The sequence below is a fragment of the Mercenaria mercenaria genome, chromosome 2, assembly GCF_021730395.1.
Source record: "Mercenaria mercenaria strain notata chromosome 2, MADL_Memer_1, whole genome shotgun sequence".
Classification (NCBI taxonomy): Eukaryota; Metazoa; Mollusca; class Bivalvia; order Venerida; family Veneridae; genus Mercenaria; species Mercenaria mercenaria.
The window spans coordinates 4,798,294-4,870,382 of NC_069362.1; the positions used below are offsets into that span (position 1 = coordinate 4,798,294).

Below are 72,089 nucleotides of genomic sequence, written 5' to 3' on the forward strand. Positions count from 1 at the left end.
TTTATTGTCAGTGATTTTGTGTATGTTTTGATGTGTTCTTGTTCTGTTGATCGGGTAAATTTTTGCTACTTCAAGTAGTATAACTCTTGACGTTTTGCAACAATTCTAAGAGAGAGCTTAATGAAACATTAAATCCGGCATACAGAAATAATAATAATTTTCATTTATAAACAGCAGCCATTTTGGATGTCATTCTTTAATTCGGATGAAAAACTCCAGTGTAAAATAGCTATCATGCTGATATAAATTACTCCCACCTATTAAGTAATTGACCAATCACAGTCTGTGCACTAGCAATAAGAAAAAAATGGCGCATTCTGTACAACCATTATAAGCTGGGAACAAGTCGACCCTACCTCAGAAAAAAGTTTGTAGAGTTCTGCTCTTGTGTGAGAAAGGCAGGATTTTTATGCCCCCGAAGGTGGGCAAATTAAAATCGCGCTGTCCATCGTGTGTGTGCATGCGTCCATATAAATTCTTGTACGGGCTGTAACTTAACATTCATAAGGGGATTTGAAAATAATTTGACACAAATGTTAACCATATTGAGGTGTATCATGCTTTTGACTCCGTGTCTCTCAGGTCAAGGTCAAGGTCACAAAATGTGTGATTTTTTTTCTTGTCGGCTTCGGAGGCATTTGTCACTAATAGTGATAGCTCGTTAGTCAAGTAGTACTAGCGTTAAATTAGTCTACGAGTGATGTTGATGATTGTCCTTTCTTTATTTTGTAGGTCATGAAATAATACAAATCTTTGTATATGGAAGTTTATACCTTTATAAAGTTCAACACTTGACTGGTTTTAGTAAAATTTTTGCTAATTTTCTAAGGTTTCTTTAAGGTAGTTCTGCACTTTTGGATCGAAACATTTTCTGCAATGTAGAATTTGATTAAACTCTGATTTTTCAAAACTTAAGAATATACCTTGAAAATTCAGCAAATAAAAAAGATATGGTCGTGTGCTTGATTTTTTGCTAGACTGATTTGAAAAGTCCGGACATCACGCAATGTTTCATAATGGGAGTCTATGGGAAAATCATAATTTTCCTAACATTTTCGGTAATAGAATGTTTTCTACAATGTAGATTTTGATAAAACTTCTCACAGTTGTAAATAAACACATGGCCTATCATTTGGTTAAATAAAATTTATAGGTCCGTGTGCTTATTTCTGAGCTATTTGACCATGATTAAAGTGAACCGGACATTTCAAGCTAATTCTAAGACATTATTTTGAATGTTTTATCGTGTACTATGTTTTAATGTCATATTTTGACTTTAGAAATATAGCAACAGTACCACTGTAATACATTTACTCACATGTTTCCATTAATTCATAAACTGATTTTCATTTCCGTACGCCGAATCCAGGCTTTAGTCTGCGTTTTCAGGATAAATGACGTTATGCCATCACTTCCGGTTTTTCAAACGTGCAGAACTACCTTAAGCTTTAGCCTGCTGGCAGCAAGTGATTCTGCCTTTGCGACCAGTCCAGACCAAGATCAGCCTGCACATCCGTGCAGTCTGATCATGGTCTGCACTGTTCGCTATTCAGTCAGTAAATTTTCAGTGAAAATCCCTTCGAATAATAAATGGTATTGCCCATATTGAATGATGGACCAGTCCATTTTAGAAATTTAGCAGGCTAAGGGTTAAGCTTTATCTAAAAAGAAATTTGGTCAGATATTGCATATTCCCCTTTCTTCGTTTGCCATTGTCGTATTCAGTAACACAGAGACACTCGGAAGTATAGGCTAGTACTGATGACCACTGTAACGATTATTGACTTGTTTTCCAAGTAGTATTGTTATTACTTAACTTTTTGTTAATGACTAAGACCTCTTTACATGATGTTCATGCTACATGTTGTACCATCTCAGCAAGTTGAACTGTGGACTACAGAGGTAACAAGCTTAGTCCCTAGACATAACATCCTTTATAAGTTATATTGCTCATTTCATTCAACCTGTCCATTTGTTTCATGTTTGAAAGTTGTCAAACCAGTTTGTTCTGATAAATAATACTGCAAGTTTAAGGTAGCAGCTATCAGTGATTTCAATGTGATTACACTTCTTGTATGGCATTTTAGCCTTCTTTGTACAATAAGTCACACGACCTGGCTCACATGAGTTAACCGATGGCTGAAATGGCATCTAGAGAATACATACGATAATCAAATGCAGGGCTAGCGCTGGGTTGAAAAAAGTTTGAGCCAAATTTTTACGCAGCAGACCGAAGAGGCTCGCATGCCCATTCGCGTGCCCACGACAGGGCTTTGGTGGGGTTCACAGGGGGGCTTTGCCCCCTGAAACTTTTGGGCTTTAAGGTATTTCAAATGCTTAGATTGCAGCAGAAAACCCCTTTATCCATAAACTTTAAATCATACTAAATGCTTCATAACTGAATAGTCTGTCCTTGTGTAATAATAAGCAAAACAGTGCATCAAGGATAAATTTATTATTAATCATAGTTTATATCATTTCTCAATAAACTAACAATATAGGCTCGCACGCCAATTTGCGTGGCCATGACAGGGCTTTGGTGGGGTTCACAGGGGGCTTTGCCCCCTTATACTTTTGGGCTATTTCAAATGCTTAGATTGCAGCAGAAAACAGCATTATCCACAAATGTTAAATCATATTAAATGCTTCATAACTGAATGGTCTGTCCTTGTGTAATAATAAGCAAAATAGTGCATCAAGGTTAAATTTATTTTTAACCATAATTTATATCATTTCTCAATGAATTAATAATACTGGTATATTATATACATGTAACGAGTGTATATCAAAATCCCCTTGATCAAAATCCCCTCCACTGAAAAATGACTGTGTGTTACAAAATCCCCTTCACACATTTGCAGGGGGTACCATAATCCCCTCTGTGATTAACATTATAGATATATAGATATTAGTGCTCCAAATTATATTATGTTTGCTAAAGGCATTGTATTTACGTGCTTTATGCAATAGACTTTTAAGTTGTATATAGTTGTATTTGAACTTGATGAAATAAGTAAAAATCACAGAGGGGATTATGATACCCCCTGCAAAAGTATGAAGGGGATTTTGTAACACCCTATCATTTTTTAGTGAAGGGGATTTTGATTGTCTCCCACATGTAACTACTGGGACAACTCTTAAGCAATGTTTTTATTTATTAATTTTGAAATAAATCACACAATTTTACAAGTAATCCACAAGCAACCAAGGAAAGTCTATTTTCCATTTTTTAGCTGGATTGTTTCACTTTTCACAGATTTTGCTTTCTTTGCAGGAGGTAAACTACCTGATTCAGAACTAAGATTCTCAGCCGTAATGACAAGCAAGAAATTAATTTAAAAACATTTTATTATATACTTTTTGGCATCAATAATGAATTACTTATTTGAAATAATTTTATTTAATTAAACTTTTTTGAACAATAAACATGATAAAGATCAAACTTTAATCTTGTCTTTTGATGAGATAATAAGATGGCCCAATATTTTATTCAATCAAGGAACTTCAATCATGGCATGATTGTGCCACAAACAAACACCTTTGATCCATGTATATTCATTAATCAGTACCAATTTAGCTAAACAAACTGTGAGAGATGCTTTTAATTACCCCAAGGGCACAGGTTTATTGTCACTTGATGGTGACTGTGCCTCTTGTTTATTGTATGTTTGTCACAGTCTGTCTTGGCACTCTTTGGTCCAAAATAACATTATATAAAAATTGACTGGTTTTAGTTCTTAAAGTAGGGTTTTTTTAGAGTTTGAGCCATTTCTGAATTTTCTTGAGCCGAAATTAGCATTTTAAGCATTTTGCTCAAAATGCCCATTCCAGCGCTAGCCCTGAAATGCTTATCTCAGACTGGCAATTTTCGGTCCACAACCTTAAGCATTTTGACTCAGTTTGATGAAAATATGAGCCACGCCATGAGAAAACCAACATAGTGGCTTTGCGACCAGCATGGATCCAGACCAGCCTGCGCATCCGCGTTGTCTGGTCAGGATCCATGCTGTTAGCTTTCAAAGCCTATTGCAATTAGAGAAACTGTTAGCAAACAGCATGGATGCTGACCAGACTGCGCGGATGCGCAGGCTGGTCTGGATCCATGCTGTTCGCAAAGCCACTATATTGGTTTTCTCATGGTGCGGCTCAATTATTGTAGCCGATATATTGCCATGTTCCATATTGAAGATTTGAATGTTTGTTATCTTTGTACATTATTGTAGCATAGCAAAGCTTACAATGTGATAACTATTTTTATATACACATTTGTGCTTGTCAACATGTAATAAATTATCTGTTACAACAAAAGCTTGTCTTTTTTATATTTTATTTCTTCCTTGATTATCATACAAGGATAATAAGTAATACTGTAAAAATATACATGTACATGACTTTTAGTATACTAAATCATTATAGGATCACAGTTAACTGTAAAAATAAACAACAGAACAAAAAACAAGAGGACCATGATGGTCCTGAATCGCTCACCTCTTCCCACATGATCCAGTTTTGAGTATGACGTCGTTTTTTCTATTATTTGACATAGTGACCTAGTTTTTGAGCTCATGTGACCCAGTTTTGAACTTGACCTAGATATTATCAAGATAAGAATTCTGACCAATTTTCAAGAAGATCCATTGAAAAATATTGTCTCTAGAGAGGTCACAAGGTTTTTCTATTATTTGACCTATTGACCTAGTTTTTCCAAGGTATGTGACCCTGCTTTGAATTTTACCTAGATATCATCAAGGTGAACATTCTCACTAATTTTCATGAAGATCTCATGAAAAATATGGCCTCTACAGAGGTCACAAGGTTTTTCTATTTTTATACCTACTGGCCTAGTTTTTGACCGCACGTGACCCAGTTTCGAAACTGACCTAGATATCATCAAGGTGAACATTCAGATCAATTTTCATGAAGGTCCATTGAAAAATATGGCCTCTAGAGAGGTCAAAAGATTTAAATAATTTTAGACCTACTGACCTAGTTTTTGACCGCAGTTGACCCAGTTTCAATCTTGACCTAGATATCATCAAGATGAACATTCAGACCAACTTTCATACAGATCCCATGAAAAGTATGGCCTCTAGAGAGGTCACAAGGTTTTTTTTATTATTTGACCTACTGACCTAGTTTTTTAAGGCACGTGGCCCAGTTTCAAACTTGACCTAGATATCATCAAGGTGAACATTCTGACCAATTTTTATGGAGATCCATTCATAAGTATGGCCCCTAGAGAGGTCACAAGGTTTTTCTATTATTTGACCTACTGACCTAGTTTTTGACCGCAGTTGACCGTGTTTCAAACTTGATTTAGATATCATCAAGATGAACATTCAGACCAACTTTCATACAGATCCCATGAAAAATATGGCCTTTAGAGAGGTCACAAGGTTTTTCTATTATTTGACCTACTGACCTAGTTTTTGAAGGCACGTGAACCATTTTTGAACTTGACCTAGATATCATCAAGATGAACATTCAGACCAACTTTCATACAGATCCCATGAAAAATATGGCCCCTAGAGAGGTCACAAGGTTTTTCTATTATTTGACCTACTGACCTAGTTTTTGATGGCACGTGACCCACTTTCGAACCTGACCTAGATATCATCAAGGTGAACATTCTGACCAATTTTCATGAAGATCTCATGAAATATATGGCCTCTAGAGAGGTCACAAGGTTTTTCTATTTTTAGACCTACTGACCTAGTTTTTGACCGCATGTGACCCAGTTTCAAACTTGACCTAGATATCATCAAGATGAACATTCAGACCAACTTTCATACAGATCCCATGAAAAATGTGGCCTCTAGAGAGGTCACAAGGTTTTTCTATTATTTGACCTACTAACCTAGTTTTTGATGGCACATAACCCAGTTTCGAACTTGACCTAGATATCATCAAGATGAACGTTCTGACTAATTTTCATGAAGATCTTGTGAAATATATGGCCTCTAGAGAGGTCACAAGGTTTTTCTATTTTTAGACCTACTGACCTAGTTTTTGATGGCACGTGACCCAGTTTCGAACTTGACCTAGATATCATCAAGGTGAACATTCTGACCAATTTTCATGAAGACCTTGTGAAATATATGGCCTCTAGAGAGGTCACAAGGTTTTTCTATTTTTAGACCTACTGACCTAGTTTTTGATGGCACGTGACCCAGTTTCGAACCTGACCTAAATATCATCAAGATGAACATTCTGACCAATTTTCATAAAGATCCCATGAAAAATGTGACCTCTAGAGTGGTCACAAGCAAAAGTTTACGGACGGACGCACGCACGCACGGACGACGGACACCGCGTGATCACAAAAGCTCACCTTGTCACTTTGTGACAGGTGAGCTAAAAATATACCAGAGGGTGTTTATGATCTAATTTAGACTTCGTGCTAATACATAAAACAAGGGCTGTAAAAATTTACAGATTAAGTTTGGATGTAAAAATTTGCAGACTTGAGGTAAAAATTTGTATGATTTATATCTTTATAAAGTCACTGAGACAAGTAAACAGATAGCTGATAAATTGATTTTATACAATGCCAATTTTTTCGTATATAATTTGGCTGCTTAAATTGGCAGAGGGTAAAAAAGTATGTTATTCTTGTGAAAAAACTACATACTGTAAAATCACTTAATTTTGTGGGAAGAAATTTCATTGGTTTCAACAAAGTGGGCTCAGCCTCTTTCTTGCTGATATGCATCATAGGTTTTAAGTTTTGAAAATTAAATGTGTGTTATTTCAACTTATTTTGTTTGTGGCGGGTGGGGGGATTTAATTTTATGGATTGAAAAACCACGAATTCCATGAAAATGAATGCCCCACAAATATTTATGATTTAACAGTAAGTTAACTGACTACTTTAGGAAAAGCAAGAAAAAAGAGCAAAATGTCAAATGCATATGGACTCAATCTTGTACAAAAAAATATTCTGAATTTATGAATTTATAATTTTGGCCCTGCATAATTTTCTTCTGAAACCTGTTTAAACGTTTAAATTTCTGTTGATAACACGCATTTATAGCAAGATCAGAACTTGAGTCATCAGATCATGGTGAGACACAATGTCTAACCTTTCAGCTCAAACAAAATATACTAATCATTAAAATATTACTTGTGCATAAATTATAAAACTGCTACAGCATGAGAAAAGGCAGTAAGAGCTTTTTAAACACATGAGCCGAGCCATCAGAAAACCAACATAGTAAATTTGCATCCAGCATGGATCCAGACCAGCCTGCACGTCTGCGCAGTCTGGTCAGGATCCATGCTGTTCGCTTTCAAAGCTGCAATTAGAGAAACTGTTAGCAAACAGCATGGATCCTGACCAGACTGCACGGGTTTGCAGGCTGGTCTGGATCCATGCTGGTCACAAATGCACTATGTTGGTTTTCTCATGGCATGGCTCAATTATCACAGATTCTGATTATTTACAAAATTATTATTTGAAAATGCACACCAAGCAGAAATGCACATGTATGTTCACTTTTCAAACCAATGTAAAAATATTTTTGCAAGAGTAAAAATTTACACTGTCAAAAGGATTTGAAGATAATTTAGGTAAAATATAACTTTATAGATTCAATATAGAAACAGTCTCAGCGAAAGAGTTATTAACTTAAAAATGAAAACAAGACTTAGTAATAAATTAATGTTATAATACACTGAGACAAGATGCAAAATTTTCCCAAGAGGTTTGACTCAAAAATAGCAGTATTTTAATCTTGCAATAGAAAATACAGTTTTAAAGGATAAAGACAACTCTTAACAGACAAAATCAGTATTTGGACAAAATATCTGAATATTCGAGAATTATGGAATTAAAAATCAGAAAAGAACTTTCCTTGATCCATCTTTTCTATAATAAAAGTTTTTCCTTGGTTTCTCCTTAAATAAAAGACTATACCATTGATGTTAAACATTATTCTAATGAATTCACACAGCGGCAATAGAAACTTTTTAAAAGAGCAAAACATCTTGATTAGATCTGAATTAATCACCAAACACGGTTCTGATAATGGTATACTCCATTGTAAATTTCAGCCATTTTTGACACTTTTATAAAAAGTCTGACTTTATTTGTTAATGGACTAATTTAAAACTTCTGGGATATCTTTGCTTGCATAAAAGCAACATTTCCAGGATTGTAAATTGTAGAATGATGTTTGTTTTTGGATCTTGCAAAATAAAGGCAATTAATGAACAAGAGCTGTCAGTTGACAGCGCACTCGACTATTCTCAGTGCTTGATAGTATAATATAAGCTATGAGTAAATTTTAACATTACAATAAGCCTATTCTAAGTCGAAAAGGGGCCATATTTCAGTCAAAATGCTTGATAGAGTTGCCACCTCCTTTTTACAGACTGGGGTCATGATGGTAAACAAGTATGCAAAATATCAAAGCAATATCTCAATGGACTTTGAAAATATTTGGGGTGGTACGCAAACTTTTAACATTATAATAAGCATATTCTAAGTTGAAAAGGGGCCATATTTCAGTCAAAATGCTTGATAGAGTTGCCTCCTCCTTTTTAAAGACTGGGGTCATGATGGTAAACAAGTATGCAAAATATGAAAGCAATATCTCAATGGACTTTGAAAATATTTGGTGTGGTACGCAAACTTTAACATTTGTGTGATGCTCACGCCGGGGCGAGTAGGATAGCTCCCCTATTCTTCGAATAGTTGAGCTAAAAACCTGTTACAGATAAGGTAGATCAAACAGTTGCCATAACAACAATGATATTAATAAAATAAACATGTACCCTAGATAAATAAAAATATAACATTTTAATAATAAATTCAAGACAATATAAGAAATAACAATTTGATAAAATCAGATCAGTTTAATATATAGAACTTCAGATCTTGTATTCTGCTTAAAGTTGACAAAAACACACAAATGTCAATTTATAACATTGACAAAATACAACTTTCTGGTTACATAAATGCATACACAGATTTTTGTTGTAAATGGGACTGTATCAACTGGATAATTCTATATAGCACAAGGAACAATTGAAGGTGACATCACTAGTAATCCAAGTTGTGTAAGTTATACCGAGCATGGATTCAATCACATGGCCTCCATGATTGCCTGTCCCATTCTCAGCCCAGTTTTCACTGCTATCTTATCTTTTAACCTACTAACATCTAAAACAATAGGGGTTATCTACGAAGTACAGACAATCATACTAAGATTTTAGTTTGAGAACTTTAGGCTAAGACATTTTTTCGTTATTGAGTGGAAACCATTTTTAGTCTCAAGATCACCAAGACCTCAATGACCTACTGGCCTCCAAAAACAAAAAAAAATGTGAGCTATCTACTAACCATAGGCAATCGCTTATTAAGTTTGACCATTGTGAGATCAAGCACTGAACTAGAGACCATTATGGCAAAACAATATAGCATTACACCTTCATTCAGCATAATAAAACAGTAGCTATACTTGGAAGATATAAAAAAAACCTGAAATATTTGTTTTCCCAACACTGACGAACACGTCATGTTAATAGAAACTGGTCATGGTAATAGAATATCAGTCAAGTATAAATCAACCATCCTTTGTCTCTATGTGAGTTGAGTGCAGGTATAGGAAGTTGTGATGCCGTTATACACTTGGTCATATAATGTGACTGACTGTGTCTCAAGCCTGTGCCAGCAATGCCTGTTGGAGGGCCAAGTCAGCACCCGCTGATAATGAATCCGGATCCCTCTAAAATAAAGAAAACTACCTTTTAATAACATGAAAACAAATGCAATTTTTACAACAAATACTTGCCAACACTAAAAGCAAAAATGCGAATGTTTTTTACTTGCTGTTTCCAGTAATCCTTTCCTGTAAGATAATTTGGCCACAAGCTTTAACCTTACCATGCTTATGTCAGCTGAAGCAGGTTATAATTTTCTTCCATTATACGTGGAAAAAGGATAGAATATGAGAAAATTACTTAGAAATGTGTAAATAGATATTATCGCACAATTTTAATGAATGAACATGTTTCTATGTACATCCAGATGAAATAAACAGATACACCACAGCTGCCTTAATTTGGTATGACTATATGATTACTGGCTAAAGCTTTAACATACATTTTAAAATCATTCACATGCAATGAAAAAATATGAGCCGTGCCATGAGAAAACCAACACAGTGGCTTTGATACCAGCATGGGTCCAGACCAGCCTGCACATCTGCCCTGAGTCTGGTCAGGATCCATGCTGTTCGCTAACAGTTTCTCTAATTGCAATAGGCTTTGAAAGCAAACAGCATGGATCCTGACCAGCCTGCGCATCTCTGGATCCATGCTGGTCGCAAAGTCACTATGTTGGTTTTCCTATGGCCAGGCTCATATATATTTTACAGTTCACGCTGTTCATCAAAACAATTATAAACATAAAACAATAATAAAACATTAATATGGCCTAGAGACCTGTTCAAATTCCATTAAAAAAATAAAAAATATTAAAGACCTGTTCCAGTCCTACCTTTTCACCTTAAATTGTCACTGAAAAAGCATGAAAATCCTGACTTATGAACAGTGACGCCCATCAAAATAGTGTCTATTTTATATAAAATTCTATATAAAATACCTGAGGTTTTTCATGCTACAGTGTGGCACGTGGCCGTTAACTGTTACCTATTGTAATCATGGGTTGCATACACACAATACAATTTGAATAGCCGAGGACCAGGGCTTTGAAGAACTGTTAACTAGAACTGTTTGCCTATTGGCAGTCTAGATAATACCCCCATAAATAATTAATGTCTTCCTGTAAAAAATAAAGACCTGTTTTACTGCTATAAAATGCATGTAAAGATCCTAATATTTAGAATTGCATGACAGTGTATAATGAGGTAGGGTTGTATAATGAAATCAATCTATTCATCTATTCAACACTTGAAGAACAAATAACAAAGTTTTAAGTTGAAAAGGCGCCATAGCACTGCCAAACATTAGTGGATCTAACTTGTCAGGCATTTCATAATCATGTACTTAACTAGCTAAAAAAATATTCTATCCACTGGTCCTTTCTAGAGTTGTCAAATAAAATTTTGCCAAGATTTATATAATAAGTAGAAAACAGCTCTATCAAACATTAATGGATAATACCAAAATCGTCCTTGATCATAGCTATACTGTGTACCAATTAGGAACTTGATCTACCCTAATCATCCTTCCAAGAGTTATCATAGAACCATGAATACATGGACACATGCATGCCCCTGCAGCACGGTATATACAGAATATCTCTCTTAAACTTTGTTTATGAGAATATAAAATTGTATTTTGCTAAAAGGACTTTTTGAGTGTGTAAATTTTCAAAATAAGTATAGTTTCTATGAAAAAATTTAAATAAACATAAAATCTATATTCTACATATCATTGACTTGTGTTCTTTAAGTATCAAAATTTTAATGCCAGTTTCATTTTTCTATAAAATCATTCATATTCATGAAGAACACTTACTATTGAAAGGGGTGTTCACTGAAAATTAACTGACTGAATAGCAAACAGTGCAGTCCATTATCAGACTGCAGGGAAGTGCAGGCTGATCTTGGTCTGCACTGGTCACAAAGTCTACTTCCTTTGCCACCAGCAGGCTAAAGGTTAATACCAACAAATAAAATTTCCAATAAATGTATCTTTAAAATTTCAATTCCTAAATTTGATGTCCACAAGAAGTTGGAATTTTTGCCAAAACCAAAAAATGTTATGTGCACATAATGGAGTTCATTGTATACTGTTTTTCTCCAAGTTAGAATGAATGATAGGCATTTGTATCAAACACTGTGTACATGAATTTGACGGTAATCATTGCTCAACACGAACATGAAACATTTTTCAATTTCATGCTGACATACATGTAAGTATTTAAGTAAACAAAATCTTCAAATATTAGAACTGTCAGAGGACAGAAACGTTGACTATTCAACAGCCTTGTCTCTAAGTAAAATTAAATAAATGAATACAAAAGTCAAACAAGAAGCTGCGTTCAATAAACGCTTGATGCCCCCAGAGGCATCCTTGTCGTTAGATTTTGCACCCAAGTCCAAAACAAGGTCAAGGTCAAACTGAGGACAGGTGATGTCTGAAGATGAGGAATGGTCACGCGCTACATCTGCATTAGTATCACGTCATTCTAGTAAGGGGTATTGATGCTAGACGAAATGGTCCCATTTGGTTAACCTCGTATGGACGGACAAACGAACGGACAGGACAATCACTATATGCCTCCTGCATCAGTAGATGCTGGGGGCATAAAAAAGACATAGTTTTGTAAACTGTACACTAGAGTTATGGAACCTGTGCGAGCATGTGAAGTATTAAGGCAAAGTATGTGAAGTTCAAATCTATTTCCAATATGGTCACTGAGAATTACCGGCTTACATACAAAATCTTAACCAAAATTGGATGCTGTGCCAACAAATGGTCGAGTGCAGTAGCTCTACAGTCCCTGGCTCGCGGATTTTTCAAAGTCCGCGCTTCCCCGCGATTGGACCCTAGTGCGGACAATTTCCCGAGTTGCGGGGATGCGCGTTTTTTCATGCATCTCCGCAATACATTTTTACAGCGTCCCCCGCAACCTAATGCAATAAAATCGATTGCGGTGTTCCGCGAAGATGGTCGCCGCGCATCGCGATGAAGTGCCGGTGGTTCGCGATGAATTGCAATGAATCGCCGCGATTTACAGGTAAATGCAGTGGCTTGTTGTTATGTATAGAGTTAATTTAAAATTTCAACACTATGATGGGATAAGAAATGAAGAAATTAAACAATGTTTTATATTTTTGAATCATTTATTTCTTCTTACTTTTCTATTTCAGGTGTTATTTCCATTAACTCATATAATTTAATAAATGCAAGGATTATATTTTCAAAACATCAGGGTTATGAAATTTAATATCATTATGACTTTGAACTTGTATAATACATGTATATATACATGTACTACTGTATAATTTGTTAATTCATTTAGACAAGATGAAAATAGGTAGTATTTTGTATTTTGCAAGCATTTATATCTTCTAACTATTCTATTTCAAGTATAATTTCCATTAAATTCTATAATTTCATAAAAGACTGTCATTGCTTTTAAAATTCCGGCATTATGTAATTTCATTGAACTTGTATACTATAATTAGCTAATTCATTTTAACCAGATGATTTTGGTTTTGAATAATATTGCAACAATATTTAATAAAACACTATTTATGTTAAAGTAATTGATGTTGATGGCTGAGTTGCGAAAATACATCACACATCAAAAATTCGATTTCATTCATCAACGTATTGTGGTCGATAATTGCCCCAAGTTCAATGATGCCCATTTGTTTTAATTCCGAGATATGAATTCAATTATAGTTGATTTGAGTGTTTCATGTTCCACTGATCAGTTCGTTAACCAATAAAATTGTTACTAGTCAAGCATTAAAAGAACACGTGAAAATTAAAGACTTGAAAACAGTCATTTTTCAACATATTTGTGATATTGTGTTTAACTTAAAACTTATAGAATTACGCTGGAATTAAAAAGTAACCTATAATGGCCCTTCGTATTTTCTTGTAAAATACTTGTGTGACGACAGGAAACAGATCAGGAATTAAAGGCTTTATTAGAACTAACAATGAGGTAATTGAAGAATTCACTTCGTTATCTTATATCTTATTATTTTCCGGGAGTTTTGCATAATATGAGCCACGCCTTGAGAAAACCAACAAAACAGCTTTGCAACCAGCGTGGAACCTGACCAGCCTACGCATCCGTGCGGACTGATCAGGATCTGTGTTGTTCGCTAACTGTTTCTCTTACTGCATTAGGTTATGAAAGCGAACAGCTTGGATCCTGTCTAGACTGCGCGGTCACATAGCCACTATGTTGATTTTCTCATGGTGTGGCTCGATTATATAGTGAATTTATTTTTTTACCAGATATTATCAGATTACGAGTTTAAAAATCATGTATTTACAGCTTTCTGCAATATTTTAGTGATCAAGTCTGCTACATGTTAATAAGGCGTTGAAAGTGTTACAATAATTAGTGAAATTTAAAAAAATGTCGAAAATGATTTTATAATGTAGAGCTCTATATAAAGTACCTGTATTTAAAACGGAATTGACTTTCCACCCGATAAAATTCATGAAACATTTGCAATGATAATGATTGATTTAATAAAAACTAGAAATATATATAATGATAACACATAAATTTTCCATGGATGCAAAATAAATATCATAAATATATTTTTAAGTCAGTGCTTTAAACTCTAACAGAAATTCGTATGTTTTCATTATATAAACTAACATTTTATGAAATTAGAAAAAAGCGATCCATCTATCCATTTTATTGGCCCCGAATTGCCACTAAATAAGAGCGTTAAAACAACACAGAGATTACAACACAATGTATTTACGTCGGATACTTCAATTCACAGGTTTATTTTTAGATTACACGCCCCGTCTATATGTCATATCGATAAATATGTTACTCCATGTACTTTACTATTCGCATTATGGTTAACAATTTCGCTTTACTGTATGTTTTTAAATAGACGGCATTTTTTTATAATTAAAGATTTTTTAATTCTGTTTTTTGCCTTTTCTAGCCGAAAGTCCAAATTTAATATCCGCATTGATTTCAATTTATTTACTTTTTAGACATAATAGCTATTTACGACCGCACTGTATGAAATTTTACAGGTAATTTTACTGAAAATCGGCCGTTTTTATGTAATTTTGTTTAGTTTAATGTTTATATCTTAATGCAAATACTCTGACAATCTAGCTGTATCTATCTTTTAACGATGTGGAAAGTTTGAAGCAAATCTATCTGATAATAAAAGCTCTACACGCATTTCCCATATACGGGACACCTCAATTTCGCGGTATAATTCTTTAGTTAGCTAAAACTTACCTGTTGCCTGCTTTCGGTTGCCTGTCGTCATCTGCTTGTTTACTGTACTTTCGCACTACTGGATTTTCCTATGGTGACTTCTACCCTGCTCTGTTTGTTGTTTATACCACCATAGGTCTCTAACATCTATCTACAAATGCTTGTCTAACTTTGTTATTTCTTATCAAAGTTTTATTACCTTTGTTTCTATTCTATGTAAAACATGTAAAAATTGTATAAAATTTGGTTAAAATTGTTAAAACTAGCTAAGATTGGTTAAAATAAGAGCGATCCTTTGCCGAAAACGAAAACACAAAGACTCTTATTTCTGATTTTTATTGTGCCTAAAGATTTAATAAAATTTTATTATAAAATTATATTTAAAACTAATTTGGTAAAAACAGGTGACCATCCTTGCCGAAATGTAAAGTGGTTTACTTAGAAAGTACTTAAACAACGATTTCTTTATATATTTTATATGATATTCTATAAAAAAAATGCCTGATATAATGTCTGTTGATAATACATATCACATTGTGCAACTGTTTCTTTACAAAAATAGAAAAGTGTCAAGTGTCACGTACGTGTATCATACAGTATTTGACTATGCTTAAAATATTGATGACAATATACAGTATGAAAAGTGACACTTCCTGCAAGTGTGAAACGAGTCAATTTTTGTTTCTCCAACCTAGGTACTCCACAATGACATGAGACAGTTTTTGTGAAATGCTATATATTACTTATATTTCTGTTTTATTTTGTGAATGAATACAAGCATTTATCCTCTACAGGAAATCATTAAATTTCAACATAAAACTACAAAATTGCGACACCAAGCCCTACATGTAAATTTTGAAATTTATCCAAAAGGTAAGATAGGAATAAATTTTAATTGGTTAAATACTATAGATAAATAATTAAACTAATGGAATGATTATATATCAACATTAATTTTATTTATTTGTTCTTAAACCCTATTATTTGTCCATTTTAACAGAAAAAAAACTAATGCAATTATACATGTAACAACAGTAGAGAGTTTATATGTATTTAACCTACAAAATTTACCTGGATTTTGCGGTGATTGCCGGTGGTTCACCGCGATCCATCGCAATTCACTGCAACCTGCTGAGATTATTCCTCGTGACTCGACGCGGGTATTTAGTGATACTTTTATTGCGGTCTATTATATAAGGGAGACAATCAAAATCCCCTTGATCAAAATCCCCTACGCTGAAAAATGACAGGGTGTTACAAAATCCCCTTCATACTTTTGCAGGGGGTATCATAATCCCCTCTGTGATTTTTACTTATTTCATCAAGTTTAAATACAACTGTATACAATTTAAAAGTCTATTGCATAAAACACGTAAATACAATGCCTTTAGCAAACATAATATAATTTGGAGCACTGATATCTATATATCTATAATGAAAATCATGATTATGATACCCCCTGCAAAAGTATGAATGGGATTTTGTAACACCCTGTCACTTTTCAGTGTAGGGGATTTTGATATACTCATTATATAATCATCGTGATTTTTCGCTAGTGTCAACAGCCGTTCAGTGTGAAAAAATCATCGCAATTTTCCACTCAAGGCAAATATTTGTGCCTGTGGTAACGCAGAAAAAGCAAAATCCGTGAGCCAGGGACTGTACCTACTTTTGGAATATTACTGTCGAGCTAAAAATAATTTTGTGATAAAGCAACTTTCAACTACTTTAATATATTACAGAATACTCTACAGAGGTATGAAGTATAATACGGGTATGAGATCTTGTGTAGGACGTATAAATTCCTTTCTACTGGTATTTTTAAGTTTATTTATTTGGGTTTAAAATTACAAGACACAATTTAATATAGATCATACATATTTCCAGCTTATTAAGACTCAATGTATCATTACGCCACATTCAGGTCCCTGGGTAGAAACACCAACTTTCCATATGCCAGCTGGATGGCATACTACACTGCAAGCAAGGTTTTGAACTTGCAGTGGTGTGGGTTAAGAAAACACTTCCAGTAAAAGAAATTAACAGACAACACAAATTCAACAAAATTAAAGAACTGATACCAGTGCTGAACTGCCTCTCAATTCTTTCATAAATTCTTCACTATTTCCAATGATCTGTTAATAACCTCATTACTTTCCTTCTTTCTCTGGTAAGATTAAACTGGTAGTTCTTTAATTTCAATTAGAGGTTATTCTCATTTCTGTTTCATTTTCCATTTCTTGTCACAAACGAATCTAATGACAATCATATTTTTGAAACTGACCAATGACAGGGTTGCATTTTTAAGACTGATCTCAAAGTCAGACTTGTAATCTTGTTCTTTGACAGGTATGTACAACTTGATGAAGTCAGTAAAATCTAACAATTCTTCACACACAGATTTCAAAGAAACTAGCAAATATCTTCTTTAAATGACCTACAAATTTCAAGCATTTGGTGTAATTGCCAGACTAGATTTACATAAGCAAATCAACACATCTAACAGAAAATCAATGTGAAAATTTTTAAATAAAAATAAATGTATAGACAGTTTTGAGACATTCTCACTGCATATCACTTTAAATATGGACTCTAGAAGCAAAAAAAAAGGCTTTTGAAGACTGAAACTCTTAATAATACAGCTTAAGACTCCCACTAACCAATGTTTTAAGTTTGAAATTTTAGTTTTGCTCTGTATTTGTAAATCTTGTTCAGAGTCATATGAAACTTTGCAGGAATGCAGCAGTTACTTCAGCAAATTGTTCTGCAAAATTTCAGCACTGAACAAATATTCAGAACAACCAAAAGTCATTAAAAACTGAATTCTGGTATTAAACATTCATCAGAATAAACTCCTTAATTTCGAATTAAGACACAGAATGTTCATTTACAATATCGCCCCTGGGGTCACACATGAAAACAAGAGGACCATGATGGTCCTGAATCGCTCACCTCTTCCCACATGACCCAGTTTTGAGTATGACGTCGTTTTTTCTATTATTTGACATAGTGACCTAGTTTTTGAGCTCATGTGACCCAGTTTTGAACCTGACCTAGATACTATCAAGATAAAAATTCTGACCAATTTTCATGAAAATCCATTGAAAAATATGGTCTCTAGAGAGGTCACAAGGTTTTTCTATTATTTGTCCTATTGACCTAGTTTTCGAAGGTACGTGACCCTGTTTTGAACTTTACCTAGAGATCATCAAGGTGAACATTCTCACTAATTTTCATGAAGATCTCATGAAAAATATGGCCTCTAGAGAGGTCACAAGGTTTTTCTATTTTTATATCTACTGGCCTAGTTTTTGACCGCACGTGACCCAGTTTCGAAACTGACCTAGATATCATCAAGGTGAATATTCAGATCAATTTTCATGAAGATCCATTGAAAAATATGGCCTCTAGAGAGGTCAAAAGATTTTAATAATTTTAGACCTACTGACTTAGTTTTTGATCGCAGTTGACCTTGACCTAGATATCATCAAGACGAACATTCAGACCAACTTTCATACAGATCCCATGAAAAGTAAGGCCTCAAGAGAGGTCAAAAGTTTTTTTTATTATCTGACCTACTGACCTAGTTTTTTATGGCACGTGACCCAGTTTCGAACTTGACCTAGATATCATCAAGGTGAACATTCTGACCAATTTTTATGGAGATCCATTCACAAGTATGGCCTCTAGAGAGGTCACAAGGTTTTTCTATTTTTAGACCTACTGACCTAGTTTTTGACCGCACATGACCCTGTTTCGAACTTGAACTAGATATCATCAAGATGAACATTCTGACCAATATTCATACAGATCCCAAGAAAAATATGGCCTTTAGAGAGGTCACAAGGTTTTTCTATTATTTGACCTACTGACCTAGTTTTTGAAGGCACGTGACCCACTTTCGAACTTGACCTAGATATCATCAAGGTGAACATTCCGACCAATTTTTATAAAGATCTCATGAAATATATGGCCTCTAGAGAGGTCACAAGGTTTTTCTATTTTTAGACCTACTGACCTAGTTTTTGACTGCACGTGACCCAGTTTCGAACAAGACCTAGATATCATCAAGATGAAAGTTCAGACCAACTTTCATACAGATCCCATGAAAAATATGGCCTCTAGAGAGGTCACAAGGTTTTTCTATTATTTGACCTACTGACCTAGTTTTTGACGGCATGTGACCCACTTTCGAAACTGACCTAGATATCATCAAGGTGTACGTTCTGACCAATTTTCATCAAGATCTTATGAAATATATGGCCTCTAGAGAGGTCACAAGGTTTTTCTATTTTTAGACCTACTGACCTAGTTTTTGATGGCACATGACCCAGTTTCGAACTTGATCTAGATATCATCAAGATGAACATTCTGACCAATTTTCATGAAGATCTTGTGAAATATATGGCCTCTAGAGAGGTCACAAGGTTTTTCTATTTTTAGACCTACTGACCTAGTTTTTGATGGCACGTGACCCAGTTTCGAACTTGACCTAGATATCATCAAGATGAACATTCTGACCAACTTTCATAAAGATCCCATGAAAAATGTGACCTCTAGAGTGGTCACAAGCAAAAGTTTACGGACGGACGGACTGACTGACGGACGGACGACGGACACCGCGCGATCACAAAAGCTCACCTTGTCACTTTGTGACAGGTGAGCTAAAAATGTTGACAGCTTTACAGAAATAATTATGTAATGATTTACTAAGTATAATCATTTTCTGTTAAGCAGTCAAATGAATAAAGCTGAATAAAGCTGTAAAGAGAATGACAGTTTCTGGTGTTGAAGCAGGATGGATAAACATAGATTATGTTCTGACAGGATAGCGGTGTAACCTACGCGGGTATATCAAAACATTTTCTTGTGCACATCTAACAATATGGTGAAACAACTACATATATATATACAACAAGATGGATAGATTGTCAACAATTAGATAAATCTCTGGTATTCAAACTTACCGTCCACAATTATAGCATCCTTTAGGGATTATAAAGCATTGAAATACAAGCATGGATAAATGAATATCAAAGTTGCATACTTTCTAAGTAAAAGTTTACTGCCATTAAACACTAATTGCAAAAGCCTTCAGTTCCAATGGGTAATCAAGCATTATTTTGTAAGTTCAGTTCAAAACTTACTTAAGACTTTATAAATACAGAATAAATATAAAACAAGAGTTGTCACTATTAGTGACAATTTAATGCCGCCGAAGCATGCCCAAGAACGCTACAGTTGATAGCGCAAAATATGCCAGAATAGTATAGGTATGAATCATTTTGTGTTGTTGACCTTGACCCGAGAGACCCACGTCATGAGCGCAACACACCTCATTTCTGTCAAATTATTTTCAAATCCTTTGATAAATGGCAGAGTTATTGACCAGACAAGAAACAGACACTGTTTACCTTTGACTTCTAAGTGTGAACTTGACCTTAAAGCTAGGGGTCTGGGTCTTGCACATGACATGTTGTCTCATTATGGTAAACATTTATGCCAAGTTATTTCAAAATCTCTTTATGGATGGCAGAGTTATGGGGCAGACACGAAACAGACCCTGTGAACCTTTGACCTCTAAGTGTGACCTTGAACTTGGACCTAGGGGTCTGGGTCTTGCGCATGACATGTTGTCTCGTTATGGTAAACATTTATGTCAAAATCCCTTTATGGATGGCAGAGATACAGACAAAATTTACACAGGACTCACAGTCGGATGCACACATGAAGGACAATGCGATTTCAATAAAACCTGTAAATAAAACACTGGGTAAAATTTATGGGTCTTCCTAGATAAAAATTTAAACATTAGAAATACACAAAAAATGTTAACAAGACAGTTGATATAATAAAATCATGCACCTGACCTAAATAAACTGATCAAGTTACCTACTCAACATTCAACATAAAGATTGAAGGTATGTTATTCAACCTTGCAGTTTATCTGGTATCACTCGCTTTAGATAATGTGTAAGTTGCCCAAAGCGACACGAGTTTGGGTTAAATTTAGGTATAATTACTTACTATAATTACACTTACAAAATTCTTCTGAAATAATATAACCACCAAACACAGTTTTTACGCTTTCTACTTGACAATGTGTAAGTCTGCTGTGAGAAATAATTTACAAGTAATATTTATCAGATATCTAATAACTGATTACCAAACTCACCCTAAACTCCAGCATAAGCAGGTCACTGAGTCGCTTGACCTCGTTGGGTTGTCCAAGCAGGGAAGTCTGTTTCCGTAAATGATCCTGCAACATATGCCTCTGTTGTCTGCTAAATGCTAGGCTGTCCTTCTGGGCTTTATCATACATTCTGTAAATGAGTTTAAGAATAGCTTATAATTTCTTCTTTTGTTTTCATCCCATCTTTGGTCATCCTAATGCTGGCTTTGGTCATCCTAATAGCAGGAAACCTATTCCCGAAAGAACAGTGCAGACTTCTCAACTTCAGGACTGTATCCTCGTAATTATGCTACCTAGGTCTGGTCACATCCTGAGAGACACTAATTACCATTAGTCTAGAGTCATCCCCCCTATTTTCTTGATTTTTTTTCAATATGATACAAGATTCTTTATATCATAGCCAATATAAAGGTCTCCGGGAAAGTTTCATTTCCAAACCTTTTCTTCTTTCCTTAAATTTGACATTTTGGTTTTTTAAAGTGAACCTTTGTTTTCTGAGGTGGTATTGAGATATACTTTGACTACTGACAGGGAAAAAATAGGTTCACCTGCTACCTGAGCAAAAAGTTCCTAAAAACAAGTACTGTGAAACAATTAAATTTAACGCCATGAAATTTCATCTTTTTTACTAAAAAGGCTATTTCTTGGAGATATGGATTTCAACTTTAACTGAAGTTCAAACAAGCAAATTCGATGAATTGGAATCCCCCGCCGAAAGGGTCAGAGTTGAGGAACGGCAAAAAAATATATCCAGCAAAAAGTTAAGAATGTTACCAAGAAGCAAATAATTTCATTAGTCAAAATCAAATTAAAAGAAAATGAATGGTTTGTTTGGGTGGGGCTGAGGGGGGGGGGGGTGGAGGACACAACAGTTTACATGTTGATTATAAATATTGATAGAAAATGAAAAATGAAAAAAAAAAAAAAAAAAAAAAAAAAAAAAAAAAAAAAAAAAAAAATGGTGGGGGGTGGGTGGGTGGGGGTGGGGGGGGGGGGACCAAGGTAAGGTGGTGACCAGGTGTAGGTACACAACATCACATGTTTATAATAAATGTTCATGGAAAAGAATGAAAGAAGTTTAATGAAATTCTTCCAATTGGTTGGTTTGTTATGTACAGAGCTGTGGATTTTTAAACAATTAAAGGGCAATAACTATATGGAAAATTGACCAATCGAAAAAAACCTTGAAGGGCATCGTCGCAGTATCTTGGTTCATGTCTGTTTCAAGTTTGATGAAATTCTACCTGCTAGTTACTGAGAAATGGCTGCAGACGGACATTTTTCATTAAATCAAGGGCAATAACTCTGACGGAAACTGACCTATCAAAAAAAAAACTTGACGGGCATCAGCACAGTATCTTGGTTCATGTCTACTTCAAATTTGATGAAATTCTACCTGTTAGTTACTGAGAAATAGCTGCAGACGGACATTTTTTATTAAATCAAGGGCAATAACTCTGAGGGAAATTGACCAATCAAAAAAAAAACTTGACGGGCATCATCGCAGTATGTTGGTTCATGTTTATTTCAAGTTTCATGAAATTCTACCAAGTAGTTACTGAGAAATGGCTGCGGACGGACGGACGGACGGACTGACGGACGGACTGACGGACGGACAACGCCATTTCAATACCCCCCTCCCGATTTCATCGGCGGGGGATAATAAAAGGAAATTTTATTACTCTTTTGATTTTAGTGCACTGCTGCAATGACAAAGTCCATGAAATAAGTCCTCCCAAAATATTACTGACTACATTATTACAATTATGGTCTCAGTTTATGATGAAGAAAACCCTGCCTCTCTGACACTCAGACACAATGTTGTATTAATCTTTACCCTAGCTGCTATATTCCTGAAATGGACTGGTCAACAGTCACTTTGGGCAATACCATTTATCATTTGAAGGAGTGTTCACTGAAAATTTACTGACTGAATAGTGAACAGTGCGGATCATGTTCAAACTGCACAGATGTGCAGGCTGATCTAGGTCTGCACTGGTCTCAATGGCAGAATCACTTGCCCTAGCAGGCTAAAGGTCGAGCATAGGCAATCTCCTCTGTTGGAGTCAAACCTCAAGCAAGGTAGGTCAATGACATCTTCACATAAAGACTTTTACTCTAGATCTTTTGATCCACAAGTATCCCAAGGAATCTCTTCCAATGTCAAGACAGGAAGAAAAATTGTGATTAAATAGTTATAACAAACAAAATGTTTTACATATTAAGTTGTACAGTATGTACATAATACTATCAGGTTACCAATGTATAATGCATTAAAGTATCGGTTAAACAGACCTTTCCAATAATTGTATTGAAAAGATTTTTAAGTACATTGTACTGATATTACCATATCACCTAAGCATGTATAAAACCAAGTCCAAAGTTTGATGTTCGATTTAATTTTTGTTTTGACAGGTTTTAAGTCATACTGACACAATCTGGATGATATAACTATCCTGCTTATAATGATGGAGAAAGACCATGTGTGATCCTCTCATCATAATTCCAGAGTCCTACAAGCACTTTTGTAGAACCACCAACAATTTCACTTAAATCAGCCGAACAGCTTTCTCATATGACGACTAAAGCAGTTCAACTTAACACATAAAAAAGGGGGCCAAATAATTCAAAGAAAGCAACCTTAGCCAACGGACCAAAGAGGCAGGTACCATACGCACAGAGGTGAAAGCAAATATTTCTAAGTGAGCAACCTTAGTCACTAGACAAAAAGAGGCCCCATTTAGCTATCTAAATATCAAATTTAAATAAATCTAAACAGCACTTTCTTACAAATACAGATATTCAAATACAACAGGCTGTTTAACTTCATCATTTTTTATTTCTGTTTTATAATAAAAGCTGGTTATTTTCTGTATGCTTTTTTTTTTTTTGTGAACAAAGTCTGGAACAGGGAGTGATTTCTGGCATTTACTTATAAAATTTCGATTTATTCCGTACTGCTTTAAGCATTTTGAAAAAAAATTTAAATACAATCAACACCTTCAAGTGCTCATCTTGTATCATTTTCTCAGCCTTTGTAAGACAGAATGCTAGTCTGCAGAAACATTGCCCATAAATAACTGAAAAACTAAGGGACTTTTGTTTCCTTTTTTCACTTTCAAGAAACTCCATTTATTTAACCTTAAGGAAGAGTTAAGAAGGAGAAACACTGACATTAACATAATTAAATTATTTTCAATTTGGAGGGTACACTACTTTCCATTCAACATTCATTTGACAGTATTATAGCTCATCATGTGACAGTAAGATAATATATAAATTACTTGACACAGATTTTAAACTTTATCTTTACTGCACCATGTAATCTAGCAAAAACAGATAATATCTTGTAGTTATAACCTGGCTAACATTATATCTTTATGCTGTGTATCATATGAAAACTCTGTGTGTCTACTCTGATCGATATCTAAAAATAAAAACAGACAATTGATTTTGTCAAGGTCAATTCAGGTGATTTAAATGTGAGAAATTTTGTCAGGATTTAACAATTTACATTTATTAAGAGGAGATTTAAACCAAAACATGGCATATTCGAATTCTTCAGACTTCAGTGCTTCTATAAGTATGCCTCAGGATTCAGACTTTGTAACATCTATAAATATGTCTCAGGGCTCCGAGGAAGCTATAGAAATGTATTGTGAGACTTGTCATAGCAACGGCAAAGATGAATCTGCCATTGCATTTTGCGTCAACTGTGTGGAATATTTCTGTAAAGGATGCTTGTGGTTCCATACAAGATTTTTACCTGATCATAAACATTTGGAAAATAGTGACATGCCGCAAGACGTCTGTCTTGAAAAATGCTCAGTTCATACTGACCAAATAATAAAGTTCTACTGCGATACATGTGACAAGTTTGCATGCAAGGATTGCAAGAATAGTCACGAAACCTGTCGAAAAGTAAGCCACGTCCCACAACTTGTAAATGGTATAGAAAACGGGCAAGAACTGAAAGAGATAGAACAGAAACTTGAACAAGTTGGTAATAAACTCAGAGACATAGACAAAGCAGTTGATGACAATACACAAACAATTGAGAGGAATAAAGATGACGCAACATTTGCTATAGAAAGTCAGGCAGACAACGTTGTCAAAATGATTGATAAAAACAAAGACAAACTGAAAGTGAAAGTTGGAAAAATGAAACAGAGTGACAGCACTAAGCTGAAAAATATATCCTTAAATTACAAAAAATTGAAATCGTATGTGGAAACAATGAAGCACCAAATAAAGAATCAAAAAGACACAGCCCAAAGATGTAAATTGTTCATGACATTGAAGAAAGCAAAAAAAGATATAAGAGACCTTGACAGAAAGCTAAGTGACCTAAAGAAAGAGAATGTGGTGCTGGAATACAAATTTGAACCTGGTACAAAACTGAAAACTCTTGCTGAAAATGAAGCCGACTTTGGAAAAATTGTTACAGGAGGAAAAGGACAGAAAACTAAGGTGACTTTTGTGCAGGACATTAACGTGAAAGCTGAAAATGAGCAACTGGACTGTGCAATATGGAGTATGTGCCTATTCCCTGAAAACTTCCTGATAGCATGCGATGGAAGAAACTGCTCCATCAAATCCATAGATTTAAGGACTAATAAGATGAAATCAGTGTTGCCCATGAGTAACCCAATTTGTGTAAGTCGGATGAGCTACAACAAACTTGTTGTGTCTTGTATCAGTGTTAGTGAGTTAAGCCTCATTTCTGTATCCATGTCAGGTATTTTACATCTTCTTGACCAAAAGATTAAAACTGAAATGCCATGCTGGGATGCTGTTTGCAAAAATGATCAGATCATTGTAGCCTTGTTTCAAGTAAAATCACCGTCAGCTGGAAAAATTCAAATTCTGAACACAAATGGGGTAGTATTAAATTCATTTCAGACTAATTTCATGAGCAAAAGTTTCCGAATTTCAAAAATTGCTCTCAGTTCTGACCAAACCTCATTGTTCATGATAGACCTCATGAAAGACATAGTTATACAAATGACAGTTGATGGTGAAGTAAAAGCTCTGTATGAGAATGAAAATTGTAGACAGCTCAATGGTTTGGTAGCCAGCCAGTCTGGGTCAGTCTTTGTCTGTGACAGTGGGTCATACCAAATCCACAATTTATCGGCAGACTGCAGCAATTCAGAGGTCTTACTGGATCAGTCACATGGTCTCTGGCGACCAATCTCTATTGCCTATTCTGACAAAGAGGGCCAATTCTATGTAGGGCAAGCACATCAAAACTGTATCAAAGTATACAAACACTAGAAGCTAAGTCCTTTACCTGCAACCATAGCACCACTGATTTGGTTGACACTGTAAAATCCAACTTTTCTAACAAAAAATTAGTAATACCTAGGTAACCATTTATATAAATCAGAGCTCTCTAAGTAAAGACCTAACAGCATGGTAAAAGGTTTAATATGTGAAGATGGTAAAATAACACACAGGTACATAGAACATGTTTATCAAACAAACAATTCTGCTACATACATGGGCAACACTGAAAGAATCTAAACAAATATTGTGTGTGCACTTTCATGTCTCTGAAAATTATAGACCTGAAATTTTGCATATCATTTTATCAAATACATATCGCGGGCTTAGCGCAAAACGGTTGTAACTTATATGAAATAAAGAAGGAGTTACAACCGTTTTGCGCTAAGCCTGCGATATCACTGTTACTTTTCTTTTGTTCTGTGTTTTCTTTTGTTGTTGAAGTTGGTTTCTGTTTGTTTTGTTTTGGTAGAAGCTGACAGATTTTGAAATTTTCCGTTGTATTTTTGTAAATATGAAAAGCTTGTTAATTTGTTTTTGATCATTATATTGCAAGGAAGAGTACTGTGAAATTTGGGTTGGCATGAAGTTTTGCAGATTCCATCAAAACAGAAATATTGATTGTCAAGACATTAATTTGTGCATTTCAAATACTGAAGATGAAATGAAGATGTGAATTTTATTTGTCAGAATTTAATTCTATCCAACAAATCCATGAAAATTAATCTCGCTTAAAGGCCCATAATGCTTTAAAGGTGAAATAAAGACAAATGAATAGACATAAATCTTGAAAAAAGACTAAACATTTTGAAATATACTACTAAACATTACGATAGCTGTGCAATATTCCCTTGAAAGCAATACATGTACAGAGAAACGAACGATTGTTTTTGTTTTTTTCTCAGACTGACATGGGTGGTCATTTTGTCCTACTTTCGCTTTTCTGTAATAGGTTGGAAATTCTTTGAATATCCGTTTAAAGATGCACGACAAAATAACTGTATTTCCATGGTGGTGATTATACACGGTTTGCATGAAAAATATGAGATGTACAAAATATTAGTTTCAAACTGATAGTGACATATATTAGGCCAAGACAATGTGTTTAATGTCTAAAATTGTATTGAATTCATGTAGCCATATGTACATAAATCAGTGTATTTAGGTAAATTTCAATCACAATTTGTTTCTACAATGTAAGATAGTTGTTCATTTATATTCTTAAAACTATGCTGAAAAGAGATTAACTGAAAAAGTTTGCAGACGAAGTTGTGAAAACACTTTTATTCGGAAGGGCTTAAATTGTCCTTCCGAAAAGTTGTAGTATAGCTGTTTATTACCTGCATTACAAGAATGGTTTTCATGAAGTTTTTGTGAGTAACAAAAATGTTGAATTCCCTATGCTATTTTTAGTTTGTAAAAATCACGTTATCGTTTCGACTTATGATATATCTTGCATCTATTCATAAATTATAGTCTCATTTTGGAGGATTCTTCCGAAAAAATACGAAGATGCGCGACGGGTACTTTCGGTTTGAAATAGGCAAAAAGTTTTGTTTGGTTATTCTTGAACATATTTATGACTATTTGGTCAGATCCGATGCAGTGGGTCATATTTTCAGTAAATAGGAAGTCTCAGCTACAAACTCTGGTTTTCATATTATACTCGTTCGGGATTTAGTAGTGGACCTTTAAATTTTTATCATAAAAACATGGTTAGAAAAGCACTACTTTTAATATTGCGCATGAACGATTATAGTTAGAGCCATAAAGGGAGGTAATAAAAACAATAGATTCAATAAAACATTCTAGTATATTCAGCAATATTCAAACCTTTGACAAATGTTAAAGAAAAGAAAGTAATTATCAGAAATATTTATTTACTTGGGTTTTACAGCACACCAACACAGTATAGGTTATATGGTGCCAAATTTTGGTTTCACATCTCATTTACATCGAAATAAAAACATGAGGTATGGAATCAAAATTTGCATACCTGCTGGAATCACAGAGTTACAGCAAAACCAAGAGTTAAGACCCTATTAGTCGCTTCTTACAATCATGCAAGGTAGTGGTTCCAATTCTTTTCATACACAGATCATCCCAGAACCACATGAAATAGGATTTAACAAGTAATTAATGTACCGGTATTTTATGTTTATAATGGAAAATGTGGCAGCCACATTTTAAACAAAGGCATTATGAGCCTTTATTATTTATGATTTCACTTTTCTGTAAATAATGTATCATACTTAATTATCGACAAGTATCTTATTTACTAAATGTTATCCATCAGAAAAACATTGAAGACTGTAAGAATTAATTGCATTATTTTATTTTACAATGTACATTAAATCTGTATATATAGCATTCTGTACTAATTGTAAATAAACTGCAGAGAAACACATTCCTTTTTATTCTTTGTCTTTTTTACTTCTGAATTTACATCCACAACAAAAATTATGGCCACTGTTACTTCACTGTTTTAACGGTGCTCATCAGGCATTGTTTAGGCAATAGGAATCATGTATTTACATTTAGTAACAAACTTTTGCAAGCTATGGATAGCTCCTTCATTTTAACCTTTAGCCTGCTGGCAGCAAATGGTTTTGCCTTTGCGACCAGTGCAGACCAAGATCAGCCTTCACGTCTGTGCAGGCTGATCATGGTCTGCACTGTTTGCTGTTCAGTCAGTAAATTTTCAGTGAACATCCCTTGGAATAATAAATGGTACTGCCCAAATTGAATGATAGACCATTTCACTGTAGAAATTAAGCAGGGTAATGGTTAAAGAATAGAAGTCCCAGCATGGCTTGATACCACAGTAACCAAGGACAAGTAATTCAAAATAAATTATTTGAAGAATCTAGTCATCAGATTTATTTACTTATTATACCAGATTTATATAGAGCTATATAAATCTGGTATAATAAATAAATAAATAAATAAATAATATTCAAAATAAATGATTTGAAGAATCTAGTCATCAGATTTATTTATTTATTATACCAGATTTATATAGAGCTATATAAATCTGGTATAATAAATAAGTAAATAAATGATATTCAAAATAAATGATTTGAAGAATCTAGTCATCAGATCACCACTCTCAACATCTTTTGTAAAATATACTGCAGTGCTAGCAACTATTAGTCTTGCTACCAATTAAATAATCTTTTTTTTATTTTTCTTATTCATTTCTCTTCTATATTCTGCCCTATTTTTCTTGACTCTGATTTACCCAATGTTTTGAGAAGAAAAGGGACATAATAACCGTTGTGCTTATGCCGAGAGGCCCTACAACGTATTCATCCAGATCCAGAATAAAAAAATTTTGAATAGTCTCAGGAGTTATCTCCAGCATCTGAACAAAGACTAGCATGGTATATGCATTACAATTATCTGTAAAACGAATAAATTTAAGTCTCCTCAGAGGTGTTTACTCTATAGAAATATATCACTGTATTTGATAATTAGGTTGTTCCATAATATATTTGATGTAACTAAACTCAGAAACCTACCACAAGCACTCAAAGCCTTACAGACACCTGGATCTAGTGATGTAAGTCACAAGGAAATCCTAAAGATAAAACTCACCTTTGTGAAATTCAAAAACAAAGAAGTTTCTCTAGATTGGGTAATTTTCACTTTAAAGCCTTATCTAGTTATTTCATGGTGTTAGCAGGTCTATTTACAGTGTTAAGAATTCACAATGTGACTTGAATTTTAAGACATAATGCATATAAATAGTCTCAAATATTGTGAATTCATGAGTGGTATTATTCACAAATATAACAAATATAAAACCAAAGTATTAGTCAATCTACTGTAGCAAAGAAAACTTACTCCTGGTACTGTTTTTCCTGATTCCGAACCCTCTTGAAGCTTTCTCTGATCACATCTTTGTAAGTAGGAGCATCCAGAGTAATAACAGTCAAGAAATATATTAATTACTTTTTATTATATACATCATATGTAAGATAAGTACTATTTCAATGCATTGCAAATGCATAGTCAATTAGAAGTGCTGTCTATTTTGACAGTCTTCTAATATGATTATTAGTGACAAATGTGACCATAGTTATGAGGATATTGTTACATCAGAGAACGAAAAATAAACCTCACAGTCCATGACTTTCTTTTCACTACCTACAGTTAGTGTATTCCCTTAGAGCCATATTTTGGGCCCCGTGCGACTGGAAAAAAGATTAATGGCGACATATACCATTCTGTTCCATAATGTCTGAAGTTCATTCTAAGCCATGTTGCCAGTGTGAGAATTCTGCGACTGGACTGAGTTATGACATCATCAAAATGGCAGCCATTTATTAAAAATTAAATATATCATAATCTTCTAATGATTGATAGATTTCTTTGTTTTTGTTGCTGAAAGTGAAGTTTGTTGTAGTTTACATCATACACATACGTAATTATTTAGCATTATGTTATTTCAAATAAAAGAAACGTCATTTATACAATATTAAAGATATATATATATATTATGCCCAAATTTCGTATTTCAATATAAGAACAATTATTGCATATCATTCATGGAATTATAAAATAACAATGTGAGTATGAAAGGTAGTGAGGTAGTGTGTAAGGTTTATATACTACATTGTAGTTAATGTGTAAGTAAACACAGTATGGATATATTACGCTACTAAAACTCTGGAACTTAATTTGAAGCAAATGGTTGTTATTTTACGAACATTGGTGATTGCAGTATGCACCGTTAGTTTAAATATTTAGCCAAGGTAAAGATGTTTAATGGGAATTTCTAGGTTTAGATCAATATGTAATGATGAAATATTTATGTAAAAGGTGAGCGTAGTATATCTTTCAAGAGAAGTGAAATAAAGGAAAAGCTTTGATGAAGTAATTTCTATGCCACATTGTAATTAAATGCAAATCAAAATAGAGATCTGTCGATAATGTTTTAACATCTGTTTGTTAATATCTTCTCTGTATTGTTTTAAATATTATTGTTTTAAACATGTAAATATGTACCAAAATGTCTGATCACAGCATCACTAAGCTCCAGTTGCACAACTTTGCACGATATGGAAACTATGTACGGGTATGATATATAAAACATACGGTGGTAAAATATGCCCTATCGCTTATGCAACAGCCTTTTCTACAATTCGATAATGCATTTAATATGATGATTGTGATTTCCCTGACACAGACTGACGTTGCATGTTGGTAAAGAGATTGTGATAGAGCCGCGTCACGGACACAATGGATCGCGCTAAAATCAGATGCGAAAGCAATAGTCAAATGTGACTGAAAATAAACAAACGCCCCTAGAACTAACTATAAGTGTTGTACTGATTCTTGTAGGAAACAAGAGCACTGCAATGCAAAGCAATATACGTCCGACCCTCTGGCATGTCACTCCTAAGTGTGACCTTGACCTTGAAAATAGTCATCTGAAAAGTATGCTCTGCATGGTGTCTCAAGGTGGTGAACGTTTGTGCCAAGTGTCTTTAAAATCCTTCAAGCAGTTCAAGAGTTACATAGTGGACAAGAAGCAAGAGTCATATGACTTTTGATCCCCAAGTGTGACCTTGACCTTTAAGTGTGTCATTCAAAACATGCGCTCTGCATGTCGTCTCAATGTGGTGAACATTTGTGTCAAGTTATTTCGAAATCCTTCAATGGGTTCAAGGGTTACAGAGCGGACACGAAATTGCTTACGGACTGATGGACAAACGAACACCAGCGCCATAATATAATACGCCCCCTTCGGGGGTATAAAATGCTTTTGTTTTCTGCCAAGACAGGCAATTGCAAATATTAGTTGTTGAAATAGGCCAATGCTCTGTGGGTGAAAAATTAACAACGGCAATCAAACAGTCTTACAATAATTCAAATACGTCTAAATTCGGCAATAAACACAAAATATGCAAAGCTACTGTCTATGAAATGAATACATAGCAATTCAGTTTTTGGACAGAAAGGTAAACATACAAGAACTTTCCTCTTCAGCTAAATTATATACGGAAAAATGATACTCATCCCTCAGGCTAGTACTTAAAGGACCAGTAACAGTTACTGCTGATAATCAAGATCTTATTTGGAAGTCCATACCTATTTCATTGCATGTTATCTACGTTGGTTGATCCTGGGTCCTTCTTTCCGCAGAAAGCAAGAATGACAATTTGAACATGTCAAGGACAGTCACGTTCCCAACTTGCCACAGAATCTTATGTGCTCGACCCTTACATATACTCATACATCCACAAACCTACTGCAACTATTTGTGGTTATAACTAATAGCATTTACAGGTTGCAGCCGGTGTATTATACATTAAACATCAAGAAGCATAAAGCTAAAATACTTCTTATGCGGGTTATATATTCATGTAGACTACTCTTAGCCAATTAGAATCAGAGAGCTAATAATAACAATAATAATAATATATGGTAACCGTTCGCTAATCAGGTTGTCTATATTCCAAGAAAATTTGTGAATGGTCGCCATATGTTCTTTGCCGTTGACAATTGTGATTTCAAGAAAGACACTTTTGATAGCAAGAATGCTGTCGTAGAACTGTTATGAAAATTCTCCAAAAATGTTATTAAATGTTGTGCCAGCTCTTGACTATTGATAAAATTATCACAGAACTTTCAAGAGTTCTCAGAATGCCAGGCGATGGCAAATGTTTCATCATCCAGTTGCGATACACATCATGAAAAGTTTTCTTCTCGCAAACTCGGCTAAAATGACCGACATATTCTAAAAAGAAGGTAACAATCCAAATTATGTACTATGGAAAGTTTATTGCTTAAAGAGTCCATTATTGTTCAATAAAGTTTTGAGATTCTATGGGAACTATTAATCCTAACTTTTGAAAGTTTCTATCAAAATAAAACATATCTATCAGGAAAGAAGCGTTAGAAGAAAAAGGTAGGAAATCTAATCATTGCATTTGGTCAAGTGTGAATGTTTAAAGTCATTGTGGAGTTCAACGGTGGGCCAGCAAATTGGTACAGTGTTCATATGTAGCATAGACACAAAGCACACATAAATTGCTAAAGCACTATTGGAATATGATGATATTCGTATATTTTGATGGTATAGCATATACCAAATAAATATATTCAACAAGAAAATAATCTGTGGAAATAAAGTGGGTGGGGTAAGATATATTATTGTTATTTTATTATTTCACATTATTTAATTGTTTATATACTTCAATATTGTTATTGTATTGACAAAAAATAATCTAGGATGGAAAACCAAAGTTAATAAGATGAAGTTTTGCTGTGTAACATAAATAAATAAATTATGAATTACGCTAAGTTATATTTTCAAACTTGGCCACCATTTTGATGACGTCATAGAGCTCGGACTGGCGACATGTCTTTTTGTGACATTCTGACATGGTCTAACAGTTTGGTATATGTCGCCATTAATCTTTTTTGATCACATGGGATCCCCGTTCTGAATACACTAAGTTGAACTTTTCCTTCATATACATAATTTATATCTAGAAAGTGATGGTCACACTCTGGAATTCAGCACAAAACATTCAAATTAAAACATTCCCCACAATTTGTTTGTTGGTTTGGGTTTTGAAAACAATTTTACCTCAGCCTGTCAGTTATATAAAATAGTAAGTTTACCAAATCAGTGTCTGGATATATGTTACAAGCAATAATATTTTCCTCTTAAGGTAGTGGATAAGTAATGACAATAGGCAAGTAATGTATTCTCTGTATGCAATTTCGACATTCAATCTTTTGCAGGAATTTACATATGGGTTGAGCTACATTTACTTCCGAAAAATGCCAACTGCATTTCGAGAATAAGTAATTACATAGAAATGGCCTACTGTCAATATGGGTCAACTACCTTAAGTAACTAACTTCTTCACCAAAATGAACCACAGGTGGAGCAAGAATGACCTAAGATGCAATGTCTTCAGTCAGTTGTCACTTCCTAACAGTGAGATTGCTAAACTAAGTTACTTTCAAATATTACTGTAAGTCAGGGCTTTTCATCTGGTAATTGGGAAGAGGCCTTGGCCAATTCCAAGCAATAATTGCCATTTTGGGGAAAAAAGTCAATTTCTGAAACAGGGCCTTCCATTCTAAAACTGAAACATTTCCAATTTGCTAAGAACAATTCCAAGATATTTTACCAATTGGGAAGTTTCTCTGCTATATCTGAGAATAACTGAGTTCTTATTTCCAAATTGGAAGTGGACAAATACTGGCCTCAAATATATAATGATGAAAAGCTCCGCATGTTTACATATTAAAAGGATATGGAGGTAAAGTGTGTTCCTCTGTTCTCTGTACCAGGAAGACCTGTCCAGCCTCTCTGGTTAGATTTTTCACTCGTAGAAAATGGGCAACCAGGGGGCTCTGCCCATAAAGATTGTACAAGGATGTGGTTGTGTCTGCCCCTCTGCAGGCTGGATGGGACTGAAAATGGACCAAAAGAAATTGTTAATCTTTGTTGATAATACAATTAAATTTTCTGTTTTTTTTTTTTAGTAAAAACATGTACCACATGTTTTCTGAAATGTATGCTCCCCAGGATGTTGTAAAAAATGTCACATTTTGGAAAGCGGAAGCCCTAATCTACATTCATTATTTACAAGTTTAACTGAACTATGATGATAATGACTGAGCTTACTGATGATCACTACCACTTGGAGCACTCAAAGAAGAATAAAAAAGAAGGCCATGATGGCCCTATATAGCTCACTAGTTTCACAGCTAAAACAGGTACAACTAGAAACATTTCTGTCAAATCTGATCCATAACATATACATATAAAGCAGTACCTCCTCCTTTGGTTTTGGTTCTTTATGAGCAGCGGCCATCATTTTGATTACTTGTTCTGATTGGCTTTCCATCTTGTCCCGCTGTGAATCATCGTACTCTTCAAAAGTTGTCTCCCTTATAGGAGTCAATGCCTCAATGAGTTTACGTGGGTCTACTGGCTTTGGTTGTTTGCCACGTTTGTGAGGACTGACAGCTGGTTTAGGTTCAGAAACTTCAGCTACTATTGCAAAGAAAACATTATTATGTAAAAAGTACTGTAATCATGCTTTTTTTTCTTATTTTTTTAAATCTTGTAACAGAAATGGTGGATCAAATAGTACTGTCCAGAAGCTGCAGTAATATAAACAAACATCTTACTGAACTAACTGTACAATACTGAAGAAGTATCAATTTATCATAATATCAAATAATTGAAGCAAAAAGCAGGTATGAACTAAATGTATGCTGTTAATCTGTCGCAAGTGTAAAAGGTAACAACATACTTTTTCCATCATGAGAAGACGATGACGCTGATGATGATGGTACTTTACTAGACCCACTCCTCTTGTCTGAGTTGTCCTTTGACAACCTGCCCCTTCTCCTCCCTTTCCGTCTCGAGTGTGCTGACAGGTTGGATGCAGTCTGAGACAAGGAGGCTGAGGATGCATACCTACTGATGTTGCTTGAAATCAATGAATCAAGGAAGTCAAAGTTCACTGATGTTGAGGCTGGAAAATAATCACCACATTGATAAGAATATTTGTTAAAACTAAATCAGTCACTATATACCAAAATTTTGCAATACTGATTAAACACTTCTGTAATACAACTAAAATATTCAAAAAGCAAAACTGTATTTCCTCTTGTTCTACAGTATTAGTTTGTTTCTCATTTGCATTATTGTTCAATCTATAAGAAATGCTCGGGAAACATTTTCTCACGATGCTGCTTTACCATATACCTACACTTAATTCCACGGACAGAAACTAAACAATATGGACAAGAACACTGATGATGCCTCAAAAACATTGCTAATTAACCATGTATCGCTAGCACAATTCATAGATTTACTGGTCATTCTTAATTACAATGAATATTTAGCTAAGCACCGTAATATGAATCTTAGTATATTCTGTTGAAAGGTAAGAAATATATAAACTGAAGTGAACATACATTTTTTCTTGGTAGCATTGAGTATTTCCTCTCTCATTTTGATGTTTGGTGGTTCTAGTTTCTCCATGTTCCACTTTAACCATATTCTAGGTGCTGGCTTGATACCTTTAATATTCATAAATTCAAATAAATCAAGTGATCTCCAAAGTTGGAAGCAATCAAAATTTGTTTGAGCTTCTATGAAACCATGACATACATGCACAAGGACATACCTAAAAAAATATCTGTAAGTATATATTCATTTTTCTGCTGTTTGCTGTAGACATTAAGTCACAATGTTAACTGTTACATATTGTGTACTCCAGGTATGAAAGGTGATCAAGCATACTTAAGCAATGTCCACTTTATGACATTTTTTTCATTTCTAGCATTGTGAGAGCTTTATTTAATGAACAAAAAGCAGAGAGTTAGATCCCTATTTATCATTTTGTTATGAAATTTTGAAATTGCTCCCTTTTAATACAAAAGTATTCAGGAAGTAAACGATTTCTTTTGATTTTAATATAATTTATAATTTTACAATTGCATTTGACAGATATTGAGATATTACAACAATCTGATTCAAAAAGTTTTAAAAGACATGTAGCTTTTGAATTCATTTATTTCAAATATATCCTGGTTGTGCAACATGAACAGTTAAAGGGAGAGAATTATAATTTTATAAACCTGCATTTCTAATGAATTTCAAAATAACATATATCTTTTTCAATGTAAATCTTTGACAAGCATAATACAATAGTTCTCATATTCATATCATTCCTTAGACAAAGTATATTTATCAAATTAGTTAGGCAACAAAGACAGGAAAACCAAATTTTAAAAGTACCTCTAAAGAATATCTAACAAGTATTATGCACTAGGTGTAAATGATCACTTGTTAAACTTTCTAACAAATCCATTAATTCATCAAAACCTGATTAATCCCCTTAAAGTTACAACTGAGTATCTAGCAGTAAAAATCTGGATCATCCAGTAAGTTAGCTAGATGGCTTCATCACACATTTATTTGACCATAGACGATACATACTGTGCAGAGACTAGGTATAAGAAATCAGATAGAGGCAGAAAGTGGCTGTAACAAGTTGCTTATGCATTAGCATTCACCAAAATTCAATAACGATTTGAATAAATGTGTTTCATTAATTAATAGAATAATACTCAAGCTAAATTTTCAAAAGTATGTTTGTTTTGTTGGGTTTTTGGTCATACTAATATAACTTATTCGGTATATGTCAACTAGAAGTCTTTCTACCTTTCATGGTAGCGAAAGACCCTAGTATGTCCCTCCACATAGAATGTCAGGGATCGGAATGTACCTGATGACAAAATCAACCAATTGCTAGCAGGCTAGATAGATTGATAACATAAATGAATTCCATACATCTGAAATGAGGTTGAGAATCAAGCATTAAGCAATTAAAAGTTAGCCAGGGCAACTAACCATTCGTAAAGGTCCTTCAGTTTTCAAAACAGCCATCCATACATATGGATATAATCTGGTAACCTGAAGACTTGCATATATCTTTATGTACATGTTACCTACCTGCTATCCATCCATAGACTAAGCTGACTAGATCCTCCTTGAAGTCTTCACCAAACTGCCGGTATGAGTCAGGAAAACAGTGACAATATGCAGCATATACTGCTTGGGATACCAAGCTCGGGTAATCCTGTTTAAACACAAAATAGACAAATTTGTGTGTTTTTGAAGAGGTGTAATGATACAAAAAAATTTATCTATGCTAACTTAGGCTAAAGCAAGAGAAAAACATGCTGAATAAGGTTTATACTTTATAGACCTATTTTTGCTTTCACTTTAACTGGGCCCAGTTGTTCGAAACTTTAACAGGCTGTTAAACTAACCGCTGGTTAAATTTTGATTCAAAATATTTGTCTTTGTGGGAAACACTAGTATAATGTTTTGATCTTACTGTAAAGACATTTAAGCGCTCATAATCCTTAACTCATAATTTTGTTTTTCTAAGTCTTCTAAGATGTTGAATTATAACCCTTAAAATTAATCGACTGTTAGCTTAATCGCCTGTTAAAAGTTTCGAACAACCGGGTCCAATTTATTGTTCTAGCATGTACTATTAATATATATGTATATTTACACAGACATGTGAAAGGTTAAGGTTGTGCTTACAGAATAAAGCAAAGTTTGTCTGTACATATATAATGCATTAATGCAATATGAAATATATTCACAAGTTTTTCCCTCATTCTTCTAAATGAATAATTATTTAACATGTCATTCACAGGAAACTTCCTCGAGAAAAACCAGAACTAAATCAGTAAAAAAAATTAAGTACTCGACACTCTATTAAAACATAAACAGTTAGTACTGACCTTGAAGAAAACATCTCTGTATGCAGGGTTATTCACGTACCACATCAGTTTTACATAATTAAAGGCAGTTCTGTTGAACAATTTGATCTGAGCATTCTTACTTGCCTGGAACTTCTCCAGAAATAAATACCAAAATATATCCTGCAATAGAATATAAAATAAAGAACACCATCAAAAGGTGGTCAAGGGAAAAAATTTCATCTGAAGTTTGAATGTCAAAAAGAAAATCATTTTTAATCTAGAATTATCATTCAATAACATTTTGGAGTTCAGTTCTTTTCAAGAAAATGTATTTTGTACTACACATATGACATATTTTGTTTACCTGATACAGAAAACAACTGGAAACATTGATATTCAGTTTTATATTCCAGATACAAACAATAATCACACCAAATTAACCTAATGGTGGTTTGTTTGATATGATTCAGCATCGATTTTCAACAGCCAATAATACAACAGCAATTAGACAACCTAACTAACAGACAACCCTGGTTTCTTATCAGGAAGAACATTGCAACAATTTTCAAAAACAAATCAGGTGGAGAGACAAATGAGCCGTGCCATGAGAAAACCAACATAGTGGGTTTGCGACCAGCATGGATCCAGACCAGCCTGCGCATCCGCGCAGTCTGGTCAGGATCCATGCTGTTCACTTTCGAAGCCTATTGGAATTAGAGAAACTGTTAGCGAACAGCATGGATCCTGACCAGACTGCGCGGATGCGCAGGCTGATCTGGATCCATGCTGGTCGCAAACCCACTATGTTGGTTTTCTCATGGCACGGCTCAAATAATTACATAATGTTTTCTGTGAAACCATGGAAAAGAACACTCACCTCCCCTGGGGATCAAATTCTCAACTTCCAATTATTGGGTTGTTAGCGACCCTCCAGGGGTATATGTAGGGTCAGTATGATAAATGGAAGGGAGGTGGGGGTGCAAGGCATTAGCCAAGACCCTATATTTATCATACAGACCCAACATATTTTCAAGGATGGTCACTAACTAACCCTATAAATAATTTGCTTTATTGTTCACTTATATTTAGCCTAGAACAACATGAAAATCTACTGACCCTCCATAGAAATATACGGGGTCGCCATGTGACCACCTTTGAACCAATGAAAATACTAGAATCCTTATGGAAGGTAAAACAAATGATCCGCACCATGAGAAAACAAACTCAGTGGTTTTGCAACCAGCATGGATCCAGACCAGCCTGCGCATCAGTGCTGTCTGGTCAGGATCCATGCTGTTTGCTAACATTTTCTCTAATTGCAATAGGCTTTTGAAAGTGAACAGGCTGGTCTGGATCCATGCTGGTCCCAAAGCCACTATGTTGGTTTTCTCATGGTGTGGCTCAAATAGCTGTATGCTCCATCTACTGAACCAACTACTGAGAAAACACAGAATAAAGCTTCTGTGTCACAACAATATACCTTACCTGAAACACAGCCTGGGACATTGGAGAATAAAACCATTTCTCAAAGTCTGGACGATACTGAGGCTAGAAACAGAAAGTCAATATTTAATGTTTTGTGATGCATGGGAGGCTTTATTTTAAAGAAATTCCCTTTCTTGAATAAGTACTTAAAATATATTATAAGAATATAATAATGGCATCAGTCTGTGTTTTGTTGGTTTAAATATAGCTGTCTGGAAGTTACAGAAGTGTACACCAGTAGTAACTAGTTCTCTGCAAGTAAATAACAGCTTTCCCTGAAAATCTGAGATGAGGACAAGTAATGTTAGATGTGTGTTTCTTAATTATCGAAAAGAACATTTTTCTCTGCCTTAGAATCAATCCCATGACTCTCTGGACTGATTATCAGCGGTTATATCAATTAAGGTTTAAAGACTGAAATTTAAACCCTGACTTGCATATGAACCTAGATTCTTTTTATTAAGTTAGTTGGACCAACATTATGTTCACTGCACTTTGTTGTTTATAAGACAATTATACAACAACCTTTCTACCAAGGTCCATGGTAGCCGAAGCTGCCTTCTTCAGCATTTCCCTGGCAGGTATTTCATCTGGCAGATCTGACAGCTCTGTCGGGTCATAGCCTGGGTACTGGTGTAACTAGAAATATGAGAGAAACATTTTTTCCATTTATCATCTACGCATTTATTAATGTGTAAAAACGTTCAAAATTGTTGGTCACATTCTGAGTTACAGAACTTCAGATAATATCAAGGAAGAAATTATTATCTGACACAAAATTAATGTATCACAAAGAAAAAACATCATCAATAAAACATTAATGTGGTTAAAAGAGAAATATTTTTGTGAGTAATGAAGTTTTGCAACTCACAATTTTCATTTATTTTTTTTTTTTGCTAAAATTAGTACTGACAAAACTTCAGTACTTTTATGGTAAAATGGTAAAAATATGACTAAACTTGCAATATTTAACTGTTTTTAAACTTTGGTCAAACTGATATATCTTATATTACAGGAGGTCTTATTTACATGCAACAGTAAGTTCACTGCTGACTGTTTTAGGCAGTCAAACTTTTAGCACAGCTGTTAATTTTCAAGATGGCTGCAAACCTTAACTGTCCAGAACAATTCTTCTCTCTCCCCTTCTATTAATCTTCATATGTAAGTTAGTTTTGGATAACTGTAAAATTCAAATTCAATAAATGATACATACCTCAACAAATTTTGGCTTTCCAGTGTCTTTCTTTGCCTGCAATGTTCAAGATGTAGGAAAAATATAAAATATCTTTAATAATAATATTATTACACTTTTAAATTTTTAGGTGGGGACTGCTTTAAACAAAGTTTATCATTTATAACTGTACAAAGAATCAAAAAATGTAATATTATTAAATGCTTATATTAAACAGAAGGAAGACTTTTTACCACAAGAAAAAGCATTCCACTCCCAAGATTTTGAGGAAAAATTGGGAGGGTGTATTATACACAGATGTACAAAATACATGGGTATCTACAGTATAACAATGTAAGAGCTATTGCCGTTCTGTACCTAATAGATGTATAAAATTTACCTGAACTTTACTGGATGACAAACTGATCTTGGAAATGTTCTTCACTCTTTCACTTCTGCCAGGTAAGAATGCTGTAATAGATTGCAATAATTTAACATTACAGTCAATTAGACTTCATTGCTGATAACCAGCACTATACTAGAAATCAAATCATACCGACTATATCCATAGTTCTGTGTCTGTATTCTGAAGCTGCTAAATATGGATATTACTTAAGTAATAAATTGAATACAAAAAAAGTAAATGTGCTGATTTAAAAACAAGCAAAACAACTAATTTTAGACAAAAAGAATAAATATCCATGTATCTGAACTTTGCACTGTGGTAAATCAGATCATAAACCACAATAAGATATTGTTCATTTTCATTATTACATGCACATTGAAATATATTGATAAAAATTATGCTGATTTTTTTATCAGATAATAATCAGACATCATGTGGCATTTTGATGTCATAATTGATGTCTCTCCCCAGTCCAAAGCTTTACGTGTCAACCGTTGTGTTTTGCAGATTTAATCATTGTTGTTTTCATTCTTTGTTTAACTACCGGGTAAGCAACAAATCATATTATGTAAGAATCTCAAATATTTATAGGTTAGAATATTAACTTTTAAGTGAACATAAGTTAACTTCAATGAATATAATAATTTCTCAGATTTTTCTTTGACAAGGGCCTCTAGACTTTAATCCAGCAGTAGCTGTATTCAGTCTCAGCTGATACTTACTCTGCTTAAGGGTGTAATATCCAGCAAATCTGTTTAATTCTTTCTGCTCTCTCTCTGAAACGAAATTTAATAGGAACCCATAATAGAAATTGTATAAATCTATTTGATCAAAATAAATAAACTGCAGTTATTTATACCCCCTTCACATCTACGATTTTTCTTACGATTTGTGACGAATTGCACAAAATCGTAAAAGTTCACCGATTCCTCACATTTACGAACTATTTAAGAGCTGTTAACGATCAAATTGCGATTTATTCCGATTTATTACGACGCATTTACGACTAAAATTACCGATTTGTTCCGAGTAATTACGGATCAATACGATCGTTTCACGAGCTATTTACGAGTTATTTACGAGCTGTTGCGAGTGAATTACGGTATATCATGATTCACCAAAGGCTTTACGAGTACATTACGATTTGTTTACGAGTTGTTACGAGTAGTTACGTGTTAGATACAAGTATTTACAAATATCATGCTTTTACAATTTAAATTTGCACGAAGGCGAGCATGCTCTCCTCTTTTTGTTGACTACTTTCTTTTTAGGTGGCATTGTTGCAGATAGGATTGAAGTCTCACTCCTTTGACGTATTGACAGCAATGAAAGGAACTGTCTGATTTGACAGCTTTTATAACTCTCATAAATCGTAAAGCATACGTACGGACTTGTAAAGTACTCGTAAAGTGCCCGTAACAAATCGTAAACCCCTTGTACCGCATCGTGAAAGAAATCGTAAGAACTCATAAGAACTCGTATACACATCGTAAACACATCGTATTTAATCGTAAAACAAAGTCTTTACCATACATTTACGAGAGCTTACGAGTGGATTACATGTTGTTTACGATACTTACGACTTGTTACGAGCTCTTTATGAGCTATTCACCGATAATTCAAATCGGGGACGATCGTAAGAAATTTTTGACATGTCAAAAATTTTACCTCAACGTTCACGATTGCTTGCGATCTCCTGCGAGTAGTGCCGAGCTATTTACGACTACGGACGAGCTGTTTACGATTGCCTGCGACTGCCTACGAGTTGGCAAATTGTAAGGAATCGTAAGAAAAAATCGTAGATGTGAAGGGGGTATTAGGGACTTTTTCCAGATATACACCATTCAGTCAAAATTTTCAAAAATCAAAACACATAAAATGGGTGTTATAATTTCAAAATTCATTAATAAATACCCTAAAATCATTTTATATTGTGACCCCTTACAGAAGCAAGCCTCTGTGGGGTACATGCTGCATATTTGCTGTGTATATGCCGTGAACACAGTAGTACGCCAGAGGAGTACATTTTACATACACCGCATGCTGCGTACTATTTCGACGAGTACACAGCATGTACGCAGGAGGTCACTAGTACACTTCAAGTACGCAGCACAGACTCTGAAAATTTAAGGAGTACACTGCAAGTACACCGGAGGGACTTGTACAAGAAAATAGTACACTGCATGTACACCACAGATACTTTGAAATTTGTGCAGTACACTTCATATACGCGGGAAAGACTTGTACAATTTCTTTTGGCATTTATACTTGGTTTTTTTTATAAGTTAAAGTCTGAAGTAAACTTCAAATACGCGGGAGGGACTTGTTCATTTTCTTTTGGTGTTTATACTTTGAATTTTTTTAGGTAAAAGTCTGAAGTACACTTCATGCAGGAAGGATTTGTACATTCTTTTTTTTTCTTTTTGGAAGCAAGAACTTGATTTCTGAGTAACTTTTATCTTAATAGCATAAAATAGTTCAGATTACCGGTATTCTGAACAATGAAAATTTGCCAAACTATTTGCAATGTTCATTTGTGAAGCTTACATCTTAGTGATTTCTGAGCTGCACCTTGCATGCAGTGTAAAAATATATTCTTTTTCATTTTGAATTAATCCTGGAGCTTTCTAACTTGGATAATAGAAAAGCCTTATTTGAACTTCGTTGCATTACATTTTGTAATATTATACATGAAATAATTACCAAGATAATGCCTCAACAGCGCCCGAATGAGAAGAATTAATAGCTCTCACTGTTATTTGAATACTCTTAAGCAAAACACCATTCTATCATGTTTTATAAAGGCTTTAATGCTCATTATGTTAACTCATTAAGGCCTCACCAAATTAAAAAGTTGTTCATCAGATTTGCCGCTCGTATATTTTCAGAACGTTTTTGGCTAATTGCGCTCGCCCCATTGGAAAAAATCAATCCAAAATTTTTTGGTGCGCTACTTTTTACGGACGTAAAAGTGTATAAATGCTTATATAATTCCAGTCCTAGATTGTTCTCAGATGGATTTTAATCAAAATAAATACATACTACGCACACATCGTCTATAATAAATCATAACACTTATATTTAGTTGCATTAAAGTTGTTTCCCCTTGATGCAGTTACGCCATTTTCTTCAAATGTTTACCAAATTACATGCTACAAAAATTGATTTATTTCATTGAAAAGTGGATGAAGAAAAGCATACAAATTTATTTGATGACATCAATCTACATTATTTTGGTAAGGGTAAATACTTACTGATGCATGTCACTTTTCTTTTTTCTGTTTTTTTTTTCTGTCCAAATGATCAGCATTTGCATACGAAAGTTGGTGGGGTAAGGAATTTACATTATCACAGCAGTTTCGCCACAAGAGTACATAGCATGTATCCAGCAGGAGTACACAGCATGTACGCCGCAGGACTCGGGCCAGGAGTACACAGCATGTACGTTGCAGGAGTACACAGCATGTACGCTGCAGGGGTAGTACACCGCAGGCTCATTTGCATGTGAAAAGTGTATGTGCCGCGTACATGCTGCGTACTATTTCCCGCATAATAAATTCCTCCAGCGTACATCCTGTGTACTATGTAGTCCACAGCATGTACGCAGCAAGTAGTATGCGGCAGAGCTCATTTGCATGTCAAAAGTGTACTACAAACGTACTATCGGTGTATGTGCGGTGTATATCCTGCGTACTATTTAAAGCCCTTGATTTCAGTACATATCATGTACGCATCATATACGCTGTATGTACACAGCAAGAGTATGCAGCAGGCCTTTTTCTTCTGTAAGGGACCATTTCATTTCATGGTTTTGACTGGGAATTTTTCTTGTTCATTAGGATTTAATTTCGTAGACTGACTTTACAGCGAAATCAATAAATTTTAAAGTTAGTCCCCAACAAAAAAATAAAGATTTCACAGTATTATTCAAGTTGATTTATTAAATGTTAGTATGAGGATGTAAAGTCAAATAAATGTCTAATTATATCACTGTTTTAATGTGTGAGTTTGCTATATAGAAATAATTCAAAATTATTTATAGACACTGTAATCCTTAGAATTACTTTTATATGTGTTTCAAGAGTTTTAAAAAGAAGTTGTGACTGTGAGTTTAATCACAAATTTGCAATATAAGGGACTAGAGTAATCTTCAGAATCAAAATTGTTTAGCAAACCTTTCCTTTCAATAATCTCTCTTCCAACTGAACTTCTTGGTCTGTCACTGCGGAGTAGTTGTTCTTCTTGATGATCTGAGGCCCTGCTCTCTACAACCAGCTGGGTGTACTTCTGCAGTTTCCTATCTAATTTGCTGATCTTTTTATTTACTTCTTCAATTGATCCAATTAAAAATGCTGAGAAGTGTTGTTAAGGAAATGTTCAATGTTCACTTGAAAAATGTGTTGTGTTTCATATTTGCTTTGAACACCAAATTTAACAGTGTTTCTGTGTTGTGCAACTGAAACTTTCTTCTATAATTATACACTAGTACTAATATGCATTTTCTGCAAGCAACTGACAATTCAATTAACCTTCTTACATGGAATAGTGGCAGAGGTCTTAATTTCGCCCAGCATGGGCTCCAAGTGTGAACATCTTGGACTAGACCCCAAATATAACAGTCTCAGGAAAAGTGTGCAGCCTCGACCAGGACTCAAACCTTCGGCTAACCATGCCAATGCTCTACAAACTGAGCTACCGAGGCCACCCAATACGAGAACCGCTAGACTAGTAATGAATGATGAAAGCTTCAAGTATATGAACAACCCTCAAGTCCGCTTCCTGGAAAACCAGTTTACTAGTGTCTTATGTGAAAGAAGTGACTAGGGTCTGGTTACCGGACCTCTAGTCCCGGAGTCAAGTGGTTGGATTACCAATATACATGTACTGTTATTGCTGGCAAAACTTCTGATTAGTTGTCACAAAGTTGCTGTTAATACGTTTTTTGTAAATATTTTATTTCTCGGGTCCGAGGACTGAGACATATAAAACAGATTTTACAGTGATGTCTGGTAGTCATTGTTATTTATTTACCCAAGCAGTAAAATGAATTCAACGATTCAAGAGCACAATCAATGTCTTAATACTAAAGAGAACATTAAGTTTATTATATTTAATTCATCAGTCCCATGGAAAAGCAAGAATTTGATAAAAGCTTCCGATTATGGCGTATAAATTGCTTATCATTTATCCAATTTGCGACCATATTTTTCCTGGAATAAAAGAATTATAAATACTTCTACTTCCTGTCACTTACAATATATCTAAAATGACAAGAAAAATAATGAGTGTAAACTTTTGAAATCATCATCTGTTTTTAAAGATAAAATATAGTCTCCTCTTTGTAAATATCGTTCTAAGTATTCATATTGATTACCGGACCTCTAGACAGCCCTGTACAGGTTGTCTAGAGGTCGGGCAACAAGACCAGACCTCTTAGACTCCGGGTCTAGATGTCTGGTTACCGGACCCCTAGCCACTAGCTGCCTTATGAGAAGGCGTGATCTTGACCCAAGTTAGTCTAATTAATTGTACGCGAGTCGTGATACTGTGATAATTTTTGCACAGGTCAATATCTCTCCTCTGCATACAACATAGGAAGGACCTCTTCTGTGGTGAACCTTCTGTGATGATTATACGCTGAGATTTTTAAATCGCATTTTAACTAAGAAAAACAAAAGTATTAGTTTCTCTCTCTCTCTACACTACATGCTGCCAGAGGAAAACACTGCAGCAATTACAAGGCAGAGACTGAAGCACTCACGAAGGCCGTCTCAATGGTTGAAGACTCGGCAGAAGAAAGCTCCTCAGTCGTCTTTCTCACAGATCTATGCACTGTCTGTCATGGAAGCTCTGATCAACAATAAAGCTCTGCAGCTAGCCAGGAGAATGCAGAGCCTGAGTATAACCTGCAAAGTAGCACTTCAGAGGATTCCATCCCATTGTGGACTTGCAGGCAATGAAGAGGCAGACAAACTGGCTAAGCTAGGAGCTCAGTCAGAACAACCAACAGAACCTGCGAGTTACAAGAAGAAAGTGACCATCATCAAGACACTAACGAGACCAAGGATGGAGGAAGATGCTTTTCATCTCCTTGATCGGTCTGAACAAGTGATGATGGTCAGGCTCCGCTCAGGGCACAACAAGCTCAATGCTCACATGTTCAAGAAATACAGACTGGCATCATCGCCAACTTGTCAATGTGGTGAGGAAGATCAGACTGCGGACCGTATACTTCAGAGATGTAAAAGGCATGACCAGGAGCGAGCTGCGACTTGGCCGATAGATACCTCAATCCACCAGAAACTGTATGGAGGCATTGAGGATCTGCGGCAAACCACAAGTTTCATCGAGGCTACTGGTCTGACAGTGTAGTCGCGTAAGAGAAGAAGAAGAAAAGTATTAGTGAAATCTTAAGATACCTGGAAAGAATATCTATTTTTTCCTTCCATTCAATAGATATTTATGTGAATGAACATCACAACACAAGTTTGACACTTCTTCTTCTTCTTCCAATAATATGCTGGGCCCTCTCTGGAGCAACATCGCATATGTGACTGTACAATGCCGTTGTGAGGCGTGGCGTGCAAGTAAAGTGGTTAAAATCTGATAAAAACCCCTAGTTTGGGTGACTAGTGGAGTCTGGCTACCCCAGCCTTGAAGGACTCCAAGGTCTGGGCGGTCGCGATGGACTCTGGGAGCTGGTTCCACAACCGGATGCCAGCAGGGAAGAACGAGTGGCGGTACACGTCACTTCTGCAGAAGGGTAGCATGTACTTCTGGCTATGGCCACGGGTGGACAGTGCTGCTGGGTGTAGATATGTATTCCGGGGAATGGCAACTAGGTCGTTGGTAATCCGGTACATCATAACCAGCTTTGCATCGGTCCGCCGCTGCTGTAGCGTGTCCCAGTCGAGTTTCTGGATCATTGCACTGGTGCTACTGGTGGTTCTGTAGTCGCCCATAACAAAGCTAGCTGCTCTTAGTAACGCTGTACCCCTTCCAGCTGGGTGATGTTCTTGCTGGTATGCGGGTCCCAGGCTGGCGAGGCATATTCCAGTATGGGCTTGACTAGGCTGGTGTAGCACTGGACCTTGATGTTTCTAGGGCACCTGATCAGGTTTCTGCGGAGAAAGCCTAGGGTGTTGTTGGCCTTTCTCGTCTTGTCTTCTATGTGGGCATTCCAGGTCAGGTTGTCTGCTATGGTCACTCCAAGGTATTTTCCGGTTTTGGAGAAGTTCAGGTTATGGCCATGGATGGAATAGGAGGCTTTGATGAGATTTCTTTTCCTTGAGATGCGTATGACTTCGCATTTGGCAGGGTTAAATGACATCTGCCAATCAGATTCCCACTGCTGTAGCCAATCAAGGTCTTCTTGTAGTAACAGGGTGTCCTGGACAGTGCGGATCTTCCGATAGAGGAGGCTGTCGTCGGCAAACATGCGTGATGTGGATGAGACTTTCTGAGGTAGGTCGTTAATGTACACGAGGAACAACAGGGGCCCCAGTACAGTTCCCTGGGGGACACCAGAGGAGACATCGACTGAACTTGACTGTTGTCCTTCTACGATGACCTTCTGGGTTCTGTTGGACAGAAAGCTCTGTATCCATTTCAGGGTGTTGCCGTGGATACCATAGTGGCGCAGTTTAAGGGATAGGCGCTGATGCGGGACCTTGTCAAAGGCCTTGCTGAAGTCCAGCAAGATGACGTCTATCTGTTCCCCTTCATCCATTCCTGATGCTAGGTCTTCAAGGGTAACTATCAGTTGGCTATCGCAGGATCGTCTTTTCCGAAATCCGTGCTGGGCATCTGATAGTATGTTGTGGGCATCAAGATGTTGCATGACCTGACTGTGGATAATATGTTCCATTACTTTGCAACAAACGGATGTAAGGGAGATCGGCCGGTAGTTCACTGGGTTGCTTTTGTCTCCTTTCTTTAAGATTATTGTTTTAAACAAAACATTATACACAGCTCTGCTGTGTCACATGATCGATAAACACACTGTTTTGGAAGAGTGTAATGGGAGACATGTAAATATAGCGAGGTAGCCAAATGAAACTTATAGTGTTTACACTTTATTAACATGATCTGCCCCATCACAAAAATATCTAAGAATCAGTTCCGGAGTCAAATTATTCGGACTAGACCCTAGGCCTAGTAGGCTCGGACAAACCTACCATGGGTTGAGTGGCCAACACCTTAACAACAAATACCAGGCACAGGGTAAAACGCAGACCACATACAGATAGAGTGACTGCAGACCACATACACAAAGAAGGGTTTTCCCTTATGCAGACCATATAGGTAAAGAAGGATATTGGAAAACGCAGACGACATAAAATATGAATAAAATAAAAATGAATGGGTTCGATTGCTAATTATGTTGCATTAATTATGCAAACAGTTAAAAGTTATAGCTTTTATCCTTAAATTTAATTAACTGGGTACCTTTGAAATTAATAAGTTTAATTGGTTCAATTAAATATAGAGATGAACTTTTTGAGTTTAATATGTTTTAAGGTAAGAATTGTTCGATCTTTTTATAATAATTAAAATGATCTTTTGATAATAATAAAAAAAAATGTATACACAACTGTTAATTGATGAGCTAATTGGAGTATTTTAATATGTCTGAAGAGGCAAGATGTGTTTGATCTGTTTATGACATAAAACATAAAATAAATAGTAAAAAATAAATAAATGAACTCCATAATTAATTTGTTGTTGTTTTTCACAGTAAATTTAATTTTTAAATAAAAAAAAATGAAGTAGAGCAAGTATATATCTTCTTAGTATTTTTAGGTAGTTCAAAATCTATTATGACATTTGATCTATAATACATTGATATTTTCATTGCTTTTCGATTACGTGAATATTGCCTGCTGCAGTAAATGGGCCAATTTTTTAAAACAGCATGTAATGCCCTGTTTTTTTTTTTAGATAAAATGTTTCTAGAACCATTTGTTTATTTTTACTTTTTTGACTTCATTACAAAGTAAATGTATCTGAAAGTGTTTTTTTTTTTCAATTGGATCACCAGAAAAAAAATACAGCCAAATTAGTACATGAAAAACACTCAGGTTTAGCTTAATGCGTTAGCATCTGTTTTTTTTACTCCTTTTTCAAATTGAAAGTTCTATTTTCCAAGTGAACAAAAACATTTAATTTTTTACTGTTAAAAAGAGAATTTTATTACCTTTACATATGACATATAGTGCAGTATTTTTTATTACTATAACTTTTTAAATAAGAAATGCTCTGCGTAATTCTCGCAATTTTTTAAAAATCATTAAGTATTAAATTTTTATCACATGAAAGAAATCTAAACATGAACTGAAAACTTTTCTGTCTCAATCAATCATACTATATGTAAACACCAAGTAATAACTGCTTTCTAAACATTTCTAATAAAATTTTGGTGAAAAATCTATTTGTAAAAGTTGTCTGTAACATCCACCCCGCTAAGCATGGCAGCCAATAAATTGTATCTCTACTTTATTTCAAAGGCTAAATGAACTTTGTTTAACTTATATTTACAAAAACCAGGAGAAAATACATCAAAATGATAACTTTTTTTGTGGTCATAATGTCTCATTAAAAAAAAAATAGTAATTTAAAAACAAATTTAAAAAAAAACTACATTTTTAGGGGGTGGGGGGAGTTTTTTTTTACTTAAATGATGAAAAAGGTGTAAAAAGATAGTATGATTTTGAACGGTATGTTCATGCAAATAATCAAGAAACAAAAAAGAAATTTAAACTACAATAAAATGTCTTCATTATATGCCTATGAAATAAGTGAACGGATGTTACAAAAAAACGGACAGATGTTACATTATTTTTATGTATTTTTCAATTAAATTTTTTATACTTAAATAGGTTAAAGCCATGCAAGTATTTCCTATGAATTTTAACATTTTAGTCAATAAATAAGGCAAAAAAAAAATTCAAATTTCTCGGGGCAGAAAATGTTTCAGATTAATAGGTGTTAAAAACACCTTATCAATTAGTTATAAAAACACTGAACTTCTGGGGCATGAACTAATAAACAAGTTAATCCCCTCTCATAAAATTGAGGTCAAGGGACCTTTTTTATTACCTAATTGGATTAATTAAATGGACCTTGACCATGCTCCTGTAAAAACATTACAATATTAAAATCTTAACGAGCTTTGATTAGACAAATGGGTCATATCTCACCAAAGGAGGGGGAGGAGCTACCTGTCGGAATATGCAAATTAGAAAAGTGACAAGTGCTTAATTAAATTCATATGTTTGAAAAAAAAAAAAACAGTATTGCTAAAAATCTCAAACATTGACCAACAAGCTAAAAGAGAAAAAGAGAGAAAAGAGACGCCAGAAAGAAAAACTGAAACGAAATAAGATATTATATTGAAATTTGGAAATTAACTTAATTTAGTAATATTTGTAATTGAATATAATATCAGAAATATTTCTGTTTTATTTGTTAAGGAGAATCCATATAACAACAAAAATAAGAAATTGACATCTAAACAGCACAAAACCTCTTCAGAATATAACATTTTAATATGTGTATGTAACATCTGTCCCCTTGCTCGACTGCCCAAGGAAAAACTAAAAAAAGAAATGAAATAATAACTAAAAAGTTATCTTTTCTTTACTTGAATGGCAATATAGACATACTACGGCCTTAAAATATATCATCCCGCCGCTTTTCTATGCAGTCTTTAACTCTATTTCTTTTTTTTTTACGGCAATATGCCTTCTTCAAGGAAACCGATGTAACTAAAACAAATTTTGTGCAAATCATTTTTTTTTCTTCTGAATATCGCATATTGCTGAAAATTGTATGAAACAGAGTTAAAAATATATATCAAGTGATTTAATTTCCTCCGCGCAGGAGTCAAAAATATTTTTAAAGATAGTCAATTCTGACATTTTCGAAATATTTACTTATTTAATTCATGAAAATAATTGAATACAATGAATCTGAATTAAAACCACAGTATTGAAATAAATGCAAATTGATCAAGTTAAAGTGATGGATAGATTTTTTTTTAATATTGAAAAATTATACTTTTACAACTTCAAATGCATAAAAATAATGTATTAAAATTATTTAAATCAAAATAATTGGGAATATTATTTCTAATTCAAATGTTTTAATTAAGTGTCCTTTATAAAAGAATGACATAGTGTCAGTTTTTCACACCTTAACACATTCTATGTTGTCTGCGTTTTCCAATACCCTTCTTTACCTATCTGGTCTTGTCACGTAATAAATTCCGGTGACAAGGAATAGTAAACAACACTTTGTAAGTCAACAGCTTTTATTTAAAGTTCAACCCAGGTTCTTAACGGAAAAGTGGACGCACTGACAATGATAGCTAACCCATAACTAATAGTCTATTCAGTTCGGTTCCCCATGCCGTTTCTTAACGGTTCTCCTTTCTCTCTCGTTAATCAGAGTTATATAGGAAATATACCCAAGAGCATTGTTGGTAATTAGCTATCATGTCCGAGCGTTATTACAAATATGGTGATACAACATTCTGCGGACTGCTGAATCTGCATGAAACTGCAATGTATAATGGAAATATGCCAGCGTCCAGTTGGCTACCTGTATGCCTGGTACAGAGAAGAACTGTACTCTGTTAACCTTAGGATAAGAAATATACAATTATACACATGTATGAAACAGAAAGATCAATATTTCGGAGAAGCAATATTTTAGAATACTGAACTGTTTCTATATTACTTTATAACTATGTCCTGAACGGCCATTACATTACAATTTCCTTTCTTTCTTCTCTTTAAAATAAAATAATAATTTAAGTATGAACATGTCATAATAATAAAGTAAAACTTAACTGGCCATTACATTACAATTTCCTTTCTTTCTTCTCTTTAAAATAAAATAATAATTTAAGTATGAACACGTCATAATAATAAAGTAACAGGCCCACAATAATAAAAAACAGGCCATTACGTTACAATTCCTTTCTTTCTTCCGGAAAAAAAATCAAAAGAATCCTTTAACGATTATGATGTATAAAAAATACTTCTGGAGAATATGATATGGTTTACAAAAAAAAATCACTTATGGTGTTTTTGTACAAAAATACTTCTTTATTATATCCTAATTTCTTAATCTATTCTCTTATCTTGACTCCTTTCTTTCTTCTACATTTAACAGAGCAGAAAAGATGGTATCAGCAATATTATGTCGGAAATATCATACCATGATCATATAGGAAATGTGATTACGCATATTTGTAAGCATAATGAAGAAGATACATAGATAATAAACACTTCTAAAGATAATATCCGGATGAACGTCTGTGAATTAATGCGAAATGCATACCTGGTAATTGCAGTTAATTAATGACAGAATACGTTATGATAACATGAAAAAATAATGTCTTTATTCATTCGGTATCTTTGATATTGTTAGTTTTTTATACACAACATCTCCTGTATGGGGAAATCAAAGTCACTAGTTCACGAAAAAAGAAAAATATATATATGTAGGTGTTTGTCACAATTAAAACGCACATCTAAAAAAGTAAATGTAAGTTCGTCTACACAACGACTGCATGTTTGTATGAAAAGTAAAACGCACTTCAAAAAAAAAAAAAATGTTAATTCCGTGATGATTCCAGGACTGTAAGGCAACGCACTTCTAAAAAAGTAAATGTAAGTTCGTCTACACAACGACCGTATGTTTGTATGAAAACTAAAAACGCACTTCTGAAAAGTAAATGATAATTCTGTGATGATTCCAGGATTGTAAGGCAACGCACTTCTAATAAGTAAAAGTTAATTCTGTTTACACAACGACTGCATGTTTGTATGGAAAAAAAAACAAAAAACATGTCACTATGCCTGGAGAATAAGTATATATGACATCAAGCGCACTTCTAAAAAGTAAATGTTAATTCCGTGTTCACGATGATTCTAGGATTGTACAACTGACGTTATCATTAAATGTAAATTTTGTTTACGTAACATCTCCCGTATTGTATGTAATGAGGGTACGGTAATGTCGATTCAATAAAAAAAACATTGTAATATGTGTATGCCAATAAAACGGCATGTAGATTTATTCAATCCAATGCGTTTAAATCCGGACTTGGACTACCACGAGCTTGAGGTTCACGTGCGTAGTTCAAAGGATGGACAGTACAGTCATATAGTTCCCGCACGCCCCCTTGGCGAGTTATCCAGGGGTGTAGTTCACATGTACTGGATGTATGCGTGTTGCTGGCTTCAGCTGCCAGCTGTTTTAAAAAAAACTTTCTTCTGTGTTAGGGTTGTTCAATATTACTTGTGTAGCGTCGAGGTTGGCTGTAGCATACAGAGTGCGTAGGTCTACGCCCCTGCCTTCTCCATATCATATATTTGTACTCTTTGTATGAAGTGGTAAACGCACTATGTATCATAACACAAAGAGTCAATTGCCTCCAGATAGAAGTCATAAAAGTTCTGCATGATTAGTGTATGTAATTTATGTAATATGATTGCACAAAAGTTCTGTAGGATTTATGTATGAAAAGTTCTATATATGCACGTTTCTTCTACCGTTTTTGTTTTTAACTCTGCGATTTCCACGTTATCAAAGTATACATTTTGCTTGCAACTGTCCGATTTCCACAGTATCAAAGTATACATACTGGCAGGATTTGTATCAATATCATCGGAGAAATAAAACGTTTGATGTCCATACTGTTCAAGTTTGGATGCAATAAGTTAAAAAAGTTCCAAGATGTCATTTTCATTAAAACAGTTTTAAAAGAGGTTATTGTCACTGATGAACAGATAATTTCTCATCACATTCGGTTTCGAACTTATGAAGTTATCATCTGTAAAAACTGTATCACTGGAGCTAAATGTCCAAAACATCGTATTTAGCAAGTTATTTCTTCTTCACTGTGTTTCACCAGAATATTACAATATATGTAATCGTATGTTGTGTCATTCGGGTAAATTATGACTGTCACAATATATATTTCTTGCGAGTTTACATGTAATATCTCCTTTGTCAAAATTCTGACAACAGTTTATAATACACACTATCTCAGTTCTTAGAGTGTACTGCTTACGTTACCTAGCCTAAATCTTCATGTATTTTGCAAGCATGACTTACTTAAATTTTCAATTTTTCCAAAACAAAATGATAGAAAGGATGTACCTAGCATTTATAAATATGTGTTCTGTATTATATCAAAATACAAGACTGGAGTCAATTAACATTTAGATAGGAAAACGGTCTTACATCCACTGCTTACAAATGATGGTTAACCAAAAGTAATTGAAAAATGACAAGCCTGGATGAGTTGACAAGGTGCCTATGGCGTAACTTGAGAAACGAAAACAGATCTATTTTGCTCAAATACAACATATACTAGTCTAAGAGTATACCTCTATGCCTCTATATACACAACGCTATCAATGCGTCTATTTCTCAGATTGAGTGCCGACGTAAACACTGTCGGATGCGTCACTCGCGCACACCAAATACTTTGGTCACTATACATGGCCGATTTGGCATTCTACTACACTGGAGTCCCCTATTCCAGAATTCATAAGTCATAAAAAAATAAAAAATATACTGAGGGAGTAAAACAGTTTGTTTACTCCACACCCCTGTATGGGTGTCCTCATATTTTCAGCAAAATAGACCGTTCTGCCTCAGGAAGCCTTCAGACTGGATACTAATGTAACCCTTTATCCACTGATGATCAAAATCAACAAGCTGTCATTTTTTCACATTAACAAACCAAGAGAATGCACAAAATGAATGCATTCCAAAACCCAATGCACCAAAACAGAACATTTCTATGTAGATAACCAGTTGTCCTAAAAATAGACTATACACTTCGTTTTCCAGTTTGTAATTCAAATATTGTACCATTAGTATCCTTATTTTTATTAAAACAGACAACTGTACGTACATTTGACCTCTGACGGAATGAAACTTTGTTCACGAATGACCAAAAATTGAAATGACATGTGGTAAAACCGGTACATATTTTAACAAATACATTTCTAAGTAACACATTTTGCACTGAATTTGATAAAAACATATCAGGTTTACCAATGCCCAAACCAAGATTTCTTCATAAATAAGAGATAACCCTAATCATTCTAAATCAGTGCTACAGACAGGAGATAACCCTAATAATTCCAATACTATAGCCATACAGAACGTACAGTACACAATTCCATTTATTTCTGTTCTTTTAGTTTTTCTATTTTCTAACTTTTTCATTTTTTATTTCTTTTTCTCTTTTTTTTTTTTACTATCATTCTATTTTCTGACCATAGATATAAAAAGACTGTTTGAAAATATTTTTTTATGTTTTGCCGATGAAAAATATCCAAAAAGTAATTTTGTTCTTGTTAATCTGTACAAAATAGAAATAGGAAAACGTTTCCAGCTTGCAAAATTGTCTGAGAAGATTGAGGAAAAGTAACTTACAGTTTCTGGCATGTTGTTTTCTTCATAGTCCATGTGATCGTAGTGGCAGTATTCACAGATCATTACAGCGACAAACCATTTTAAAAAGTTCATTTTGGTCCCACTTATCCTTGGTCACGGCGCCAAACAATTGTCACGTAATAAATTCCGGTGACAAGGAATAGTAAACAACACTTTGTAAGTCAACAGCTTTTATTTAAAGTTCAACCCAGGTTCTTAACGGAAAAGTGGACGCACTGACAATGATAGCTAACCCATAACTAATAGTCTATTCAGTTCGGTTCCCCATGCCGTTTCTTAACGGTTCTCCTTTCTCTCTCGTTAATCAGAGTTATATAGGAAATATACCCAAGAGCATTGTTGGTAATTAGCTATCATGTCCGAGCGTTATTACAAATATGGTGATACAACATTCTGCGGACTGCTGAATCTGCATGAAAGTGCAATGTATAATGGAAATATACCAGCGTCCAGTTGGCTACCTGTATGCCTGGTACAGAGAAGAACTGTACTCTGTTAACCTTAGGATAAGAAATATACAATTATACACATGTATGAAACAGAAAGATCAATATTTCGGAGAAGCAATATTTTAGAATACTGAACTGTTTCTATATTACTTTATAACTATGTCCTGAACGGCCATTACATTACAGTCTGCATAAGAGAAAACCCTTCTTTGTGTATGTGGTCTGCAGTCACTCTATCTGTATGTGGTCTGCGTTTTACTCTGTCCCCAAATACCACCACTCCCCTTTAAAGTAAATGCATTGGTATACTGACAATCTGCACAGGGCCTGTTACAAGACTTTTGGTTAAAAATTTTTAGCTGGGGCCCATGCAACGAAATTTTTACCAAAAAGACCATGTTAAACCCAGTAAAAAGGTCGGATTTGCCGTTTTTCTATCAAAAGTGACTTCTTTTTTTTCTTTTTTTCTTTAGATTGGTAAAAGTTTCGTCATAAAACCCTTGGGGACCCAACCGTTTGATCCCGCCATTTACGCTTTCTAATTCATCCGGTCTTGGAGGGAAAAAGCTTTTTGAGACAGGTGCGGCATTCCACAAAACCCTGGTGCCCGGGTATCCTAGTAAATGCCGGAAACGTCAGCAATTTTAAAACCCAACAACAAACTTTGCTATTCTGGCCATATCTCTGTTTCAAAGAAGGTTTTTTTTTCCCAAAAAAAAATGTGAAATTACTCACTTTACGTCAATTTTTTAGAAAAATTTTGAAGTGGATGGTTAGAGAGTCACGTACAGAAAAAAAATTTTATAAGGATCATATTAACCCAAACAAAAAAAAAAGTTTTGTTAAGGGTGGCCCAAACTCATTGGGGGTAGGGGGTTCGAGCACATGTGATCTGACCATGGCTTTGGAGTGGCCAAATAAGCTTAAAGCTTTCTTTTAAATCGGTAAAAAAAATTAGTGAAAATTAACCAGTGAAAGACGGTTTCTTTAAAATCGGCTTTCCTTAAAATGTGGGAAGATTTTTTAGATTGAAAAATGTCTAAAACAGCAGCTATTTTTGTCCCGCTTATTGCCATCTCTCGGGTTTACATGCTTTAAATATGTGATTTACTTAATAAGAAAAATTTTTTCTTTTGACCAAAATCTGGGTTTTTTTTTTATTTTCCTTTTTTTACAATTTATCTTTTTTTAGATTAGCATGGCCCTTGGAAAAAGCTTTCTTTTTATTAAAAGATCATCTTACCCTAGTTTAAATATAATATTTTTTTTATAACATGTAAAAAAAATTTTTTTTATATGCTTTTATAATATTTCATTCCCTTGTGTTGTTTTATCTTTTGATCTATGATCTTAAATGAAAAATAAAAAAATAAATAAAAAATAAATAAATAAATAAAAAAAAAATAAAAGGGTTCGTTAAGGTTAGGATTATCCATTAAACCAAAATAGCTAGGTGTGGGAAAAAAAAAAAGGGAAATGAATTGTGGCGGAAACTTAAATTTGCCCAATAACGAAAGGAATGCAATTAGCCCTCGGAAGTGTAAATTTATTTAAACCATTTCTTTAGCTTAAAATAATGTAAACCCATTTTTTTTGTTAGCTTACATGATTTTTAATCTGTATAGTAGGCCTACATGATTTGAATGAAGGGTGTAGCGGCCAGCCGTTTGAAAGGAAAAGTCCCCATCAGACATTGATCCAAGCGTCACGACGTCAGTTTTACCGCGGTTATGAAATAACGTTGATTTTAATGTTATGTTTATGTTTCTTCAAATTTATATTGAAAATACCTCTATAAATTCATTTTTTTTCTAAATATTAAGAATATACACACAACAAAAAAGAAGTTAGAATATTACCTTCAAATGCTTTATTTTCGCCCAAGCCGCGTTTACCGAGATTTTAAACGTTATTCAACCCGACGTTGACGTCGTTTCTAAGCGACGTTTCATTGACGTTAGCATCAGCAAGCGAGAGCATCTACCAAAAATTTTAAAAGCGCATTTTAGCCATTTTTCGAGACATGGAGACAATTTATTCCCGGGTGTCTACATGACAAAAGATAGGGGAATTAAAATGAGTTCTTTTGTTTTTTCATATTTAACATTGTATTTTGTTCATTTTAAATTAAAAAGCATTGGGATATCAAAAAACAAAAGCTCTAGAAACTATGTTTTTAGAGTTTTTATTTTTTTAAAGGGTTTTAAAAGGGGTGAAGTATTTGCTTTTTTTTAAACGCATACAATTTTCAAATTAACCAAACATACTTAAAAAAAAAATTAAGAAAATAAAAATTGTAGAAATTTTTTTCAGATTTCCAAACCCTTGAAAATTTTTTTCTCCCCGCATGGTTATGTTTAAAGGTTCACAACTCGGCTTTGGAACTCCCAAGCAAACAATTTTCAGTTTTCAAAGTGTTTTAGTGGGATAAAAAGACGGCCTGAAATAAAAATCTTTTTCGTTTTTTTTCCTTTTTACTTTTTCGCGACAGGCAAAAGACTAAAATCAAATGTTTTCGAAGGAAAAGGGGGGCGGGTTTAGTGGAAAAGGGGTGTCGGCCACTCATCCACCCGGGTCGTGGGTTTCGAGCTCACTGGGGGCACGCCATGACTTCTCTTTCACTGGGAAAACCCATCCCCCGGTTTTTCCGGAAAGCGGATCGAAGTGGTTACAATAGCTTAAGCTTTCATACAATTGAGCAAAAAAATTATTATAAACAAAAATTTTTCCCCGAGTTCAACCTCGCCGGGGCCTGGGAAATTTTCTTATGCTTTTAAAAAATCTTTTAAAACATTTTTATTCGTTTTAGAAGTCCCTGTTATTAGGGAAAAAATTTAAACTGAAAAGTGAAGTAGTTAACAAATGATTTTACTTTCCCATCCCTTTTTTTATTTTTGTTATTTACTTTAAAATTTCTTCCTGTTTTTTTCTTTTCCTAAAAAAATTTTCAATTTTTTCCTATTTTCTATTTAAACATTTTACTTTCTTCGGGTGTTTTATAGTCGCATTCCCCCCCCCCTCATTTTTTCTGAATTAATTATGTTTTCCTATTCTCTTTATTTCTTTTTCTCTTTTCTCTTTTTTCTGTAAAAATGCACAAGATTTCTGCGTTCTTTGAGAAACCTGTACTAAAAGATCCAACAATTCGACAGTCTTGTTTGACAAATTTTTAGATTACACTTAGAATTTTTTTTACGATATCTCGTCTTTAACCCGAAGCTTTCTGTAAAATTACACTGTCATGAAATAAATTCTTTTCGATAAAACAAAGTTTTTTGTGAATATTTAAGTTGAAATTTTTCTTTCTAAAAAAAGGTTTTCTCCGAGACACGCACTGATTGAGGGAGCGCAAGCAGGCATTGGTAAAGTTAAAAAAAAACCGAGATGCCCTGGTAGCACTGAGAAAACTAAAATGGAAAATTTATTCATTATTTTTTCCCTTGGACAAATTCATTTACTTTTATTGTTGCGCCTGTAAATAAAAACATCTTTTTGTATATTTTTAAAAAATGGAGTTTATTACTTTAAGAACTATAAAAAATTCTTAAAGAAGGGATTCAGGCATGTGAATTCTCAAGCAGCACTGTATTGAAAGGACTCTTAACAAATTTTAAAAAATGTCTAAAACATTATCTTTCAACATTTTAGGGAGGTGATAAAAAAAATATAAATTTCTTTCTTTTTTACATCAACTTTGGGATAAAAATAAAAGCGACAACGTGTTTATCACATAGTTTTTTTTTTTAAATATTAGTTTCGTCCTTAATCACGTAGTTTTTTTTTTTTATTTCCCAAAATTTTTTTGAACTAATGAAAATTTAAAATTTTTAAATTATTTTTTAATCTTTCATTTATTAAAATTTACTTTCCACTGATTTATATCATGAAAATAAAAACTGAAAAATTTTTTTGTTAAGTAATATTTCAAAAATATTTGCAGAAATTTGGGAAGTCCAGGAAAGATTGAAAAATCGGGAATTAGAGAACAGAGATCGTTTTTAAAATACAACCAAGATAAACTAAAAATCAAAAACCGCTGCTTTTAAAGGGGAAAAGTAATATGTCCTTTAAAATCATTGAAATTACGAATTAATCTTTTCTCGGGGAAAAAATGATTAAAATTGGCCCATGAGAAACCAAAAGGCATTTGCGACGCGGATCCAGCCACCTGCGCATTGGTCGGACCATCCTGTTCGCTTAAAACCCCCTATTGTTTAAAAAAACGTTGGGAAACCCGTTGGATCCTGCCAGACTGGCAGATCGGGTGGCCCTTGGGGTCGCAAAGCACTATTTTGGGTTTTCGCAAGGTGGGGCTCAATTTGTAGATTATGCTGTTTTAAAGCCCAACAGAAGCCTTTTTCGAGGAAAGATAGTCTGCGGTGTGAGGTGTGAGATGCAGTTTCAGCCCAAAATTTTCGACTAAATGCTGACATTTTAATTTTATAAAGAAAATTACAAACAAACAAAAATCCGCCATTTAAAATTTTATTAAAACCCCGGTTCATGTAAATTTTTATTCATTTACGATTTTTAAACCGTTTTTATGAAAATCACAATATAATTTTCTAGCGGACACCTTTTTTTGTGAGGAGATGAAAAGCATTGTTGTTTCCCCAATTAAAAAAACTTAATTAATATTAGTGTATTTTTAAACCCTTTTTTAAGTAAAACAGTTTAACACGTTTTTTTTTACAGGGGTTTCACTGTTATCAAAGAAAATATTTTAGTGTTTTTTTTGTGATTCCCGTGATAATAAACCAAGTGTATATAATTTGGTATTTTTTTTTAATTTTGTCATAAAAACCTTTGTTTTGACGGCATGAAAATTTTGAAAATATTTTTTTCAGTGTTTTTTAAGATAGGGGAAAATATCAAACGGGGGTTTAGCTGTTTTAGTTTCAATTTTTTTAAACAAAATATTAGAATGAAATTTTTAAACAAACATGCTCCAACCGTATTTTTGGAAATGTGCATTAGAGGAGGGTTTTAAATCCGTAAGTTTGACCAAGCATCTGTCTGTTCATCGGACGCCCCAAATTCTGGTTCAAACTTGTTGTTTTTTGAAAAGTTTTTTGTTAAAACTGTTCGGGTTGGGAAAATTATGTTTGACAAATGGAGGCCACACAAAAAAAACTCATACTATTTGAAAAAAATTTCCTTGATAAAAATAAAATACAGAGAAAAAAACAGAAGGTGGGACTTTTTTTCTTATTTAATATAAAACATGTGTTGCCATGCTCGTTTTTATCTTTTCTTATATCAAAATAAAAAAGTATAATTACTTACACTGATTATCTGATAAAAAATATTTCACGGTGGCTGAAAGACATTTTTTTATGTCACATTGCTTTTGCCCCAGTTTTGGGCCAAAAAGGGGGCGCACCCGGCCGTAACGAATTCTGACGACAAATTCAAATTGTACAAAATGCAAGCGTGCCCAAAACCACATCGAAAAGCCCCTTATACACCATCACTATTCGCAGCAGAAATTCGATCCCGATGCTATTCGTTTGAAATGCTTTTCTGCGGGATTTCGAAAGACTTTTAAATCGAAACATGAGTTTTAACAGAAGCCATCCAATTATGGAAAAATAAAAAACAATATAAAGGGGGGAAAATGGGTTCCTAAAAACAAAAAAGGGGGGCTTTTTTTAAAAAAAAGGGTTTAGTGAAATTTACTTCAGGAAAGATAATTTTTTTAGTCTTTCCAAGTTCAAAACTACAGACAGTCTCTTCATTTTTTGTTACAAATAACTTTTTAAAACGGTAAAAAATGTAGCAAAAAACCAAAAAATGGAACTGTCCACTTCTACAGAAAAATACGTAAAACCCCGATCATCGCCCTCTTTTCCACTTCCCTTTTTCTATTAGGTTTTAAGTTCCCCAAAAGGTCACAGAAATTTCTTTCCCTCACTAATGTCATGCACAAAACCCCCTTATATTTACTGTGATACAGAATAGCAACTTTCACGCACTTACAGTCAAACAAGCCTTTCATACAATTCATCGCTCGGGTATGCTGGTTGTAACTGTTTCAACTCAAATTTTTCCAATTTTTTTCGTTTTCTTTTTTTGGAAAAAAAATGTAATTAAAAATTAAAAATCATTGAATGAAACTTTAAGGCTTTTGCCTTTAGAAAATGCTGGCTTTGCATTGAAACTGGACATAATTGCAAAAAAAATTTTTTAGAAAAAATTCTTATGTTTGATTTTTCAATTAGAATTCCCCCCTTTGCAGAAATTTGGATTAAAAGCCCATAAAAAAACACAGTTTGGAGAGAAAAAATCAGAAAAAAGCTTTTAAAGGGGAAGACGATGAAGATATTATTTATATTTGAAAATTTTTATTCTTTGACATAAAAAAGAAGACAAAAATTTAAATTTGTTTTTTCTCGGGAGTTTGTCTTGTGTTTTTTTTTGGTTCCAAAGATGAGTAGAAATTTTTGATAATATTAATTTTGTCGCTATAGTTTACCTGTCCCCCCTCCCAATACCCCCCACCCACACCAGTCATGTTATTGGTCTGGCATCGGAAGTACAACAGTATAAAAGGAAACTTTAAATGTTCAGCTTTTAACTGTAATTTAATTCCTGGATTGTTTGAAATGATTTAAAATCAGTTTGTATCCCCAAGGACTACAAGCAAGGGGGGATTTATAGCGCTTCAGAAAAATTTGAAACCACTCGTCCCCACGTCGGGTATTAAGGGCTATTTTTAAAATACCCTTAAAACTTTTAAAAACGTAGTAACACAATTATCATAGTAGCATAGGGTTGTGCGGGCCCTTTTGCCCTAAGTTGTATCCTCACTCAAATACCGTGGCCCTACGACTTCTTTATTGGTTGAAATACGAGGATTTCTAAAAGGTTTTGGTCATTCCCGGGATACTTTCGGGTTTTTTTGAATCTCAAAACCGGAAAGTGATTAGAATTATTCATAACTTTTAAAACAAACACTCGGTAAAGGAAACTCGAAAAGGGAAAATTGTTCTTTAAACCGAACTTTTTTGTTAATTATTTTTTAAATGATTAGCTTAAGCAACAACGGATTTAAAATTTAAAAAGAATCTATGGAAAAAACAGTTTGTGAAATTGTTAAATTGAATACGCAAGAATTTACGAACTTTGTGACGACAAAAAGATTAAAAAAGGGGGAACTACATAAATTCACCTAAGTTTAAAAACCAGTGCTTCTTTAAAATGAAAGACTTATTTCTAGACCTCGTAAATTTACAAAGAAGCTCAAAATGATTAAATGTGTCTTATTATTGCAAACATAAGAAAAATATTCACTACATAAATTTACGAAAAAACTTTGAAACATTTGAAAAAAAAATTTTTAAAAGTTTGAAAATTATAAAAAAAATTAAAGAATGTATAAAGCAAAAAAAAGGGTAAACTTCGAAACTTACAACATCCCTAATTTTTAAAACAAAACCTTTTTAAAAAATGAAAAACTAATTTTAACTCGCAAAGGTAAAAATACCGGTACCAAAAAACCCAAAAAAATTGTCGATTTTGAAAAAAAAATTTAAAAAAACCACAGGAGATTAACTCATAAGTTTCATCACTGCAAAAGATTCAAAAGTGGTAAATTTACGAACATGCCTTAGCATAAAAATACTAACATTCGGGGGTACATCCCCCCCAATGCGATTTTTTCCCCAAAGATTAAAAGACACCCTGTTTCTGAAACGCTCGCAGACACCCTTTTTTGTCAGACAGCATCTATTTTGCGATTTTTATTTTTTTCCTTACAAAACTTTAAATAACTAATATGCATTTTTATTTCAGCAAAAGGCCCCCGTGTGTAAACTGCTCAAAAACCCTTTTTTTTTTCAAAATTTATTTGCCTTCCTTTTCCCACAACTTATTTACAGTATCAGTCATTTTACCAGCTTTTAATGTCTTTAAAAGGCATCCTTTTTGTCAATCACTTATAAAAAACTTTTGCAGCGTTGTTGGGACAGCGCATAAATATGAAAGTTACTTTAACCCTCTAACCAACAGGTCAGTCGGGTGTTTAAAAAAACTTAAAAACAAAGTCATAGTGAGAAAAAAAAGGACAAAAGCCCAAAAGGGAAAAAAACTACTCTCAGCCGTCAACAGTACTCCGCGGGAAAATATGGTACTTTTCCCGGAAAATTTAAACATGAAAAAGTAGTAAAAAATCAAAAAAACAACGTGTATTTTTTGTGAATGCACTTACTACTTTTCCGAGGTGACGAAAATTTAATAAAGAATGAACATGTAAGACCCCCGCTTGGGCGGTCACGGGAAAACCCAGAACAGGGGGTTTTGTATTCAAGGGCGCCAACCCTCTTCAGGCCTCAGATTCCTTTTTTAAAAGGGCGGGAAAAAACAATTGCAAATCTTAAACTTTAAAAGGGAAAGCTATCCTGATAAATCCACATTAAATGTTATTAGTACAGTATTTATCATTATGTTCGTGAATTTGTGGCTGTCTGTAGCCGTACAAGTACATGTTTATAATTGCAGCATCTCGATTAACTTGTCTCTTATACACTTTCGCTTTTTTACTGCAATATTTATCTCCTACCATATTTCTAAAATAGTTGGGTTTTGCTAAAATTAAGTTTTAATGACAATTTCAGTCTCTTGTATTCCCAGAAAGAATGGCTGAATCGTCTTGGCCCCTTTTTTTGTATATTTTATCCCAGTCGTTAAGCTCTTTTATAACTATGGTGGACAAACTCCTCTTTATCGCGGTAATGTTTTTTTTTTATTTGTTTTTGGACTTTGGCTCTTCCAAGTTCAGGCTGTCCAAAAGTTGTATCCTCTCTCAAAAAAACCGTTTTCCCAAGGGCATATCTCTCTTATGTTAAGATAAAACTGGGTTCGATTTACGCGCCCAAAAACCGGAATATTTTGGCTTGTTGGGTTCCCCGTTCAAGTTAAATAAATCTAAGAATTCCCAGTACGAATAAGGAAAAAATAAAACTGGTTTTTTTTAAAAGGAAATTTTTTCCAAATACATTACCCTTTTTTTCGGAAATAGATTTTTTTTTTGCGTCTTTTTTTGGCAAATAAAACACGGGTTGTTCAGATGCGTTTAAAACTAACACTCAGGCCTTCGGCCCTTGTGATTAAAATACGACGATCGAAAGAAAACGTGTTTTTATTTCCCAATAAAGCCGCAAAAAATAAAATCTTTCCCTTCTTACACTTCGAATTCACCCCGGAAAGGGGTTTAAACTGGAGTCCTTTTTAGGCGAAAAGGACGGAGTAAACCGGGGAAAAGGGCCAAAAAGAGGTCATTTTGCAAAACGTGTTTTAAGACAAGACAGTAAAATCCTTTATTGTTTATATAAAAGTTATCTTAAAAGTGTTAGAAAGTTAATTTAAAAAGATTGTCTTGAAAGAGCTCGTTTTGCTGAAATTTTATATTCTCTTTTCTTTTCTGCAAATTTGCTCTGGAAGTTATTATCACTGTTGTTATTGTACCATTTTGATATTATGATTTTTTTAAATCTTATTTGTGGTACAAGAAAAAATTAATCAATTTCTAATGTAATGTAACTTTAAAAAAAATGACGGAACAAATGATAAAACCCCCCCCTTTTCGCAAAATGTCACCCCTCTTGAGCTACTTTGCATTTCAAATTTCCCCTTCCTTGGTTTTGTCCATAGGGAGCCGTCGCCTTGTAATCCTGTATCAGAATCGTACCCTAAAAAATTCCACTCGTCCCCGAATTACCCCTTTTTCCCCTTTGGGGTACCCCCAAACATGTGCCGGACGAAAGAGCTTAACAGGGAAAAATCTATTGGGCTTTCCGTTTTTTCGGCTGGCTTTTGTAATGTCAAAGTGTGAGTTGAACACTAATGGGGCTTTGACCATGAAGGAGTCATAAGTACTTTGCAATTTTCGGGCGTTCCTTTTTGTATTTTTAAAGTAAGACACTTTTTTACTGTCTGGAAATTTTCTCCATACATCAAGGTTTATTTTCCGGAAATTTTTTTTCAAAAGTGGGGACAGTTCGTTGAAAATGTGTTGTATTTCAACGCCCAACAAAACGTAATCTTATGAAACCTTTATTTTTTAAAACCCTGCTTTATCAAAACTGCGAAAGAATTTTCCCTCTTTCTTTTGCAAAATTTTCTTAGCTTGAGCATTTCCCCAAATAGATTAAAGGGGCAAATTCTCCATCTAAGAAACTAAAAACTCCCAAGGAAAAACTTTTATATTATTTCAGGATCATTATACTTCCCTTTTAAGTCTTGCTATTAAAGTTTCCCGAAAATTTAAGTAAAACCCCAAGACTTATCTTTTTACTAGTGAATAAAAATTAGTTTCAGGATTTCTGTTTAAATTAAAATTTTCGATTATCAAAATGTATAATTAGATAAATTTGATGCGAAACACAACATCTATAAGAAAAAAGAAGTTTTGTATGTAATTTTTAACTAAAACATTGAAATTAAAACCCGGAAGTATGAAGTTTTAAATGATTTTTAGAAACTTTTGGGTTTTGTTCAAACTTTAAATTCTACGGCAATGGTGTCCAGGCGGGTTTGTTTTTACCAGCGGGGGGTTTTTGTCGTAAAAGGAAGTTTTGAATGTCCGAAAATTATATCACGAAAGTCAAAAAATTCAGTCTTTTTGCATCTCTTGTTCTTCTCGGCACAAAGACTGAAATCGGGTGGGGCACATGGCATGCGCCCTTTTACTTGAAAAAAAATAATAACGGGGGATATCATTTGGTGGAAAATTTTTTTTTTACTTCCAATAAAATCAAACCGTTTCGTGGGCCTTAATACGACAATGCGTTTTTTAAACTAAACATAAAATGGGACTGTAAAACGGAAAATTTTTCGAAAAATTTGACAATTTGATCTTTGAATCTTGATGCGAGAAGTTTCTGAGCCGTGGGATAATCCCTTTTTTTTGCAGCACGGACGAGAGCCTGGCATAGGGGCATTTTGGGTCAATCCCCACTTTTATTCTTTTTTTACAAAAAACGGGAATATCACGGGGGTTCTTACATTTGTTTCAAATGCTTGTTTAAGTGTTCATAAATTGTTAGATTGGTCATGTTATCAACAGACTTTTAAAAGGTTAATTTTTTACCAGGACTTTTTTTAAGGCTCTACAAGTAAAACGGTCTTTAAGGAATTCGATGTACAAAGTACCATTAAAAAAAAAAAAAAAAATTAAAAAACTATGAAATACTATCAACAGCAGACGGGGGTATTTTCCTTTTTATTTTTTTGGTCATGCCTTTTGTGTTTGCTTTATGCTATATTTACTTAAATTCAAGTTTATCGAGACATGCATTTTTTAAAAAACTGGTGTCTCTTGTTTTTTTTTAAAAAAATTAACTGTTTATATTTCAAGAAAAACCCCCCCAAAAACAGAATCGTTGATAATTTTCATTTTTTTTTTCCTCTCTGATGTTCCAATCGTGCATTTTTTTACTCACCATTTTTTTTTAAAACCAAATGTTCGGAGCAACACCAAAGATTTTCACATTGTTCACATTGTTTCGTTTTTTTTCGCCCCAAAGAGACGTATTTATGTTTGGGCCCCCGGTGTCCTCTGTCTGTCCGTCCCTCGTCCGTCCGTTTCAAATTTTGGTGCCCGTCTGTAATTTGAATCCCTTAAGGATTTTAAAGAAATGGAACAAATGTTCCCAACCAAACGACGTGCAAACGATGTTTTGGATTTTCTCATTTCAAGGTCAATTCACTCTTTGAGGTTAAAGTTTTTCTGAGTGTGTTTAGTGTCCCCTTGTAACTCTTGAATGCTTGAGGATTTCAAAAAAAATTGGGGACAAATGTTCCTAAACCGAGACAACGTGCTGAGCTTGTTTTTAGACTGCTTTTAAGGTAATGTCACACTAGGAGTGAAAAAGGGCATTTAGCTTTTCTGTGTCCGCCGTAACTCTTGAAATGTTGATGGATTTTAAGAAATTTTGGGCCAAATGTTCACCCCAAATGAGACAACTGCAGGGCTTGTTTTGGGTACTAGTTTAAGGTCAATGTCACACTTACGATGAAAGGCTTTAGATTTGCTGTTCCCTTGTAAAATCTTTAACGCTTATGGATTTCAAAAAACTGTCACAAATGTTTACCCCCCGAACAACGTGCAGGTGCTTGTTTGGATAAGCTTCAAATAATGTCAACTTTCGAGTGAAGGTCATTTATGCTTTGCTTGTCCCCCTCTGTAATCTTGAACTGCTTGAGGATTTTAAAAAACTTTTCACAAAAGTTTCCCCCACGAGGCGACGGCAGAGCGCAGGTTTGGGGGACTCGCTTTAAGGTCAAAATCCCCTTAGGGGTCAAAGGTAATATGACTTTGCTTTTTGTATATTGCTTGCATTGCGTCTTCGTTTTATTTGGCAAAAACCTTTTTGTTTCTTTCAATAATTGTTTTTGAAGTACTTCCCTTTTTATTACTATAAAAGCCTATAAATGCTTTTTTAAACTTTTCGCGCGCCGTTAAATTTTTTTCGTTACCTATGCCACGTGACTTAAATGCAAATTTAAACTACTGTAAACGCTTTTTTGATAATTTATCAAAATGGAAATTTTTGCAACACTTGCCTGATTGGACGGGTGTCATTTTTTTTTCACTTGTTGATTGTGCCCCCTGAGTAAATGTAGACAAAAACGTTCATCCCCAAAAGCGTGTTTACATTTTAAAGCTAACTTTGGCTCAGTTTTTAGCAGAAATTTGAATATCTCAAAATGATAAGAATTTAATAAATATATAAAAACCTGTTCAAAATCCAAAAAATATCAATTTAAGAAAAGCTAAAACGGGCTGCGTATCCCTGAATAAGGGGTATAAAGTCTTTTTTGTGAGAAATGCTTTTTTTAAAAAATTTCCGTTAAATTGTGTCTGTATTAAAAGGTTTTTTGCTTTTTGGTTTTAGTTTTCATTTAAAATAGTACTTTTTTCTTTGAATTTTTGTTATAAAAAATTTAATATTTTTTAAAGGGGAAACTGTCTTTGTATGGTATGCAAATTTTGAACTCAGTTTAAAAACTGTTTCTTAAAAATAAATTTATGTTATAAAGACGAATTTTTACACGAAATAAGGTACGCTGCATACGTTTTTCTATTTGTAGATTTTCGGCAAACTTTTGCTTATGAAAAAGAAATATTGAAATAATTTCAATTTTATGTTTGCTTGACCCCCACTTTTTATAGGTTGACTCATTGTCAAATTTTTTAAAGCGAATAGCTTTGTTAAAGCGGGATCAGTTGGGCCCTTTTTGAAATAAATAAATAAAATAAAAAATAAAAAAAATCCTTTAATTTTTTCTTCTAGTATTCTAATCAAACTTGATTGTAGCACTTTTTAGGCCCCCCAGCCAACTTTTTTCAGCTGGGACAAATTTGTTTTTCTCTAAAATGCCCCTTTTTACAGCGCCATGCAGCTTGGTGGATCTTTTTCATATTGGCTGGGCATCATTTTAAAAAGGCCTCTTCCCAAATTTTTTTATATGACTTGGGCCCCATTGGGACCCTGTAAAATAGAAGCCTTTTTGCATTTAACACGAAAATGTTGGATTTTTTCAAACCGATGTGTAACATTTTCGTAAGTTCCGCTATTTTGTTATAAAGGGATAGAGCCCCAAATTTTGCTAAAAAAGAACGTTTTAAAAGACCTTTCCAGAAACCCCTTCAAACTTCATCAAACTCTGCTTTAATTTTTTCTAAGGTAAAAGAAAAAAAATTGCAACACTACGAAACCTTGCGAAAAATTAAAAGAGAACCATTTACATTTTTTAAAGTGCGGGGTTTGTTTTGCAATTGAAAAAAAGTTAGATGAAGAGAAAGTTGATGAACAATTCAAAAATTCTTTTTTTTTACAATTCGCCGACCTCTTTTTAATGATTTTCTTTTTTATGTTTAATAAATTTTTATTGCAAATTTACAGACATGAATGAAAAAAATACATATGTTACTTAAATAAGGCAAATGGGTCGGGCTACAAATTTTAACAACATTAGCACGCCCTCCCCCCCTCCAAATTTCAAATATATATCTGTTCCGATACTTGTCTTGCAATATTTTATGGTAGATTTTTTACAGGTAGAAAAGTATAAACTAGTATGCAGATAAATTTTTGAAAAAAGAGTAGAAAAGAAAAAAAAAAATTTGTCAAAAGCCCCTTTTAAAACTGCCCAACCCTGGTTTGTTTTATTGGTGACGGTTCAATCTCGGACGTAACATAATTTAAAGGGAAATTGTACTCTTTTTAAGACTAAAAAGGTTTTCGGTAAACACGTGAACAGTAAAATTCCTTGTTTTTTTGTTTGGTACATTAAATTTTTTTCGAAAGATTTGAGGGAACGGGAATTTTTCAGTTAATTTACTTATAACAAGCAAGTCATCTGATTTAGACTTTTAGGACATAAAAAAGTCCGTCAAGCTAATATACATCAAAAATTAACTTTTATATTCGGGTTAT

The 72,089-nt window shown here is 34.1% G+C and overlaps 2 protein-coding genes across 3 annotated transcripts in view; one reads left to right on the forward strand and one right to left on the reverse strand.

Annotated features, from left to right (window-relative positions):
• Positions 1-4,308, forward strand: part of LOC128550200 (cytosolic Fe-S cluster assembly factor NUBP2 homolog) — a 14,844-nt gene extending 10,536 nt beyond the window's left edge. The window contains exons 8-9 of one of the 2 annotated variants that reach the window (XR_008368165.1): positions 1-840; positions 1,447-4,308. The exon at positions 1-840 is cut by the window's left edge and continues 632 nt beyond it. The gene's annotated coding sequence lies outside the window, so the exon portion shown is untranslated. The other variant, XM_053528724.1, reaches the window with a different exon arrangement.
• Positions 4,309-9,590: 5,282 nt separating this feature from the next.
• Positions 9,591-48,678, reverse strand: LOC128548341 (protein FAM227A-like). Its single transcript, XM_053522879.1, has 16 exons — positions 48,364-48,678; positions 45,892-46,081; positions 42,439-42,492; positions 41,711-41,781; positions 41,353-41,388; positions 40,665-40,778; positions 40,140-40,202; positions 38,694-38,834; positions 37,888-38,014; positions 36,345-36,449; positions 35,675-35,899; positions 35,192-35,412; positions 34,669-34,826; positions 30,234-30,311; positions 21,084-21,231; positions 9,591-9,728 (listed from the first exon to the last, which is right to left on the reverse strand). The coding sequence occupies exons 1-16, from the start codon at positions 48,676-48,678 to the stop codon at positions 9,660-9,662; spliced, it is 2,115 nt and encodes a 704-aa protein (XP_053378854.1). The 3' UTR covers positions 9,591-9,659.
• Positions 48,679-72,089: the final 23,411 nt, after the last annotated feature.

Excerpts from the sequence above, each read along its gene's own strand:
- LOC128548341 (XM_053522879.1), bottom strand. The coding sequence starts at position 48,678 with ATGGGCGACTACAGAACCACCAGTAGCACCAGTGCAATGATCCAGAAA. Across the intron at positions 40,203-40,664 it reads CCATGGACCTTGGTAGAAAG|CCTCAGTATCGTCCAGACTT; the intron begins GTTGTTGTATAA and ends TTCTGTTTCTAG. Across the intron at positions 38,835-40,139 it reads TGTCCCAGGCTGTGTTTCAG|GATATATTTTGGTATTTATT; the intron begins GTAAGGTATATT and ends ATTCTATTGCAG.